General features: G+C 34.3%; 7 protein-coding genes across 8 annotated transcripts; 4 read left to right on the top strand and 3 right to left on the bottom strand.

The window, feature by feature from the left end:
* Window positions 1-9,337: 9,337 nt before the first annotated feature.
* On the top strand, window positions 9,338-16,054 carry LOC110686627. The gene is made up of 6 exons (XM_021863224.1): window positions 9,338-9,932; window positions 10,983-11,096; window positions 12,520-12,600; window positions 14,676-14,848; window positions 14,943-15,039; window positions 15,494-16,054. Exons 1-6 carry the CDS (start codon window positions 9,606-9,608, stop codon window positions 15,602-15,604), a joined length of 903 nt encoding a protein of 300 aa, XP_021718916.1. The 5' UTR covers window positions 9,338-9,605; the 3' UTR covers window positions 15,605-16,054.
* Window positions 16,055-16,497: 443 nt separating this feature from the next.
* Window positions 16,498-24,699, top strand: LOC110686626. 2 transcript variants are annotated; one of them, XM_021863223.1, is made up of 9 exons: window positions 16,498-16,960; window positions 22,316-22,649; window positions 22,940-22,973; window positions 23,070-23,294; window positions 23,439-23,528; window positions 23,636-23,701; window positions 23,784-23,875; window positions 23,999-24,046; window positions 24,248-24,699. In XM_021863223.1, exons 1-9 carry the CDS (start codon window positions 16,939-16,941, stop codon window positions 24,363-24,365), a joined length of 1,029 nt encoding a protein of 342 aa, XP_021718915.1. In that variant the 5' UTR covers window positions 16,498-16,938; the 3' UTR covers window positions 24,366-24,699. The 2 variants fall into 2 exon arrangements, with proteins under 2 accessions (XP_021718915.1, XP_021718913.1); XM_021863221.1 differs by lacking the exon at window positions 16,498-16,960 and having other exon boundaries at window positions 20,275-22,649.
* A 2,920-nt stretch (window positions 24,700-27,619) lies between these two features.
* Window positions 27,620-34,457, bottom strand: LOC110686625. Its single transcript, XM_021863220.1, has 5 exons — window positions 32,595-34,457; window positions 30,566-31,552; window positions 29,869-30,094; window positions 28,593-28,735; window positions 27,620-28,127 (listed from the first exon to the last, which is right to left on the bottom strand). Exons 1-5 carry the CDS (start codon window positions 34,146-34,148, stop codon window positions 27,861-27,863), a joined length of 3,177 nt encoding a protein of 1,058 aa, XP_021718912.1. The 5' UTR covers window positions 34,149-34,457; the 3' UTR covers window positions 27,620-27,860.
* Window positions 34,458-35,814: 1,357 nt separating this feature from the next.
* On the top strand, window positions 35,815-37,589 carry LOC110686610. Its single transcript, XM_021863210.1, has 3 exons — window positions 35,815-36,774; window positions 36,989-37,054; window positions 37,316-37,589. The coding sequence occupies exons 1-3, from the start codon at window positions 35,940-35,942 to the stop codon at window positions 37,351-37,353; spliced, it is 939 nt and encodes a 312-aa protein (XP_021718902.1). The 5' UTR covers window positions 35,815-35,939; the 3' UTR covers window positions 37,354-37,589.
* A 1,945-nt stretch (window positions 37,590-39,534) lies between these two features.
* On the top strand, window positions 39,535-43,095 carry LOC110686622 (anthranilate phosphoribosyltransferase, chloroplastic-like). Its single transcript, XM_021863218.1, has 10 exons — window positions 39,535-39,896; window positions 40,006-40,149; window positions 40,521-40,682; window positions 40,869-40,952; window positions 41,383-41,571; window positions 41,655-41,745; window positions 41,859-41,918; window positions 42,029-42,147; window positions 42,473-42,607; window positions 42,736-43,095. Exons 1-10 carry the CDS (start codon window positions 39,693-39,695, stop codon window positions 42,766-42,768), a joined length of 1,221 nt encoding a protein of 406 aa, XP_021718910.1. The 5' UTR covers window positions 39,535-39,692; the 3' UTR covers window positions 42,769-43,095.
* A 354-nt stretch (window positions 43,096-43,449) lies between these two features.
* Window positions 43,450-49,616, bottom strand: LOC110686624 (glutaredoxin-like). Its single transcript, XM_021863219.1, has 4 exons — window positions 49,323-49,616; window positions 44,355-44,443; window positions 43,841-43,939; window positions 43,450-43,750 (listed from the first exon to the last, which is right to left on the bottom strand). The coding sequence occupies exons 1-4, from the start codon at window positions 49,436-49,438 to the stop codon at window positions 43,668-43,670; spliced, it is 387 nt and encodes a 128-aa protein (XP_021718911.1). The 5' UTR covers window positions 49,439-49,616; the 3' UTR covers window positions 43,450-43,667.
* Window positions 49,617-51,206: 1,590 nt separating this feature from the next.
* On the bottom strand, window positions 51,207-57,668 carry LOC110686621. The gene is made up of 13 exons (XM_021863217.1): window positions 57,110-57,668; window positions 56,391-56,526; window positions 55,868-56,004; window positions 55,512-55,713; window positions 55,145-55,383; window positions 54,704-54,815; window positions 54,240-54,384; window positions 54,020-54,162; window positions 53,696-53,865; window positions 53,193-53,495; window positions 53,051-53,106; window positions 52,707-52,918; window positions 51,207-52,608 (listed from the first exon to the last, which is right to left on the bottom strand). The coding sequence occupies exons 1-13, from the start codon at window positions 57,320-57,322 to the stop codon at window positions 51,419-51,421; spliced, it is 3,258 nt and encodes a 1,085-aa protein (XP_021718909.1). The 5' UTR covers window positions 57,323-57,668; the 3' UTR covers window positions 51,207-51,418.
* Window positions 57,669-69,040: the final 11,372 nt, after the last annotated feature.

Here is a 69,040-nt window from a genome sequence, read left to right as displayed (position 1 = left end):
AAGGTCTGATCTGAATTTTTATTATCTGATCTGATTTAATAATTTGACTAAATTTTGACCGCATTTTAATCAGAAAAACATTATCAAAATAGATCTTATCAGATTGATCTCACTATGAACTTTTCATATATGTAATTTTTATATATTTTTTTAATATGCAATTAATGATACTTAGCATTAAGTAAATGATACTTAAAAGTTCTGATCTGATCTGAATGTTTCTGATTTGATCTGAATTTATTAAGAAATATTTCCTCCGTTTTTTTAGTTGACACCATTTGACTTTTACACTATTCACTAACTTTACTTTGACTAGCTTTTGTGGTTTATAACTATGAGAAAACATAGTCAAATGAGATCTTGTTTGAATCGTCTCAATGTATATTTTATTAAAACCTACTTCTTATTATTTTACAATATCGTGATTTAGAGATATTAAGCGTTAAAATAATGCATTGACAAGCGTGAAAAGAGAAAAGTATCAACTAAAAAAAACGGAAGTAGTAAGTACTCCCTTCGTCCCCAAAACTTCGACCTTTTTGGGTTGATTTCGCGGGTATTAAGAAGTTAAATTGGAAGTGTAAGAGTGTATGGGGAAACTAAGAAAAGTACATTGAAAAGGGAAATTTACATTGGAATTGCAAAAAAGTAGAGAGAGAAAGTAATAAAAGTATATAGAAAAAACAAAATTTGCATGGGGAAGCTAATTTTGCACAAATATTATTGCAAATTAAAGGGTATTAAAATGCAAATGGGATGAACATTTTGGGACTAAAATTAAGCCATAAAGGTTAAGATTTCGGGGACAGAGGGAGTAATAATTATATGAAATTGAAGAGAACAAGTCTTAGGAGCCGAACAAATAATAAGGGATAGAGAAGTAGCTACCGTTTACCGATCCTAGCTGTGATAGTAGTAGGTCTATTTTTTAATGAATTTTGGGCAGTGGGTCCCAAGTGCTGGTGTGCTTTGATTCTGGCGTACGTTGTGTGAGTTATTAGCATTGATCTTTGGGAAACACCACACACCACTCTGCAAAGAAAAGACTAACATCACCTGCACTCTCCAAATATAACCATTGGCATTGGCCCCATCAAAACCAAGTTAATTTTACTCCAACGTCTCCGCGATTCTCGCACCACACCATCATGTACTTCTTACCTCTTTTTCGATTTTACAGCCTTTTCGACCAGGTTAATATACAGTATTTGGTTTTATTCAAATCGAATATACTTCATTATCTACATGGAATTAATAATGTTAACAAGACTATAATATGGAGTATATTTTCTTTTTTTTTTCCTTTTTTTTTTTCTTACATTTAAGTTTTTATTTATTTTTCTGTGTGTTTAAAGAAAGTTACAAAATATACTGATGTAAACGGATTTGATACAACATTTAATTGGCATACACTTCTATACTTTATTAGTAGTTAGTGTTTAAAAACACAAATCACAATTCTATACTAAGCCACATGGCATCATAATCATTCATATGCTACATGTCACTTCTCTTAATCTTTTCTTTATATAATTAAAAAAAAAATTAAAATAAATAAGTGTAGTAATGTTCAAGTCTTTATGCATTCCAAAATTTGCAAATTTAAGTAAAAAAATAAAGTGTTTCATTTCTAACATAATAAATTAAAGTTAAATTAATTAGTGCACATTACATAAACAATAAAATAGTCTTTTCATCTCCCGTGCAAACTTAAAATTTAAACCAATATGTCATTTTATACCCCACAATATCCATGTATATATACCTAACTAATTCCAAAACAATATCGACGCCTATAATTAACACAAATGTGCAATATATTTCAAGAAAAATAACCTAAATAACGACCCGTGCATCGAATGGGGCAAAAGAGTAGTTTATATTGAATAGTGGATTATATAGAAGTTAGTCTTTAATTAGAATTCATATTGATATTGATAACGTCTAATATGTGTTTATTTTTCCAATGGGATTGGAAAAATAGATAATCAAGAATAGTGAAGGCATGAAGGACGAATTGTCCATGGGAGATGTATTTAGAGTTATAATACTGTATTTGATTGATAAACGAGTTTATGACGTCCTAGGTTATTAGATTACAAAGACAACAGGTGTTAATTTATCCATATAAATACATTGTTAAATCTTAAAAAAAAAAAAAAAAAGAACCTACATGCAAGACAACATAGTTTAGTGAAATGAAATGAAACTCTTATATTATAATTAAGGGAAGCATCATGTAAAGATTAAAATGTAACATCCTAATAATGAAACTATTTACTAATTTAACAACAATACGAATTATATATGGTTAAGTGTTTTCAACCAGGGCCAATAGTATGGATAACATGAATTTAAACCTAATAAGTTGGACCGATAGGCTTGAAGTTTTAGATGTTGATACTTGTTTTAATTCTCAAATGCAAAATCAATCTACCACTCTCCATAGCTAATATACACGTACTTGCTCCACTTCAAAATACCAGTAGCAATTTGACTTTTATACGTATATAGCTACATTCTCTTACTAATATAAAATATGTATAAATCAAAAGTTAATGATTAATAATTTTAATATGAAATGGAGGATGTATAAAGCAATATAATAGAAATATCAAACAAGTACTACTTGGGGTTAGTTCAATTCACTTTATATCGTATTTTGTTTGAATCGAGTAAGTCGAATCCATTTCAAGTCTATTGTCAAATTATGATGAATTTATGTCAAAATAGCAAGGTTAATACAAGAATCAAGACAACTCTATCAAAGTATCAAGTCTTGAGACATGTTTGCTGGGCCTTCAATAATCAATGAATCCCTAAACCCTAAAATATGGATAGCAAAATTACTGTTCAAACGCGGGTACTGTAGCTTAGGAACAGTTACTTCCTTTCCACGAAATTACATTGCTGCCCTTAAAGTGAGTTGTAGTCTTACCCTTCGTCCCTTCCCTTTCCTTTTCCTGGTTATAGGGTTTTGACTGTTTTGATATTTGAAGGCTATTACCATTCATGGATACACTCAGTCTGGGGATCTTGCTGGGTTTCAGAGATTGCTTAAAGAAAACCCTTCTCTTCTCAATGAACGTAATCCTGTGATATGTTCTTATTCTCTTTTGTCATTTGTGAAATGGGGTACTATCTCCGTTTCAAATTATTTGCAACATTTGTCATAAATGGATACTACAGATTATTTGCAACAAATGTTTTTTTTTTTTTACTTCTCATTTCTTTCTATCTCTCTCTGGTCTTTCGTGTCTACAGTTTTCTTCACATTGTTATGTATGTAGTCTCTGTTTCCTGTTGAATCATCTCATAGTAGCTTATACCTGTTATCCCTTTGCGTCCTTGGTGTCTGCTTAAGTGTACAAACAGGCAATATCTAGCGTTTATGATCATGTGTAGTTCATGTCGCAGCATAGGATTATCTTCCTCTGCAAAAATTGTACTTTATGTGATTAGTCTGAGTTTCTTGGTAGTAATAAGAAGTATTTTAAGATGATTTATTACTCTCTGCATTAATTTTATTGGTTAGTTCCAGTGTGTGTACATGTGGGCTTCAAACAATATCCGAGGATTATGAGCTTTCTGCTTTTTGTAGGATTTTTGCTACTTTGTATTTTGATTGAGCACAATCAATGCTCACGGGGCATTAAAATAAACATTTTGTTCTGAATGTGTTTTTTTCTTCCTAAAATTAGGTGGGGAATTGGAAGGATGAGTTTGGCTTCATGTTAGCTGACATTTTGAAGCAAAATAAAGTAAATAATTCAGACATGAGATTTGATCCCGGGGAAAGGACAGCTAATTCTGATAGGTTTGTAGCTGATTATGAGAATGATTATATTTCCTATTGTTGGTTTGCTTTGTTAAAGTTCAGAGCAAAAGAGGAGGAGATCGAGGAGGGGCTCTTTAGCGAGTTCTAGCTCAAAGAATGCTAAAAACTCAAAGAGTTTAGGCTCTTTACTCTCTTATGGAGTGTGCTGCAGAACATCAACCTCAGAATGTGCAGCCTCACCGTTCAAAATGGGTTAAGTTCTATCTTTAAGAGTTCATTTTATGAAGAAAATCCTAAAGGTTTCATCTGCTCTGCTCAAGGAGCCCTTTGAAAACGCCAAGAGTTATGTCCTAGCAAATTGTTTGATAATAGCTCATTTTTATGGAGGGTGCCCCCATTACTCACTTTGAGAAACGTTTTTGTTTCTCACAGTGGCAGTTTCGTAAATAAAATGTACCACCGTGACTAAAGTGGTGAATAACAGAGATTTACTACTCCCTCCGTCCCATAATTACAGGCAAATAACTCTAAAAATTACAGTTTTTAAGGAGGATGGAAAAAGTAGAGGAATATTGTATGAAAAAGATAAAAAGTGAAGAATGTTGTATGGGAATAATAAAAAGTAGAGAATATTGTATGGAAAAGTTAAAAAGTAAGTAATGATTTTTTGGATAGGTGTGTATTTTGTATGAAAAAAAGAAAAAGTAAGTAATGATTTTCTAGGTATGTGTGTAATTTGTATGAAAAAACTAAAAGGTAAGTAATGATTAGGTGTTATTTTTGGTAATAGGAGGAACATTTTGGGACACCCAAAATAGTATATTTGCCTGTAATTATGGGACGGAGGGAGTAATTTTTATGTATTCTGCAATATATTGAAGCACACCTCATGTCATAGCTCTCTAAATCTCGTTACATTCTTGTAGGCTCCTGCTTTGTTCACACATGTGATCATGGGATCGCCATCAACTTGGCATTTGGAATCCTTACTCATGTTGGTTAGTATAGTAGCAAGTAGCATCTTCTAAGACCTTAGTTTATATACTCCTATGAAGAATTAAGGGTGTATCTCTTTGTTCGAAGGATATGCAATAACTATCGATTGTCTTCGGTGATTTGGTTGAACTATATATCATTGAGTTCAATCCTCGCAAAAAATAGGTAATAACTTAATGCTCCCTAATGAAATGGAAGAAAGTTAATAGAAGTATATGTTAATAAAACAGAAAGAGTTGAGTAAAAGATCAACCTGAGCCCTAATGATGGCACTTTTCTTCTCTTGTTCAGCTTTCTCTACAACAAACTTACTCCTCTCGGCCTCTTGATGAGCAATCTGCTTAGCTTCAATTGATTCCATGAACTCTTTTCCGAAATTCAGGCTCGTAGTCGACACATCGTCAACCTCTATGCCCTCTCCATCAATAATTTCCATATCTCTCTACTAACATTTTGCACCAAAACAATTTTCATCACGATTACGATCATATATCCATTTTAACTATCCTAGGGACTAATAGATTTCTTCATTCGTGTAAAATTATCAGTTGTTAGGTTATTTAATTAACAACTAGATATCTAACTTGTTGACAAAATTGTAATTTTACTTTACTATAGGACCTACGTGTCCTATTGCCCCTTCATTTCACGGTTAGTTATCTAACGGCTAGATTGAAAACAATGTCTACATACAACTACTACAACATGTTAGAACAAGTTGCTTGGTTGGGTTTGGAAGACATTTTACCACTTCTTAAGTTGGGGATTGCCCACTTGGAACTTTACAAAAATCATTTGACATTAGATAAAAATCAAAATTTAACAATGAAAATATTGTTTAGATCATAAAATCAATTTAAAACCCACAAAATAAAAGAAAAATAAAACAAATCACAATGTTTTTTTTTGTTTAAGTTAAATCACAATAGATATGTATACTACAATGGTTCAAACTTACTTGGGTCAGCGTGAGTCTCACATAATTAGTTCCAACATGATTAGTGCTACCAACAGGATTAGAACTAGAAGAGTTAACCAAATACATAGATAAATTACACAATGTGGTTACTCCAATAACATCACAAAAGGGGTAGTTCTGAGCTTCCATCAAAATATCATTTCCCAAAGAACAAGTCCTAGCCCATCTAGCCATCTGGTCAGCTTTTGTACTATGCTCCCTTCCAATCTTAACAGCTCCAGCTCTACCTAACCGTCAGCTTCAGGATTTCCTTGTTTCAACACAGATAATTTTTTTTTTTCCTCCTTGGTTAGATGAAGGATCTTATTGGATTAAAGTCTTTTACAAGACAACCAATCTAAGTTATCGGGCTAACCAATTTGGAAGAGTGGGACTAAAGGTAAGGGAATCTTCTCTTCCAAATTGGCTTTAATGGGGTTGAACTATCTAATGTTTAGAAGATGCTCTCCTTTCTATTAGGCTAGGATGGACCTTGGTAACTCTATGATGATTATTATATGTAGGGTGTCCATTCGGGTTTCAGTTTGGATTTAGGCCAAATTTGATCCAATTCGAAATATAATTCGGTTTTCAATTTTCCAATCTGATCCGATCCAAATTTATCTCCCAATCCAATCCAAATTAAAATTCCGTTATTTGGATTCGATTCAAAAATCCAAATTAAAGTACGTTAATTTTTAACGCCTATTACGATTATAAAAATAAAGCCTTAATATTAATACAAGTCTTCAAAATCATGATTAAAATAAAACAGTTCAACATCAAGTCATTATACAAAGTCTCCCTAATTTATTTTATGTAGTAGTAAGTAATTGGGCTAAACTTTAAAAGCCCAATCATAAAATAAAGAAATCCATATTCATACAAGCTTAATTTTACAATTCGGTTATCGGTTTTATTTGGATCTAATTAGGGTCAATCCAATCCAATCCGAAAATTCGAATTTTAAAAAAATCTCAATCCTATCCGATCCAATTTAAAGTTTAGGTTCGATCCAAATCAATAATTCGGTTTGAATTGGATTGGATTTTGGTTTAATCCAAATAATGAACACCCCTAATTATATGACTTATGAGGAAAAAACAAGTTTCATCATGCTATTATTGTACTTAACAACTACTCATACAAACAACGATAAAAGGAGGTACATCAAAATTGTTAGAATTGGAATTTATTTTGAATCATTTGAGTTATATTATTATATATGATTATTATATGACTCATGAGGAAAAAACAAGTTTCATCACTATTATTGTATTTAACAACTACTCATATAAACAATGATAAAAGGAGGTCATCAAAATTGTTAGAATTGAAATTTTATTTTGAAATTATTTGAGTTGTTTAAAATTTGATTGAGTTGAAGATATGATAATAATACTGTAGTACGTAGATCTGTCACAATCATTAAATTATGAAGTTTAAAATATGCTAATAACTGAAATTATTTTAATTACTTGAATTTTGAAATTTTTTAGATTTGATGATTGGAACTTTAAAGCATATATTCATGTATATGTGAAATTAATTTTGTAAAACATAACATGTACATTCGTAAATTTGTTTAAGGAGTGTACATACATTAATCAATAAATTTTTTTTAATAACCCATCTAACTTTTATGTTTTTTCGCTGTTGTCAAAAAAATTGATCTTCTATGATAATGAAACACTGCCAATCGAGAATAAAACGTTAATTTTGCCAACACAACTAGCATCTACCACAACAATTACATATATATTCATGCAATCATCATCTACCACCACAATTAATTTTGCCAATCATATCCTTGTTCTCCATGCTTTGTCAAATTCAAATTTTTTTTTTTAAAAAATCAATCCATCAAATTCAACATCATCAACATGGCTTAAAATTGATGCAAGCTAAGATTGACAAAGATGCACCTAATAAAGCTATTAATCACAGAATTCTCTCAAGTTGTCACACCACATTATAGTATAAGATGTTGATATAACAATGAAGAATGAAGAATCACTCATTTCCAAGGCCCTTAAACGAACTACAAGGAAATAGGCCCTTTCAAGCCTTATGCCTCTAAAACAAAAGAATAATGTATATGGAAGATGAACACATGGAATCTTCTCTTCCATACCAGCCAAATATCTCACTGCAATCCACTTCTGTGGCTTTGGCTCATATCCAAAGGACCACAAAATAATATTATACCAAAAATAGTCCAAATACCTCATACAATGTCTAAAATACCCCTATATAATTAAATTGTTTGGTGGTGGAATTGAGCATTTTGTCCCACCCCAAAATTTCATAATCAGTTTGTCAATGAACACTAGTTAAAGTGTGTTGTTCGATTCACAGACAAATTCATGAAAAGTTTATTTTTCCAAAAAATGGACATATGTGTACTAATAAGTCTTGTGTAAGGTAGGTGTATATTAATTTTATTGTAAGACGGTTAGTTTGAGAGTAACTTTAACTATTTTTTTTTTGGTAACTTTAATCACTTAAAGAGTAACTTTTAATTGTCGTTGGTTTTAATTTAATTATAATGTGTAATTTCTTATAGATTCATGATTACATACTATAAAGGCTAATATGATTAATCTAATACATTATAAGTTTTTTATAAGATAAAATTTATTATTAGAAAAATAATAACTTTTGCAGTATAAAGGATAACTTTAAATACTTTTATGATAATCTTAACCCGTCTTACAATAAATTAACTTACACCAGCCTTTTTGGAGAATTTGTGTATGTGTACTTGTTTGGTTGACAATAATGTAAGAAGTGGGACATCTTAGGAAGTTCTACTTTCCACAAAATGCATGGAGGAATTATCTTACCTAATCCTAGGTATGAGAAGTTGAAATTCTTACATCTAATCAAACAATTATTGGTAATTATTCCAAGGAATTATAATTTCATGAACAGTGAGATTTCATGGATGTTTCTACTTGCTACATCCAACCAAACAGGCACTTTAACAAAAATTTTCCCTAGAGGCTAGAGCTTGCTAACAGTTTGTTATGTGGGATGTGTGAGTTGTGTTTGATTCATTATCAATGAATTAGCAGATCAATAACCCTATAGACTAACCTAACCTAACCTAACCTAAATGAAGACCATCACACATGTTTATGTATGTGAAAACAAGAAATTAGATGCATATGGTTAATGTTACAAAATTAACCTAAAAACATCAAAATTTGCTCAATATGCTGAAAAGTCACTTTTTAGCAATTTATAATTACTTACCCAAACTGCCAAACATTCCCAAATGTTTTTAAAGTTATTGTTTTTTAAGGTATAAAGAGAATTTATGTGACGTTCCGCTTATTCTAAGTACAAAATATTTGACTTGATTTCGCACAAGAATCTTATACTTTCAAATCTTTAACCATTAAACTATCAAAAGTCCAATTTTATTTATGTTTGGTCCTAAGTTTTAGATATCACCGTATATCAACCAATTAAGTAACATTCAAACAAGATTATAAGATCAAAATAATAGACTGGTAAATTAGAATTAATTGAAAATTTGTTAATCTATAAAGGCATAAAGCTTTGTTGGGTAGTTCATGCAATAATTTCTTTCTATCAGGGATAATTTAGTCAACTTCATTCTCCAAAACTGATAATCACCCTATCTTGTTATATAAACTCATTTATTCAAGCGGCAATTTCTGGCCTTTCTGTTGCAAAAAATTGCAAAATTCGCTATCTTTATTTCTTATTAATCTCTTACCTGTTTTTTGTCCTCTATTTGATCATCCAAAAAATTCTCTATCCTAAAAAAGCCTGAATAATTATAAAAATTAAGCATAATTTAATAATTTATGAGAGGTCAGCAATATTATTATAATAATAAAAATGCAATCTTTGGGTTTGAAAGTGTTCACTGATTTTGGGGTAGCAGCAAGAAAATCATGTAATTCAAAGAATACCAACTTAAATGGGTTATCGGATTATGAAATGGGTACCCGAAAAAGTTGGGGTTGTTCCACCATTGGAGGTAGAAATGGAGGATATTGTAGAATAGTGGCTTGTTCTTCTCAGACAAATGCTGGTGGAGAGAGTAGCCCGAGTTCAAGCCCGATTCCTGGCCCGGTTGAGGATCAAGGTCAGCCCGGTCTTCTTTCTCGGACTCAAACTTATGCCATGCTTAAGCAACAAATGGAGGTTGCAGCCAAGTCTGAGGTAAAACAATGGAATTATTTACTTTTTGATTGATATATTTATTGAGTTTTTTATTTTTATTTTTTTTATTTATTTATTATTTTATTGATTGATTGATTATGAGTTACTGGAGTTGGGTTTTTGTAGTTATTTGAATTTGGCTTTAATTTTGAATTTAGGGAAATATTGGCTTGTTTTTTGAGTTGTGAAATAATTAAGGTGATTGGTGGAACTTTGTTAGGTTTTATGGATGTAAATTGTGGAAACAAAAGGCAAACTTATGCTCCTTATTTTTGTTGTGTGATGCTACTTGGGTGATCAATGTTACTAACTATGTAGTGGATGGAAATGTTTAGGGAAATGTTATTATTCTGTATGGTATAATTTCGAGTTTTGATCACTTGTGTATATCGAAAAATGATTTTGTTCGGAGAGTATGGTTTTCTTGTATACTAATTATGTAGTGGATGGAAATTGTCTGGTATGTTGGTATTATAATTCAGAATGACCACCTTTGTTCCCATTCTCATTGATTGATTGTTGCTCATTGAACAACTAAAAGCTTAAGTGAAGCATGTCGAAAACAGTGTTTTTTAGATAGATACGAAGTACTTGACATGGTTGAAAATTATGACTTCCAAGTGTTTATATGTTTGGATCACTACAGGTAAAAGTATGTTATTGGTTCTAGATAACACTAATTAGCATAATGATTTGGATGTATAGTTTGTTGTGTCACTTTAATAGAAAGCCATTGCCAGACTTCATATATGCGTGCAGTTTTGAGTTTTATTTAACTTTAACATGTATGGAATTGGGTTTGAATGCTGCAACACTATTTTTGTCTAAGATTCATTTATGAATTTGAAAGTGTATTTTAGAAAATCGCTTAGGGCAGAGGGTTAGGTGAAAAAAAATAAAAAAATCATGCATTCCACTCTTTAACATTCTAACTATACAAATGAGTGGATGGCTTTCGCAGGAGTTGGCTCATTATTATTTTTACTTCATTACTAAGAGCAGTTCTCTGCTGTAGTTTTAACATTTGATTTCTGCTCGCTTTGCTTTCAGGATTATAAAGAAGCCGCGAGAATACGTGATTCATTAAGATTATTTGAAGATGAAGAGCCAGTTTTGCGGTTGAGGAGGCTTTTGAAAGATGCTATTGCGGAAGAGAGGTTCCAGGTGCTCCTCTTTTTTTTTCCTTTCCTTTCCATTCCTTCATTAAGACTTTTTTTGGCCGGGATGGGAATTTCCTGGAAAATTTTATCAGTTTACTGTGTGCATATCTAGAGTTATGAACTTGAAATGATCAATTAAATGGAACTGTTTACAAAAAATTCTGATATGATAGGGCACAAAGTACTCTCTTACGGCATTGAAACTTGATGCATGTGTGAGTTTGCCATATATTATACTCCGTAGTATCGTAGGTACATATATAGATGTGGCACATGAGTTGAACAGAAATATAGTTGATACCAATGGACAAGTATGCTTCTGTCAATGGAATTGTCATTATGATTCTCACTGCAAAACAAAATCTCAAGAAATAGGCAATTATTGGTATCTAATTTGATGAACTTAGGATTCTTGTGGTACCGAAAAGTGAAGAACCCGGGAGAACAAGGAATAGAGAGCTTCCCACCCCCACCCCTCTTCTCCGATTGACTCTTCTGAAAGAGTCTCAAAGCCAAGGGACTGAAGGGAGTAATATTTAAACAAGTAGGGTGGGTTACCTAGGTAAGAAAGACTGGGGCTGCTAGTTCTTTACTAAGAGGGAAGACGAAGGAGGATCTTAACACTTTGTTTGGATTGTAGGAAATGGAGGGAAAGGAAGGGAAGGGAAGGGAAATGGAGGGATGGATCTTTCTTTGGATAACAAATAAGGAAGGAAGGGAAATAGAGGGGAGAAATGGAGGAATTAAATTGCTAGAAATTGATCTCTCCAACAATGGGGAGATTTGGAAGGAAAACTCATCATTCTTCCCTCCCCTTCACCTCCTTCCCCTTCCCTCCCCTTCACCTCCTTCCTCTTCTTTTCCTTCCCCTTTCTTTATCCAAACACACTGTAAAAGATTGGTTCTTTGCCACACTATGAAGGGAGGATTTTACAAACTTATAAAGCCACTTTCACTCTTTATATTAGCACTTCACCAAACTTGACTTAGAATAAATTTTTAGGACCCACTGCTAAGTCCTGACGTTTGTTCTTGGTTGAGCAAGTTGATGTGCATGCCCAAACTGAGACTGCTAGATTTAAGATGCCAGAATAGAATATAGTTTATGTGATTCGGACAAGACATTGGTTTCTAAGATGCTCCTGTTGCTTTATTTCTCACTTCAGACTTTAGAACTTAAGCACTAAGCTCTTCAAGTTTACATTTTGTTCCAGATTGGAGCATGTTGCATACATGATCTGACATTCTACCTTAGTTTCAAATGTAAGGTTTTAGGAGTCTGTTGCCATTGGCATTTGCTATACTCCTGGTTACATGGACATCTCTTGAAAGAATGTAGTTTATTGTTTGGGAATTAATGATTCTGTACCCTTGTTTTGCTACTTTAAAATTGACTAGTTACATAAATAATTATTCACTGTCCACAGGATGCTTCAAGGTATAGGGATGAACTCAAGGAGCTCTCTCCACATTCTCTTTTGAAGTGTTCCAGTGATGCTACTACTTTGGTACGTATCTAGGCCTTTTATCTATGTATACTTTGTATCAATTTTGGTGTTATTCACTTGTGCGGTTGTGCTTGTGCCCCTGTTGTAACTTGAGCAAATGATAATTTAGTACTTACTTTTAATAATGCTTGCAGTTTCTGTTTTGCCGGTTTACTTTTGAATTTGGGAACTTTTAGTTTTAATTTCTGTAACATGATGTAGAACTAGAAAAGTGTGTAATCTTCTTTTACGTCCTCTAGTATGTGATCTTGGCTGGTGACTCATTCAGTTATTTCTATTTCTTTCCGGATTTGATGCCTATTCCCTGCCTTATTTCTTTGTTGGTGTGGCAGATTGTTGGGAATTTTCGTGATGCTCCCCTGAATATCAGGTGTAGGAAACTAGGAATACCAATATTTATTGTCCTACAGAAAACAGCTCACTTAAAAACTTAATATCTTCCATCTATTCCACCTCAATTAAGAGGTGGTTTATGTCCTAACTATGTCCTAACTCCTAAGTATCATTAGTTCTTTTCCTGTCATTCAACAATAATACCTTGATCCAAGTAATCCTGTCATTTTGTAAGAGGTAACTTTAAGTGTTACTGAAATCAAGATAGTAAGTTAATGTTAATTATGATTAGCATCTCTTATGGTGACTTAGATCGATGAAAATGAGCGAGGTGTGTCAGTGAAAAAATGAGCGAGGTGTGTCAGTGAAAAGACTAACAATACTTTGGGGTGTTTAAATCTTAGTTTTCTACACTTCAGAGTGTCTGTAAGAAGATAGCTCTACTTAGCATCTTCGTCCAATGTTCCTCCTTTCAATTGGAGGATAATCTGGAAAGCTAAAGTACTCAAAAGATTAAGTTCTTTGCTTGGAGGTGCATCAAGGATGCCATACCTGTGCGAATGAGGCTTGCTGCGCGAGGTATGGAGGTTGATCACATATGCCCGATGTGTGGTGAAGCGGAAGAAACCACTATGCACATGCTGCTACTTTGTCCTAAAGCAGCCTCGATTTGGAGACACTCAGTGCTTAGGCTAGACTCAATTGGTGAAGAGGATGGATGTTTTCGTAGTTGGTGTGCTAGCAAGAGTGAAAAGATTAAAGACCCCAACTGGTAGGATATTTTTTGGTGTCTTGCGTAGGGTGTGTGGCTGCAGCGAAATGCATGGGTTTTTGAGAAGAAATCGAAGCCTGAGTATGATATTATTCACAAGGCTGTGGGGCTTGTTGGCAAGTACGAAGAGGCGACGAAGGTGGCCTCCCCTGCAATGTTGAGTCAGTGCTTGGGTTCGGTGTCGAAAGCACCTCCTGCTGGGGTGTATAAGTTGAATTCTGATGCAAATTTCAGCATACAGCAGCAGCTTGGTGTAGGAGGCGTGTTAAGGGATGCTGAGGGGTCGGTTGTTGTGGCCTACTGCTCGAATTTTAAGGGTAGTTTTGAGGTGGATTTGGGTGAAGCTATTGCAATGCGGCAATGTCTTGTGATTGCTCTAGAAGCCGGCTTTAGTAGATTTGTGCTTGAAACTGATAATATCAAGCTCTTCCACCATATTCTTAGGCTGTCTAATCAATGTATTTCTTGCTCTTTCTCTTTTGTGAAACGAATGGGTAATAGTGTTGCCCATAGCTTAGCTAAGTTGAGTAGTTCTTTTAGTGAGTTTTGAGTTTGGTTAGAAGAGTATCCCCCAGAAGTTCATGGGGTGATTTGTAATGATCTTGAACTTTTGATGAGTTAATAAATGGCTAAGCTGTGTTTTGTGTCAAAAAAAAAAAGAAGATAGCTCTACTTGCGAGGTCTGCTTTCTTTTAAAAAATTTTCCTTAGGATGTGTTGGAAATTGAAGTATGAGGAAAAAGAGTTGAAATTTCTTTTTAACTGAATTGTTGATGTATGGAAAGTGGTGTATTCCGATAATCATTATTTTTGGTTATTTTTCTCGTCTGTTTGTCTGATCTTTGCTATTTTGAAAGGGGAATGCTCAGCTTCTGATATTGTTATGTGATATTTCCATGAGAAGAATCCTCATCTGTAAGTTCGGTTGCAAATGGATCACTTAGTTTAATGTCTATTTTGTTATATTACAGGGGATTCGTGTCCAAGTTAGGAGTGTCTACATCGAGGGACGTAGTCAACCTTCAAAAGGGCACTACTTTTTTGCTTATAGGATTAGAATAACTAACAATTCAGACCGTCCTGTACAATTATTGAGACGACATTGGATAATAACTGATGCCAATGAGAAAATTGAAAATGTCTGGTGAGTTGTCTCCTTTCACGTTTGAGAACTTCCCATCTATTCTGGTCTATTCTTGAACTTCTTTGTTCTTACAATGTCTTTCTTTGCCTTCCAGGGGTATAGGAGTCATTGGTGAGCAACCAGTTATACTTCCAAATACTGGCTTTGAATACTCTTCTGCATGCCCTTTAAGTACTTCTAATGGAAGAATGGTGAGATTCTGTTATTGCGATTCGACTCAAAGTCGTCAGTTATACATGTAGCATATCATTGAAATATTCTAAATTTAATTTTATTCTGCTGCATAAGGTTTGCATCTGAATTGCAATAGTATGCCTTGTATAATAAATCTGTAAAGAGTCTGGTCACCTTATTTTCTCCCCCAAACACTGGTGCTGAAATGCCCCTACACCCACCCCCCCCCCCAAAGTACTTTAAATTGCTCCCGAGGAACAGTGAAATACAGTTAAATTTTAGTGTGAGACGTATTTGAAACATCATTTCTTTTGTTAATGTCTTGCATTGAAACCAACATATGCTGGAAGGTTATTGTTAAAAGTATATTTCGTATAATTTATTAGAGGCACAAGACAATAATGCATGTTTATATTGAGAGTCATATTCCATTAGGAAATGTAATACGATTGTTATTTATTTACTTTGCAGGAGGGTGATTTTGAAATGATTCATATTGATAAAGTAGGATCAAGGACATTCAATGTAGCTATTGCTCCATTTTCGCTCTCCACACTTGGTGACGATAGTGATCCTTTCTGAACTGAGAGCTTCAAAAGTAAAGACTATCATTTATATGGATGTTACATATACTTCGTATAATTGAAGCCCTATGAAGTGATTATGTTTAGTTTGTTGCATTAGCCTTGCCATCAGAATGAGAAGCGAAGAGTATGTCCTCACAAGTGCTGAAAAGATGAAGCAGAAGATCCGACTTTTGGATGCACAATTATAGTCACAATGTCGTGTATGTGTTGAGTCGAAGGAAGTTTTACAGTTTATATTAGTAATATTGTCATCTCTTCCCTATTCTGCATACACCACTTCTCTCCAAAACTTTCCTTGTAAATTGTAATTACATAGAACTATAGAAGTGCTATTTAGATATGACTGTTTACAAATCACAAAAGTTAACCGATCATATCTCTGCCCTATCGTATGTAATATTACTATTGAATGCACTGTAATATAAATTTAAAAGGTTTGCAAAATGTAATCATTTATGAGTAATATTCGCGAAAATAATAAAAATAATAATAAGTTGATTGTGGGTGAATTTACCTTTGTCCATTCAAAATCTCAGACCGTTTGTTCAATTATTATGTAGAAAGGATTGTATTACAAATGAGGTTCAATTTTAAACATCACATTTCACTCTAAGACTAAAATCAACTAAACTAAACATCGTAAAAATCTAATTGTCATCCATCAACTCGCCAAGTGACAACTAAAGATTGTTACGAATTTAACTCTCACATAGTTTATGCCAACAATTGAGCCAAACAAATAGTATTCGACTACCCTTAATAATAATAATAATAATAATAATAATAATAAATAAGTCGTATATAAAATTCCTATACTTAAATAGTTAAATGAAAGCATATAATCGGTATATATGAAAAAAAAAAAAAAAAAAACCTACAACTCCATATACTCCGTAGTATAAGTTTTATAATCTCTCTATTGTACTTTAAAATAATTTTTGCTTGCGTCTCAAAAATAAGTTCGTGCTAAAATTTTCCTCCTTTAGCGTCTAGGAAAGTATTCCCAACACAATTTATACCTGTCTAAATCATTTAACGACATAAAATTAGTTACAAACTTGTCACTTAGCATGCATGTTCAATGTTTGGCTCTTTTTTTTTACCTTAAAAACATCCCATTTTTCTTCAATTCTAACTTCACTTCATTCCAACTCCATGTCTTTTTTACATACATAAAATCCTTTACCCTTTTTCATTTTATTTGCATGCCATTCGAAAAAAAAAAAAAAAACCTCGCGCTACTTTTATTTCTCTTGTTGACATACTTGGGATCTCCTGTGCGTGGGCTAATTAAACCAATCGTTTTGAACGTTGCTCGATTGTTATTCAATGGCTGGATATGTTTACAACGGTATAATTTTATGGTTCCTTTTTCTATCACCGTATTGCATAAATTTCTCTATCTATATATTGTTTCATTTTGTTATCATAATTTTTTTTAGTGTCTTATGTGAGCTATATGACAATGAATAGATCCTAGATTCCTAGTTAAACCAAGGTACAATTTAGTAAGTTAACTAATTCGTCAAAAAGGTTAAGTTGGGCTATCACTTTGACAGAGGCCCATCCTAGCTGTCTTGATTTGGGCCCAAAACTAATCAATTGGGCCTGAACCTGTCAAGCTAGCTTCTATTTAGCCCAACCATCTTGCATGTAACTCTATATTCTATGTTCTAGCTGTGGTCCACTGGTCCTGTGGACTGTGGACTTGTGGAGTATGATCACATAATTTCTCTCATCAGACAACTATATTTCCCCCTTGATTAAACTTTTAAATGTTCTAATATTACTTCTCTAATGATAGCTTTAACTCGAATTAGTAAAGAAAATCCATAACTCAAACTTGCTTGTACGTGAAAATAATACATCATGTAGATTAAACCTCCGTCTTTAAATAACCTCCACTAAATGAGAGTGATGCGAGTAATTTAAACAAAATGGATGATAATTCATATGAACATCATGTAAATTGCAATATGCACGATTGGTCGATTGTATTATGCTAAAACCTCCATATTTAAAAAATTCTACTCCATAATCATATAGACAATGATATATAAACAATACGAGTATATAATAAACTGTCAAGTATTAACACGTAAGTTGCAATTAATAGTTCTATTGTATTACTAAAACCTCAAACTTATAATATAATACCTCGCTCCAATCAAATGAGAATACTATTTAAATTGACTTAAACAGAGTAACGATCACTAGCTAGGGTTTAAAGTAGAAAATTAAAACGTACAAGTTTCACAAGCGTGGACATTAAAAGAGTAAAATAAGTTGATACATTTGATAATTATTTGATAATGAATCTTTCATGAGAAATAAGTTAATTTCAACCCCTTTAAATGTGTCTATAATTAAGGAACAGCAAAAAAAAAAATGTAGAGAATTATGAAGGCAAATTGAGCCTCTACTTTTTTTTTTGGCTTAAGAGAGCTTTTATGACGCGCGTTCTCTAGCTTAGCTTTATTATACGTAGTTCTTTGTATTTGTACAATGCATAAAAGTTTAATTTTGAGAAAAATCCTTTAGCTTTTTTGAAAATCTCTACGACTTGCTATATACATTTTTTAGTTGCTACTTTTATTGAGAATTTTTGCTTATCCTTTTATAATAGAGGGAGTCCCAATTGATATCAGAGATTAACATTCCAGTTTATCTCCTCTCACAATTATATGCATTGAATTCTGTGTCACTTTATTATTTTACTTTTGTCATTTAAAAAATAAAAGAGGGAGTCTCAGTTGATCTTAAATATTAACATTCCAGTTTATCTCCTCTCACAATTTTATGCATTGAAATCTGTGTTACTTTATTATTTACTTTTGTCATTTAAAAAATAAAAGAAATTGATTAAGGTGTGAGAGGAGATACATTCATAAATTTATCTCAGAGAGAAACTTGAATCTACCCCCTTACAATATTATAACCAAAAATACAATTGTTTAATGAGTCACAGACAACGTATTATTCAAAAGCACTCCATTTAAATTACCCTTTCATATGTACATAATACGGAGTACTAAGTTGTTAACTATCAAGTCCAACTCATATAACCAAGCAAAGCTTGGTGGGGATTGAACTTACCTTGTGACTTTAAGCTCACGATTGAGTTCGAGCCCCACCAATTACAATTGCTTGGGAGTAGGGGGATTCCCTTACCTCCCCCCTCTACTCTCAAATTTGACCTGCGGAGCTGAGCTAACTTAATACGTAAGAGGTGCTGTTTTAGTGAGGTCCTTCATCTTACCTTAAAAAAAAAAAAAAATCAAGTCCGACCCATATTGATTCATACAGTACAATAGTGTCTCACAAATTTACAGATGTAAAATAAAGTTCGTTTTATTCGAATCACTTCTTAAGTTCTTATTTTAACTTTGACAGTATTAGAAGTGTTTCACAATATTTAACTTTATCCAACCCAACTCATATTATTAATTATTCGATATACACGTAATAGTAACAACAAAGATACCAAAAAAAATATAGTGGACCTACCATGCAAATATGAAATCTGCAGTATTCGTTGAGATTATGGTTGTATATCTCTGTTACCACCCTAACTAATAATCTAACTAAGTAAGGCCATAAAATGGCCAATTTATATGGCTCATTTTCATTCATATTTACGTACATATATTCTATTTTTAGCAGTAGCTTGTAATATAATACGGCTAGGTTATGTTATGGGGCCTAGTTATGGCGTCTAAGAGAAGCCAACCAATAAACTTAAGCGTGTTAAGAAAGTGACAAACTCCATATAAATATAAATAATAAATGAGGTCGTCTTCAAGTCAATAATCACCGACTTTATGGTGCCACATTACGTATTTCTTGCATGGGAATTACTAACCAGCTAGTATGAACTTCTATGAGTTGCATGCATTTCTCCTCACGTTTTGTTCATCTAGCTAGCATATGAATTGAATAATGTTATGGTTAAATTTACATTATTTATGTAATCGTAAACAAAAATTGGAGATGCATGCAATCTGTCATGATAATTTTACAGAACTATTTTTTGAACTTACAAGTATTATTAGTTAAGAACTGACATGATAATTTTACATAAAAATTTCCCTCATCTCCTTAGGCACAAAGAAACAAACTTACAAAATAAAATGAAAGAGATGTTTATAATAAGATGTGTATAGGACTATAGGTTATATTCGTAGTACTTACACAAGGCAATAGTTGTATGCCTTGCGTGAAGCAGTAATTGGCAGCGATGCTTTTGACCTTTTTTGTACCATATTTCTCTTACACTGTCTCCTTACAAAACTACCCTACTTCATCACATATTCACATGTCAATATAATGCATGTAGTATGCACAAAACAAAAAATAATAAAAAAAAATAAAATTATGAAAGCTGTGACCTTTTGTAGATGACAGCCCAATCCTCACCTTTGGATCCAAAACATAGAAAGAATCTCATGCATGTATAATCCAGAATCCCAATAAAATGTCATGCATGCATGATATTTATGCTTTAAAAGTTGTACTCATTACACATTTTTCCATAATTATTTAACTACTTATATTTGATTGATCAGATACATTTAAAGCTATCTCAGCATAACATTTGACCACTACAATTTCATGATTTTTGCTCAATTTTATGAATTTTGCCTAAATTTTTTATTTTTTTGGGTGATATGAGCTTATTATTTATTTTAATTATTAGTCGTATAATTTTGATTAAAGATATACTCGGTATGTTATTCTTAGGATTGTTAATCACGAGTAATAAATAATGTTTTATATTTTTAATTTTTACTTTCTACATGCAATCTATAAATAACGTTTTATATTTTCAATTTTAACTTTTCACATGCAATCTATATATGAAGATTACCCAAAGTACTTAATATTTTATTTTTCCTACTTTGTACAAATATAATTTTAGTAGAGAGTAATTTATTTACTATTGAGGTAAAAAAGAAGCATCTTAAAAGGCTTATTAGTAGCACAAAATCCAAATTGAAAACAGAATATTTGTCCTCCCACCCAAAATTTTGCTCAGTTTTCTAAGGCTGGTCATCTTAAGAAAGGAAAAGGTGACAAGACGTTCATATGTTGAAGAGTAGTACTTTATTTAATCTGCATGGACTTATGGAGATTGCGACAAGAGACTGTTAATGTGTTTAATTTTTAATTTTTACTATTAATATTAAAAAAATTATTTTTATTGAAAAGGAAGAAGCTTGTGGTCCAAGCATATGAATTGGCACCTCCCTCCAACAATCCAACATGGCAACATCTTATGAGCTACGAGTAGAATAGTTTAGTTTTGTAAACTTTGTTTAAATTTAAACAAAATATGAAAATACTAACTAAAGATTTAAGTTTAGGATAATCACAATGTGTTACAATCTTCTTACTAAAAGGTTAAATTATAGACTAGTTTTACTAATGTTACACTAACTACGTATTAAGTATATACCATGTCTTGATATTACTTCTATAAAATAAATTTAAGTAATAATATTCGTATTCAAACTTACAATATTTTTAAAGTCAATAATAAAATGCCTATTGTCTCGTAAATTAACGGTAATATGCTTACTTCGTATTAATTTATTATCGACCTTTTTCGAGTAATATACTCGTAGCAAACAATAGAAAGGAAAAAGCTTGTTCATTAAGCATATTACTAGCGCTTAGCACATCATCTTCCTATACAATATTCCCTCCTTTATATTCCCCTTGTTAAAATCTTGTCTTCATTTTTGTATTTTAACCAAAAACAAAAGAAGAAGAAGAAGAAGCAAAGCATCTCCATTCCACACATTACACATGACCACCTTTGCCTTGCTTTCCATCCCATGCAAGTATCTAGCTTTTCCTTTGCTTACAATTTAGACCTTTTTTCTTCTCTAATTCTAATCCTTTCTTCTTCATATTACACAAAAACAATATTATTTCCAAAAAAAACACCTATTTTGTAAATCCTAAAACTTTTTGCACAAAAAAATTACAAAAAAAAAATAAAATTAAAAATAATATTTCCCTCTTAAAAGTTTGGAATCTTTGCTCAATTTTCACAATTAAACCAATGTTGGTTTTGGTTTATTAGTCATATATAACCCATAAAATTGCTTAACACCCCCAAAAAACACCAACTTTCTAGTCAAGTTTCATCATTGTTCTAGATTTCCCAATTTGAGCTTTTTCTCTAGATTTTGTGGGGTTAATTTTTTTTGTGATATTTTTTTTTTGGTTTTTCAAGAGCTTTGTTTTCTTCATTCATGGTTAAGTGTGGGAAGTGTTGAATGTTTGTCTCTAATAATATCTTCTTTCCAAATTCATGGCATTGAAAGACCCCCCATTTTCAATCCCCTGCTTTTGTAGTCTCCTCTGTTCTTGGATTTTGTTTCAATTTTTCTAACAAATTCATTTTTATCAATTTTTGTTCTGAATCTTTTCTGGGTTTTGCCAATTTCTCCACAATCAATGAAACTATAAAAATCATTTCTTTCACTTGTAAGCTATCAAAAAAACCCAAAATTTCCTTGGTTATTTCAACACCCACCAATTTTATTTCTTCAAAAAATAAAAAAATCATAAAAAGAGTACCAAAAACCCCCCTATAAAATCACAAAAAAATTTGGGTAAAATTCAAGTAGAAGACATAAAATTAGTAGTAGAAAAATGGGTTTATTGTCAGGAACACTAAGAGCAACTTGGCAACCAGTGATGACAGGTGATACATCAACTTCAAAATACTGGCTAAATTGGAGGGTTTTGCTATGTGTAATTTTGGTATTAATCTCCATGATTTTTGCCTCATTTCTAATATCAAAACATGAGGGCCCAAGAAAATCTTCTAAACCAAATTTGGATGAAGAAGAAATTTCAAAAGAAAAGCCAGGAATTTTATATGCAGATGAAGTTTGGATGCCTTGTCTTAAAGGAATGCACCCTGGTTGGCTCTTAGCTTTCAGAGTTTGTGCTTTCTTTGTGCTCTTAATTCTCCTCATTGTCAATGTCATTGTTGACGGTGGCTCCATTTTCTACTATTACACTCAGTAAGTTTACTATCTTGGGTTTTAATTCTAAGTTACCTCGCCTCGAGTAGTTCTATTATAAAACCCGAGTGTACCTAACAAATGGGGTTTTTGATTAAATTGCGATAGTAAATCATGAATGTATATTGGGGTGTATAATGGAATCCATGCAACTTTGAGCATATGATTAGTGGGTTTTTAATCAAATTACGATGTTAAATGGGTGATCTTAAGTGTGTTTAATTAATTATATGATGATGATGATGATGCTAATGGGTTCTTTTTATTATTTTTCTTTAAATGATTGATAGGTGGACTTTTACACTTGTTACCATATATTTTGCGGTAGGTTGTTATCTAAAATTACATTCTTATTTCTCATTTGATTAATTCAAATTGGATTATTTTGCTAATTAGCTTTAATTTTGTTGTTGATTGTAGTTAGGATCGGTGTTATCCATGTATGGCTGCTATGATTACCACCAAAAAATTAGTGGTGATAGAGTTCATAGTGAAGGGATTGATGCAGAAAGAGGTGTTTATTTAGTCCCTATGAATGGTGGAACTCCGAATGCAATTAAAGCCAGTTTTAGCACCCAACAAATTCTTCATCGGCCTCGCGCTACTGCCGGTTTCTGGGGCTATGTCTTTCAGGTTATATTTCAGGTAAAATGAATGATGAAAGTATAAGAACTTGGTGTATAATGTTATGTTTATTGCTCTGTTTCTGATGCAGGGCATTTTATGTTATGCTAATTTTATTTGTATGAATGAAGTAACAAATATTTATGGTATGCTTTTTTAATGCAGATGAATGCAGGAGCAGTGATACTCACAGATTGTGTATTTTGGTTCATAATTGTTCCATTCCTAGCAACCAAAAATTATGATCTCAATTTTGTAAGCTACTAATCTCTAGCTTAAAACTTTGCATAGATTAAATTCAATATTTCAATTGATATGATAAGAATGTGACATTATTTTCCTAATCTTGTTGTGATGGGCAGTTCATTATTAATATGCACACAATCAACCTTGTTTTCCTGCTTGGTGATACCGCGTTGAATTGCTTGGTAAGTTGATCATTCGAACCTCACTATCTAACGAAAATGAGCAACATATTCGATTACTTATTCGTGTTATTTTCGATCTCAGAGGTTTCCTTGGTTTCGAATTGCATATTTCATCCTTTGGACATCATTCTTTGTCATTTTCCAATGGGTCCTTCATGCTTGTATATCTATTTGGTAAGCCATACTCCTTTGTTGTATTATGCTTCTATGCTTCTTCATGAAGCAATAATTTTCGGGTTTCCTTCCTTTGTGTCTCATTCTCTAACGGGTTCGTTTTCACTCATATCATAAAAACAGGTGGCCATATCCATTTTTGGACTTGTCGTCCTCATTCGCCCCATTATGGTAAGAATTTCTTGTTCTTTTACCCCTAAATGATTTCAATAATGTTATAGTTGTTTGTCAGTTGAAATATTACACTCCCTCCATCATGCCTCATGAGAAAATTCGCGTATACTATTTTAGAATGCCCGCAAGCAAAATTAGTGAAAGCCGCAATTTGGATGGCATTATAAGAATCTAATTAGCTCAAATTGTGCAATGCAGGTATTCTTCAGTGGCAATAATGCATTTCCCATGTTATGGCATCTTCTTCTTGATAACAAAGCTCAAGCATAATCTCTTGTCAAAACATTTTCCTATGTCCTACCAATGCTCTAGGTGATAAAGACAAAGAAAGTTTGTCGGAAATTGAAGCCTAAACCAAAAAAGATTTCATGATTTTGAACAGATTTTAAAGAACAGCATTAATTTTCGTTCGTTTCGATTATTTAAGAGAGGTAGAAATTCAGAGCTAAGTATACAGATCAGGAAATATACATATACTAGATAAAATGTTGGCAAGTTTTGTTTTTAGAAATGTGGTAGTTTGTGATCAAGTAAACATTCACATATAGTGGATGGAACAATTGTAGTTACCATATTATATAGGTTTTGTATAAAAAAATTGCATATACAAAAATGATGATTTTACAAGTATATATACTCATATTCTCAAATTCGTCACATAACTTATATGTATCGTGTTATATTTTCACATTTTTACATGTTCTAATTTGTGAGACGTAAAAGTGAAAGTCTGTGTACGATGTGTTACATGTTCAAAATCATTCTTCCTCATTCCTAATTTGCAATGTATGTCACTGTTTTGGAAAAATATTACTTCATTTTTTTTATATTTAACGCGTTAAATTTTGTAACTATATTTTATAAATGGTCGAAACTTTAGGCATGGGAATATGAGATTATTGGAACTTGTAAGCCTAGATGTATTTTTAATAAAAGTGGATCAAATAAAGTGGAATCAGATTCTGTAACTGTTAAATCCTGTAAATAGAAAGGTTAAAGGGGGTAAGTAAGGTGAAGTTAGGCATTCAAATAATCATGTCTCCAACTAAAAATAACAAAATAAGATTCTCATCATTTCAAATTTTGTACAACTGAAAGCCAGGAAGATATCGTCAAAACATCAGGATGATCAGGATCAGGTGGGTGGTGGGTGAAAAGGTATATTTGGCATGCTAAAAGGAGTAAAGCCCAACCAAATTTCCTAGATAAAATTACTCCTAATATAAAATCTTGGTACATCTTTACTTTTTAAAGATAATTTTCATTTTATCGAGTGATGACTGCGTAAAATTGAAACATGAAACGTTTAGTTGAAATTTTACTAAGCAATTTTTTTATATTTCTTTTATATCTTTTGTTATAACTTTTTAACATGACTTAGCTCACTTTTTATTTTGTAAAAATAGAGTTTGTTACTCTATAAATATAAAAAAAAGTAAATAAATAAATAAATACATGTACATCATCCTTTTATAAAAAAAAATGATTATAATTAGATGCTACATTATATTTACTATGTTATTGAAAATATACTAAAATGATGGTTAAAAAAAATATACTTCGTATAAAATATTACATTATCTAATGAGCTTATATATTTAGAGCTGAAGCACAACAATATTAATGTCAAAGTCAAGTTCGGATTTTTAGTTTCACACCTACTTGATTCCAGTTTCTAACAAATATGGGAAATTATGTTTTATGGTAAATCATTTAGAATTTAAATAATAAATATGGATAGAGTAAGTTTTAGTGAGTAGTGATTGGAGAGTCAACCAAAGTGATGGTAAATGGGCCATATGATTGTCTGTAATTTCTGCTTTACATGTATTAATATAGTGGTGGAAATAAAGATAGGTCAAAGATGATTGGAGAGTTTTGAGCTTTATAAAGTTGTGTTGATGGAGGAGAAAAGAAAAAATAAAGAAGCTTAAAATATCATGTTACTATACTGTGAAATAGTTATCACCGACAGCTTTTTTTTTTTTTTTTTTTTTTTTTTTTTTTTTTTTTTTTTTTGTGCAATGCACAATGTACATGAAGGATTATGGCTATATTTGGGAAGGAATCATGACATGTTTGAAGGGTTTTAGAATGTGATACATTCATACATATCATTCATGGAATGAACGAGCGCACTAAAAACTTTCTCAATTTTAAAATAGTTGCACGACTTTGATTTTATATTTTTTTATTCATAGCTATAATCATTACTCCGTAATATATATGATAACTGACAAGTAAAGATTATTAAATAAAAAAAAAATATATTGTAAGTATACATTGTGACAAACCATAACAATTTGATATTTGAGTAATACTCTAGATTCTAGTGTAATCAAGAGTTGTAAATAGCAATGAGGTGTGAACAAAGGTTGTGAGTTCTTTACTACACATATTTTGTTATTTTACTTGATCTATTAGTAAGTACTCCTTCCACCTCAAAACATTGTACACTCTATTATGAGATATCAAATACTAAGGATCGAATAAGCTCTTAAACATAAAGAAGCAATACCCCTTTCAATAATTTCAATTTTATAAAATGTGACTCTGTAATTGGGTTTAATAATATTGTACGAGTATTAACTAAGGTTATGTTTAATCAAATCAGACAATTATATTAGAATAGACCAAATTAGAAAAATCAAATATAATCTGTCTTTCGAAAAATAATAATCGAAACACCTCATTTCAAATGAAGAGAACAACGCCTAAGTAGTAGTACTCCGTAGTATGATTATACCAAATATTTTATGGTATGTTGTGTATTCCCCTCTTATCGCATTTAAATTTGATTCTCCAAGGCATTACTCTAATGTGCTTCCCTTTCACCAGTTGAGTGGAGCATTATCATTTGATTGTGCAACACTAAGTCTATAGCTGTGCAGTGTAAAAGTTCTTGACATGATGTCAAAGGTGGCTACGCTCTTTCTTCTTCGTTTTTCATTTTTCTTTCCCAATGTTGATACAACTACGAGTACTTAAGAAGCATTCACACTATATGCAAATAGTGAAAAGTTTCTTTTGGCATCGTTTGGGTTTTCTGTTTTTTGGTTTTTTTTTTTTTTTTTTTTTTTCAAAATCATATGATATATGTCATATAATAAATTAAAAATTAGTCAAATTTATTAAAATTATGATAATTTTGAAAACTGACAACAAAAAGTGGAAATACCTTTTTCTTATTTCCTGTTTTTGATTTTTTATTTAAAAAAAAATAAAATACTGAAAACAAAAAATGATGCCAAACAAGCCCTTAGTTACTCTTCAAAGACGTTTAAGTGACGTACACCATATTCTAAATGTTACTCCCTTAAACAAGGCAGTACGAAGTATACATTATTTTTGTCCGAATAAAGTCCCAAGAACTTTCAAATTACAAATAAGTGAGACTCTTAGGCGTTTTCATGGATCAAATTGGTGAAAATATAGAATAATTACTCGTGGTTTGATTCAAGTTAAAATAGTTGAGGATCCAATCTTCAACCTTTTACTTAAGTACCAAGGTTATAGAGGATCCAACACTGACTATTCAACACAGCCAAAATAAAAAGAAGAAATTATTCATACTTTACGGTAAAAATCACACTAAGGAATGAGATTGACAATATCAGTATTAATATTACAATAATATATAGCTTCAACTTCTCTTTCCTTTACATATTTCTACTTATTAAAACCACAATTTCTATACAAAAGAATGGCCAAAATTTTATGATGTCATCTTCAGCTTTACATTACAAATTAGTGAATAACAGATACAGTTATACAAAGATGGTAATATGTTACAGTAGCAGCTTACAAGGGATCAAAGTGAGGTGTTCGGCAATGATCCCATCAAGATCACATTATCATTATCCTTAAGTCCCTTTTCTTGTCTCGAAATTGAGAACATACGTGAAAGGAGTCCGGATTTTGGATCAGATTTCTTCACCAATGATGACGAAAATCCTGAAGCACTGCCATCGTTCGCTAGCAGTTTGAGGACTGCTCCACATGGGCACTCCTGGAGTTTGTTGAGGCAATGCTTATGAAAGACTGATTTGCAAGACTCGCATCTCTGAATTTCCTCCTCCTGAAATATAATTTACAGAATGACTAGCAACAGTAAGAAATCGTGTTATCCTAAAAAGAATACGGAATACACTCAATAAGAATAATAATAGTAAATAGTAATTTCACTTTTGTGATATCAATTAGACTAGTCAAAGACACAAATCTATTGACAGCTCTCTTACATTTTTGCATTGCTAGATCTCAGCATACTTTCATTCAAATCCTAAATAACTGTTCCTAAATCCTAAGCCATTTGCTGATGTCGAAAACCAATATTCAGATTGAAGTATATACTTTTTTTTTGGTAAAAAGATTGAAGTATACTTGAAAGTTAAAAGATCAAAAGAAATATCAGCTGATAAGTTCCTCTCTTAGTTTTCCCTCAACTTTTATATCCCCTTTATTCTTGACAAGAGCGAGATTTCAGGTGTGGAGATAAGTTGTTGAGTGCTTGAGATAATAAAAGCGTGACAAACATTTATACCTGAAAAGGAAAGATAAGAGAGGATGGGTTATCACAAACTTGTCGAGCACCACAAGAAACACCAAGGTCGCAGCACTCAAGGCATAACTCTGTGATGTGCTCCTGGATTTTCTTCGACACAGCTTCTAGAATCGCCGGGAGTGCTACATAAGTGCAAAGTCAAATATCAGCTCAGCTTAGTTATGCAGGGAGGATAATAGACTTTCTATCACAAGTCACTCTCAGCAAAATTGAACTATACAAAGAGGGGGGGGGGGGGATAGAAGAAATAGAATTTTTAAAATCAGAATCATCCAGCAGGTCAACTCTTCAGACTTCAGTTATTTACTGATAAACTGCATCTAGCCGTGTAAGCAAGTGTAATATTGTATTATCAAGTTTTTTTTAACAAAAAAAGGACACCACACCACACCATGCACGTGCGTACGCGCGCGCACGCACACACACAGCTCTGGCCCATAAGTAGGAAATAACACAAGCTTAGTAGTACTAGTATTTATCTTCAGAATGTGTAGCTTAATCAGAGCCTCGCAAGTCACAATGTAAGATCAAGCCCAAAATTATACGAAGTAAAATGATGATACAAACTCAAAAGAGCATGAACCAATAAAAAAAGGCATGACTAATAACATGCACAAGACACACAGAATTTGACTCATGTGAGATGGAGAGTCTTGGGAGATTAATATATCACCAAAGAACTGAAATCAAAATTTCAAATTCTTGTTTCTTAATCAGGCAGAGGTGCGATTATACCCAAGTCGTGATTAGAGAAAACATAAATATTACAATGCTAGAAATTTCACATTTTCCCAAAACTCCCAAAAGTACATTCCAAACTTCCAAAGAGAGCAATTCATGTTTCCTAAAATCCCAAGTGAAATACACACTTAAAGATGGTTAATATGAATATGATAAAGCTTTCGACCAAACCAATCTTTATTTTCAAATTAATTTCTTTGTCAAATAATACCAATCCTCACATTTATGCCTTACATTCATCTTATCAGTCAGATGCAGAGTAATCATTCAAAAACTCCAGATAACGAGAATCCAGAAAAGGGTGAGACACTGAGACCTAAACAAAAAAATTCACATAGAAGGATGCAGAACAAGGATGTTGCTTGGAATGCCCATGGCCTCATGCAATCCACGTATTATGATAAATGCAAATAACAGTTCAAATATCACAGTATAACATTATACATTTTGCAATAGTACCCATTTCTTGGGTTTTTTATTTTTTGGGTGGGGAAGGGGGAGAAGGTGGTTATACCTGCAAATGCTCCTTTTGAGAGATCATCAAGATCCCTAAGTGCAAAAAAGTCATTACTTTCAAGAAGATATTTCCGGTATCCAAGTCTTCTATAGATAGATCTACGAAAAGTGCAATGAATGTATGGAAGCATTGCCCCAATTTTCCTCCTAATACCCACAACATGGAGCAGTGCAGGGACACGAGAAAAGAGTAAAGGGTTTGCTGCACTCACACACAGCATAGGCTGCCAAATGAAGAAAAAAAAATCATCAAGCCCAAATCCCAATATAAATATACATAAGTTGGATAACTGTCAACCACAACCTGGAAGCAGATACCCAAGCAATGGCAACAACAAATACAGACATATGTCTGAGATCTGAGAATTAATTTCAAATTCTCTATCAACAAGTAAGGAAGTTTACAATTTTATACGCAGATAAAATGAAAAATAGCAAACAGTGTGAGGAGAGAATTAATGCAGGCAATATACTGCTGTAGAATAGGCTACATAAAGCACCACCAGTAAAGAGACTATAAGCTTGATACAGCCAATAATAATAAAAAATGCTAGAGCCCATTCTTAATCCATAATTTTATAGATCAAAATTTGGACAAATAAAATTAGTTGTTAGAAACACCCATTACCCAGAGTATTTAATGAAGCTCCAGGCAAGATTGATACGGTTGAAATGTATTAAAATTCTCAACTAACCTTGTCAACAATTGAATCCAGGAATGACTTGGCCATCTGAGAAACTGGGTATGGAGTAAAATCCCAGTTATGTAAAACTCTGGCTGGCAGAACTGCAGTTTCGTTTGTATGACATGAAGAACAAAATAGCTGGCCAGTATATTCACAAAGTCGTGGTTTACCCCAACCAAAGGTCTGCACAATTCCTAGCATGCGATTCTTACCATCGCCAAAATGTGTATGGCACCCAGCACATGTATAATGCTGTGTATCCAGAAGCTCTTTTACGGACTTGTGGGATTGAATATTAACTATCAGTGATATGGTCTTCCCTAAACTAGGAACTCTTTCAGTATATGTACCCACATTAGATTGCCGCGTCACATCATTTGACCGAGAGGAATTCATAAGATCTTCTGGCGGCGAGAGAAACCAAATCAGAGCATTTGGAGGACTGGAACAATACCTGGATTGGAGAATGGAGCATAAACATTCTTGGATAAGAGTACTTCTCTCTGCAATGACATTTGGAGATGTGTTACCAAAGAATTTTCTGGATTCTTTGTTAACAGAAAACCACACAGGTGGAAGATTCCATTTTCGAGCAGCAAATAATGTTTTTAACTGAATATAAAGTGCATAAAAGTCGCGATATCGACGCTCAACCTTCCATTGATCCTTGCCACTCCAAACCTGTATTGTGTATACAGTGTATTCCTTCACCCCAACCAGTCTTTCACTAAGTGGAATATCTCCCTTTATCTGCTTGGCACCCACTACCTCAATCCCATCAATCCTAAGTGGATGACGAAAAATAGGGTTGCCATCATCAAAACCAGAAGCACGAGCAATGGATTCACCATCTCTTAAAGTTGACAAGTGCTCAGATTGGAACTCAATATTCCCCTGCTTCAACCTCCCCACAGGAGATTCACGTGTTTCTAACAAAATCTCTTCCATTTCATGTACAAAATCATCATAAAATGCATTCATCTCCAAATCCTTTCCCTACAAAACAATATCAATTAAAGTCTAAATTTCAGTAGTCCAATAGAGGCGAGGCAGAAATGCTCTTTTATGTAAGATAATATGACAAATATAAATGTTACTTAAGCTTATATCATTGGATGAAACACACCGATCATTAGATGAATGGAAACATAAGAGAGAGATTAATGAGCTAAGAATCAGATTACCTCTGAGACCAACGAATCCCCATCCCAAACAAACAAACAAAAAGAGAGAGGGAGAAAGGACTGAAAAACTAGCTATGAGCCATTCATTAACTTGAAATGTTTCTATGACTTCATAGCTTATTTACATCCATCAGAAATGTTACTATGCCAGTTCCCCAGTCATATCGTCCATTCGTCCCATACGTCATTCATTAACTTAAATAATATCAATTATTCAAATTAAGCAGAGCCAATCATAGTATACATATGAACCAGCAATTGAATTTCAAACTTTGTAACAGTAGGACTGTTCTGTTTGTTAGCAGTTTTGCAACTTGAGGTTGGCATTTGACATATGCATCAATTGGAAAAAATTGCTGACTTGTGTCAACATTCCTAGGGCAGCGATGATAACTAAAAGATGATTGGAAAACAACGATGTGTTGCAAATGTTGCGCTATGTGTTGCAAATGTTGTGCTAGCAGGAATTCCCATGCAAACCTAACATATACATTAACAAAATAGCAACACATCATGTTTTTACTACGGTAGTGTCGGAAATCTTTGAGGAAAGAAAATTCAAAGAACAGAAAGCAAACATATTGTGTATTTTCTAAGAAATAAATCGCTGAAACCTAAAAGTACAGTCAGGTTTTATACAAAAAATTCTGAAACATTCTGACTTGGTGAAGTCTATACCCTTGCTCATGAAAGTAATGCACCATAAGATATTATCAAAGAACTAATTCTATTAAACCACTGACAGCAATGCAATCAGAGTAACTGACATACTCAGCATCAACCAAATAAACAACGATGTCAAGCCAAAGCAAACTAAGCTAAAAGAAGCTGTATCTCTTCCAAAATTGACATACCTTGCTGTTTGTGGTCTGACCTCCACTTAGATTTAAGTCACCATGAGCCCTCCCCTCTTCACTCTCAAGCCACGTCAAGGCTGATTTTGACACACATCCCTCAGAAGATTCCACTTGAGCACCTTGAAGTACATCCAACCTATACTCTCCATGAACATAAGCTTCACCTGCACCATCATCAGGCAGAGGAACCAAGAATTGTTGTGGAACCGGGTGGTCATCATGGCCACTTTTTGTATCACAAGTAATATCCACGATCTTCCTTTCTTTCTCATCTCTCATGGATTCAGTATCTGCCACAGCATGCAACGGAGCACATGGCTTTTGAAATACATTGTACACAGAACAATTATCAAGATACTCATCCAGTTCATCATTACTGGTAATCTGTTTGCACCTTGAAATGTCCCCGGAGCCCTCTGTAGCCCCTGCTTCCATAATTTTTGAGGAATGAGTATTCGTGGTTGTACAACTAAGAGAACACTCTGATGATCTATCAACTTCCAGGACATCATCGCGGTCCGTAGCAACATCCCTTGCATTCCTTTCTTCGTCATGCCAATGAAAATTTTCATTAGATATTGACCTAATCAAAGTCAAATCTTCAGAAGTAGTTTCTTTTTCACTTGATTGCTGCCGCAACCAAAAACTATCAGAAAGTTGTGTTGTATTTTCCAGTCCATCTAACTCATAGTCATCCCAATCATTAGATCCAAAAGCCACAGACGAGTTCATAAGCACCGAATTCCCACATCCTGCATCAACATCACCACAATCCACTACATTTCTCACATAATATGCATTATGCTGAGATCCTTCATCCGAACCATAGTTAAACATAGAATCCTCACCCTCAGAGTGATCATACCTAGAAGACGACTCATCCTGTTCTCTGCATCTCTCATCCTCCATTTCATCTGCATGATTATCATCCAACAAGTTCTCAGCAGCACTTCTAGCAGCAACAACTCCTTGTAATAGTACATTCTCCACATTTTTCAGAAGTACAGCTAAATTTTCTTTCTTCCCAACCTCATCATCAAACACCTGAGACCCTTTCAGCTCGGCTTTACCCCCCAACACTTGCATATTTCCACAACTTGACAAAGAAGTCCCCCCTTTATCCAAAGCTTCCATCTTCCCCTTAACCCCACCCATCACAAGACTCAATCCTCCCCCCTCCCCTTTCGACTCGCAAAAATCATCACTCAAACTATCCCCTAAACCCGATTCCCTAGATAATAATGACCGCGTAATCCCCTCAAACTTTCTAGGAACCCTCTCACCACCCAAACTAAAACCCTCCAAACTCTTGAATGACAAAAAATCAGAATCCAAAGAATCATGGTAAAACCCCATTGAACTACACACACTAGGAGTCCCCATAACCGAATTCGCGCTACAATATCGATCAAACTCTGATTCTCCACACGAAGAATACTGTGAAGAAACTGGAGATAACACATCCCCAATTTCCCCACCATAAGATTTCTGAAACCCAACATCCAACTGTTCTGGAGAGGTGACTTCCTCACTAATTAGCCCCCTCTCCATTAAATCTTCAAGTGAAATTCAACAAAATTCAACACAACATGTACATAATTCAGAAATTAAAGTTATACCCTGACTTCAACTAATCTGGGAATTGGTGATTTCTTATAGTATATCTACTTGTACAGTCTAATTTATGTATAGTTAAGCAAAATAATTGAAATCAGAAAGTGGGTTTGATTGTATTACCTGAAATATTGAGACAGAAAGATAACCTGGGGATGCAAATCGATAGATTTGACATTTGAAGGAGTGAGATAATGAAGGAAAACCGGAGGATGGTGCGAATGTATTTATTTGTTTAATGATTGATTTAATCTTGCTAATTTGGTATCATAGTTTATTGGTACATAGATAAGAAGGTTTGAACACTTGACTTTTTAGAAGAAAATTTATTGTATAATCATCTAGGCTAATTGTTAATTATGCTTTAACATTGCATCAATAAATAATATTATACTACAAAGTATTGAAGACACATACTACATATAAACTATTAGATGCTCTAATAAATTAGCAGTTGCACAATTATAAAAGTAGTAACCCAGGACAACGCCCAGGCTACTCACTAATTTACTTTATTTACAAGTAGCGATGACAATTGAGCCGGTTGAGACTGGGTTAGGGGAATTTGAAAGAGGATCAGCCTAGTTACTTAATGGGTTGCGTTGGGTTGTTCACGAGTCGGACACGGCTAACCTAATTTGGATTGAATCGTTGTTGAGAGGTAATGAAATCTAATTTTCTACGTTTTTGTAGGTGGTTAAATAAATAATGAAAGGAAAATGATAAATATAGCTCTAAAGGTTGTGTATAAGAAGGTAAAAAAGAAAATATTAAGGATAAATTAGCATTAATTGCACCGATCTGTGCGTGATTTTATCATGAATTCCCAACTTAATTCCATTTTAGGAAATATATTTAATGTTTATATATAGCCCTGGACTATATATATCATTACCCATAATGAAAAAACAGGTAGTTAAATTTGAGGGTGGTAAAATACAAATTTCCCTAGTGGATCGGAGTACATTATTTTGGGTTACATATTTTCAATTACTATATAGCCTACATGGCTACATCCTACATGTATGAGCAAATGAAATATCCAAGGCAATTATTCTCATTTACCAAAATATTTACAACTTCCAAAGAAAATATCTCAAAACATTTTCTTAATAATCATGTAACAATGATAGACGTAACAATAATATGAAATAGGAGGAGGATATTTATAGATGCACTTTGACTTTGACAGAATTTATAGACTCTACTTTAACTAATTCTTGTAATTTATATATTAGGAAGAAAAAACATACGTGGAATCTTGTTAGATTTCTCTCAATGTATGTTTTCAAGTTATCAACTTTTTTTATATATAATTTTATTAGAGATATTTAAAGATAAATTAATACATTGACAAACATGATAAAGAAACATGTCAACTAATTTATTAGAACAGGAGAATATATCTAGTATATACTAACAATACAATACTTTGCTTTTGAATGAGCTTTTTTTCAAGAGATCGAGAAATCCTACTTAATTACTAATAACAAATTGTTTATATATATTTAGCCTTTATTATTCCACTCAAAAAGAAGTGATAACCGGTATTAAAGACCAAAATTCCTTGGCATACTATGACACATAGAGTAAAGTCATTTGCTTACTACTCCAAGCAAAGTATCCATAAAATTCTATAGCCTCACTCCATATCATCTTCATGTAAGTAGCTATCTCCAAAATCTAGCATTTCCCACCCAACTCTCTCATACATACTAACCAACAACAATGCATCATATATTGTCCATACTCTTTGCACTATTATTAACAATCCCTTCATTTCCTTTGTGTTCTAGTTATAACCATAGTAACACATGTAGATCCTATTGTGGTAACATATCGATCGACTATCCATTTGGGCTCAAATACGGGTGTGGTCACCCTGGCTATCGCGATCTCCTATATTGCATCAATGATGTCCTCATGTTACATGTAGCTTCAGGGTCATATCGAGTTTTAGACATTGATTACACCTTCCAAGCCCTTACGTTGCATGATCCTCACTTGTCGACATGCAACTCGATCGTGCTTGGGTCGAAAGGAAACGGGTTCGTGGTTGAGTCGTGGCGAGCCCCGTTCTTGACTCCGGCACCGGATAATGCCTTTTTGTTGATCGGTTGCTCGGCTAAATCTCCACTCTTTCAAGGACTTCCATCTAAGCACTTGGCTTGTAGAAATGTTTCGGGTTTGGGCTGTGAAGACTATTATAAGTGTCCAGCTTGGGGATCTTTCGGCCCAAATAAAGTGGGCCTAGGCCTACCAGAATGTTGTGCTGTGGCCTATGGTGAACTTGGGCCGAATCAAGGTATAAATCTTACCAAATTAGATTGCCAAGGGTATAGTAGTGCTTATAGCTTGGCACCTTTAAGAATTGATGGGCCACACGAGTGGTCTTATGGCATACGTGTGAAGTATTCGGTCCAAGGACACGACGCGTTTTGCAAAACGTGTGAAGCTACTCGTGGCACGTGTGGGTATAGTGGTGATAACGGAAATGAAATTACAGAATTGTGCTTTTGTGGTAATCAGAATTCAACATCAAGTTGTGACTCTACTACATCAGGTGAGTTAAACAAATTTAAATTTTACAAATCAAATTTCTATAAAATACATAGTTACTCTTATTAGTTAACTCTATTTTTTCAATGTAAGTTAAAACGTACACCAGGTTACATCTAATTTTACATACAATTTGAGTAATTTAAGTTTAATATATAGTTGACAATTGTAGTTCAATTTTGACAATAACCAACTTATAATACAGTATTATTTTGCAGTTGAATCAATGATATCAAAAGCCAATACTTTGAAAGCCTTGTCATGGAATGCCATAGTGATAATAGGTGAGTTTCTTGCAATATTTTCCTCCACTTATTCATTATAGAAAATGTAAAGTACTTGTCCCTTTATACTGCTACTTAATAAAGAAAGTATATATGTAGTATTTTGAATTTTCCGCACGAGCAGGGTTTTCTAATACGTAGTATTATTTTTCTAATTTAAAAAAAAAAAAAAAAAAAAAAAAAAAAAAAAAAAAAAAAAAACTGTGAAAGTAGGGAGTATACTTTAACTAATGCAGCAATAAATCTCCAAAACTTATGCAGGTATTCTAATTTCTATGGATTTATGGAATAAAGGTTAAAACAATTATTGCAAATTGAAGTTGCCAGATTCTAGCTATACACATGATTCGATGAACGTGCTCATGTGCAATGCCCATAATACGTACGAGCTATTGAGAACATTGCAAATGGTTGTCTTTTGTAGGGTTTAGTGATAGATGTAGTAGCATTTTCATGCAACTTCTACAAAGTATTTCTCTTTATCTTTGTGATAATTTGTAAAACTACTTGTGTAATTTAATAATTTGTAAAGTCATGATTAATTTCTCAAATTTTTGTAATGTTCTTCACACTTAGTAGTAGATGTAGGTCGATTTGATGAGCATCTATTAGTTAGGTAAATATGTTAAATTGTCAATTATATATCAACAATATATTACAAATTTGTAGGGAGTATAATGCTAACAACACGGACAATGCACATGCTTAATAAATAGTACAAAGTACATATAAGTTGATCAACTATGCCTAAAAAATTTAGCAATTAACTTAGGGGTTGTTTGGTTCATTAGGGAAGTGTAAATTCCCATGAAAATTCAATTTGTGGAAAATAAATTCCATCATCAAAATCATGGGAATTCAACAAATTTGTTTGGTTAAGAATGGAGGAGGTAAATTCCCATAAATTTTCATTGCCCCCATTTTTACCTTTTTGTGTCAACCACACAAAAGGTTGAAAATGAAATTTATGGAATTTTTAAATGCCCACAAAATATTTAGCCAACCAAACAATACCTTAGTCAATAACCTTATGAAGTGCCAAAAAAAAAAAAAATCATTGTAGGCAATAATGATGATTGATAATGAAGTTTAGTGGGATTTTCCATAAAACTGTGTGGAACCTCGCACGTGAATACGTGATCGTAACCTCGCATGATTTTCCAAAAAAAAACATCGTGCCAAAAAACTTTGGGCTAAAATAAAATCCAAATCTGGACCCACCTTGGTGATTGTAAAGAGGCCCACTTAGCAGAAATGAAAGGGCCTCATTGTAAGAAAATCATACATGTGCAAATTTTACCCCCTTACGTCTAATTGTAGCAAATGAACCCCAAATTATTTAATATCGTGCAATAAACATCTATAAACTAAATTCATCACAGAATGCTAATTTTGTATTCGTAACACATCAAAAAATGCTAATTTTGTATTCGTAACAAACATTCATATAGTATTATGCTGCATTATACTTCATATTTCTTACTGTTTCAATTAAATTGTTGTAATCAAGCGAGATTAGTTAAGTATGATGGTCTTAATTTTTCAATGTTGTCATATTTCCGTGTCGATAATTTTTACTATTTAATATGTATGAAAATGTAATGATAATTTCAAAGTTTTTTGGCGTATATACTCCTATATCTATGATATTTATATATTTTAATGTGATTTTACTTAAATTTGATGTATAAGTTTTGATTGCACAATTATAAAAAAAAAATTAAAAAAATAAAGTTGTGGGACTAATTTGATACAAGTACTAATCGTGGGGTTTAATTTACACATGCACTCAAAGTGTTAACCAAATAGTAGTCCTTCATTCCTTCTTTTTTCTCAAAATGGACTTGAAACCTGGTTTTTTTAAGGTTTAAGTTCACCAATTTAGACTATAATTATTGAAAGAAAATTTAGACTACAATTATATTATACTTTTTCGACTTAGCTTAACTTATGTTGATTGGTATTTCAGATAAACTTATTTGAATTTATTTTTCTAGAACTTTTGAGTACATATAGAGACTTATTCACAAAATTTATGGGAGGTGTTAGCCATTTTTTGACTTAATTAATTAGGTAAAATGAGTTAAGATGATCATCCTCTAAGTGAGTGTTTCTTTTTTTCCTACTATGTAATTTATTTATTTACTTACTTGTGAATAATTCCTACTTTGTAAATCATGGTATTATGTTTTGAAATATTTTATTTTTTCTTTTACAAAAATAACAATCATACATAGTCAAAAATTTGTATAATTTCAAATAAATTTCCAAATAATAAAGTGAAGTCAAAAAATTAATTACAAAATCATTATCAAAAATTTAGTATTTTCTTAAAACCTAATTCGTGTTTATTATCTTATAATATCTTATAAAAAGTCAACATCACGAAATTAATTATTTTATAATAGTTATTTGTGCACCACCCATAAGACAAATAGAAGTATGAACTAATGAACTATTCTTGTCCAATTCCTTTTTTTTTTTTTGTTTAAAAAAACCTTTAAAATATTACCAAAAATCTATGTTCATATTTTTGCAATCTTCCATATAAATAATTTTCATTTTCTTTCTCTTTCTCTTTCTTTATCAAAATTTCATACCAAAAATACATTTACAGAAGAAGACGAAGACATCACAAATGGCGTTATTTCTCTGTCAAACTTCTCCAATTCCAATTTCTCTCTCCTCAAATTTGTCTGCAAAATCAGCAACATTGACATCAAAACCTCGATTTCTCTGTCCTAAATACGCCGAAACGACGCCGTCTGCTTCGTTCAGTCGACCCCTTTTTGCTGTTCAATCGATCAACCAAAAATCCCAACCTTTTTCTTCCTTCAGTGAGGTTTGATCAGTTGCTCCATTTTATATTGTTCTGCATTTCGAAATTAATGATTTATTTACAAAAAAATAAAAAATAAATAATTTTGATGATGAATTAATGAATTTTGCAGGTAATTGAGGGTTTGATTAATCGGACTGATTTGACGGATTTAGAGGCTGAATCGTCGTTAAATTTCTTGCTGAATGATCCAAATGAATCTCTAATTAGCGCTTTTCTTGTATTGTTGAGAGCTAAAGGCGAAACCTTTGAAGAAGTAAGCACAACCCTTTTCATTTTATCCTTTGTAATATTAAATTTATTACAGTAATTAATTGATGGGTGTTAATTTTAAGATTAGGTTAACAATAGAGTAATAAGATTAATTACAAGCATTAGATATCTTCCCTCATTTGGCTGTGTATATTTATTTTTCCAACAATACAATACCCATTTAATTCGAAAGGATAGTAAAATGACAACTTAAAAAGTTATGGGTTTTGGGAATTTCAACAATTTGGTTGAAATTCCAGATTTTCAGTTGGACTTTTGACTTCAAAAATAAATGTTGATGTTTCTGAATTTTGGAGATTGATGAAAGTATGTATACCTGTTTTTGATCTGGGACTACTTAATGTGAAATTGCAGATAGTTGGATTGGCAAATGCAATGATGAAACACTGTAAGAGTGTGGAGGATTTGGGGGATGTGGTTGATATTGTTGGTACCGGTGGTGATGGTGCCAACACTGTGAATATCTCCACCGGTTCCTCTGTATTGGCCGCCGCTTGTGGTGCGAAAGTAGCCAAGGTTTAATCTCACTTCTTGCCTCTCAAATCAAGATTTATGTAAATTTTGATGTGTTTTGGAATGAAGAGGTTTAGCTTAAATGATAAAATATTGGTACTAATTGAGAGTGAAGTGGTAAATAGTTTATAGTTTATGGATATGCTTCTTTTGAAAATGATGGTTGTGTTTTATGGGGTTTTGTTGCAGCAAGGGAACAGATCAAGCTCTTCAGCTTGTGGGAGTGCAGATGTTTTGGAGGAATTGGGGGTTGCCATTGACTTGGAACCTGAGGTTTATTCTTGATATATATATATATACACTAAGTTGTGGGTTGAAGATTTATCTTTTTGCTATGTGTTTACTCTTTATTGGACCTTCATAAATGCCGTCATGAAATCATTTATGAGCTTTTAGGTTGGTTTTAGTTTTGGTTTGCTGGTACTTTTTAAGCATTATCATTGGACTATAAAAGCCACATGGTTGGCTGTAAATTTTTCCTACCTTGGTTTACTTCTTCTTTAATGCTGCTGGCCTGTTGGATAAGTGGATTTTAAGATGTACTGTATGGGATTAAAACTATCTGACCTGCATTTTGTTAGCTTGAATTACTGACTCAACTATATCCATCTCCGATTGTGTGGCAAAATTCTGATTTATGTTAATCCTTATGTTATTTACGGTTTAGCTAAGCTGTTGATTTTCATCTTTACTTTGTTATTAGGGAATAAGAAGATGTTTAGCTGAAGCTAGAATTGGTTTTATGATGTCGCCAACTTACCATCCTGCCATGAAGGTTGTTAGACCTATTAGGAAGAAGCTAAAAGTTAAAACAGTGTTCAACATCCTAGGTCCAATGTTAAATCCAGCCCGAGTACCTTTTGCCGTCGTTGGTGTTTATTCTGAAGATATTGTAAGTTTACTTCCTTTTTGAAAAATCAAATTTGTTTTGTTTTGTTAATAGGATTATTCATTATTGTTTCTTCTGCCTTTTAGGTAGGCAAAATGGCCCAGGCTCTTCAACGATTTGGCATGAAGAGGGCATTGGTTGTACATTCAGAAGGACTAGATGAAATGAGCCCTATGGGTAATGCTTTTGATTTCATCTTTATAGAAATCTTTGTACAAGGATTGTTATTGTTGATTTTTGTCTATGTGAACCTTGTAAATTCAACTAATTGTGATGGGCGGAAATTGCAGGCCCAGGAGTGATTCTTGATGTGACTCCCGATAAAATAGAGAAGTTCTCTTTTGATCCGTGTAAGAAATCCGCTAAAATATTTTTCTCTTTATTCTCATCTATTTTTTTATTTAAGTTGGCTTGGGATTTAAAACCACATCTCATAAATGTGCCATATGTAAAATGACAGTGGAATTTGGCATTCCTCGTTGCACTGTGAAAGATCTGCGTGGAGGAGGACCAGAGTACAATGCAGAGGTATTGAAGCGTGTTTTAGGAGGGGAGACGGGATCTATAGCAGATGCATTTGTGAGTTCCAGCCTTTTATCTCTTGTGAAATTTTTGTATGCTCTTATGTTTGGTTGGCTTTATATTAGAGGCCTTTGCTGCTTCCACGCTAAGATAGGACGGAATTTTGATGAATCCTGGACTTAATTATTGGATTCATAGTAGTTTTTTCAGGTTTTTAAAAGAAACAATTAATTTTTGAATAAGTGCTGCAAAAATACTGCCTAGCTAGGCGCATGTTGTTGTTTTGTCTCCCTGCGTCGTCTTTCTATCCCAAGTACAAGCATATTTATTCTGCTCCCTTCCTAAAATTGATGTTGAATTGTTTCTTCCGTCACAAAATCAGGTCTTAAATGCTGCTGCTGCTCTCTTGGTCTGTGGACAAGTTAGTACCCTCGGTGATGGAGTAGCCCTTGCTCGAGAAACGCAACAATCTGGGAAAGCCCTAAAGACATTGCAGTCATGGATAGATGTATCAAATGTAAGGATTTGCGGATAGTTGTTATGTAGTGATTCTGGAACCTTTTGTTTAAAGTTCATCTATTTCAATTTTTTTTTCTTTTGGCAGAATATTTCATTTTGCTAAAAAATTTGTTGTTTGTGTTGCAGAAAGTGAAAGAAGCTACTGCAATTGTGGCTTAATTCTCCACCAGGCGCCCAAATCTCCTTGATTGAGGAAGCATGTTGTAGATTATCTATATAGAGCTGTGTCGTGTCTATATTTTGCTCGAGTATGATCTGCATCTCTCTTTATACCCAAAGTTACCTGGAAAATCACTCGCCTTTTTTGTTTCCTTTTTGCTAGTCCTTTGATAAATTGCTTGTTGCTTGTTGCTTGGACTCTTCCTTTAGTTTATCAGTAGGAAACTCATACCATGATACCAATGTTGATTAAGTGTACAGTCCTGTATTTACAGAGATTCTCATTTTTGCAACAATAAGAAGTCTCGAGTGAACCATTTTGATACATTTGAAGTTATTTTATTGATGAATTTGCACGATTACAAGATCCTTAAACAAAAATATCACCTTCAGATGTGTGGACAAAAATGTAAAGTACATTGCAACATATTAATTCCTACTTATTTCTCAGGTTTAATATACTCGAGCTTGGCTAAGTTGAGGTAATTACAAATTGAGGCTGAGCGTGAAAGTCCCAAGCAAGCTCAGAGGCTTGGCTCATAATTACCCCTACTTAGTCCGAGCAGATAGAGTTGGGTAGTTATATTGATTCTAAGTTTGAACTAGCTTATTTAGACTTCAAGTAAACTCATTCACATTATTCAGCTTTAAAAGCTCAGTAAAAAAGCAAAGAACCATACATGTTACGCCAAATCAAACCATTTATTCTGAATATAGAACTCTGACGAAACTTGTTCATACTTGTACAAGTTACAAGCCCAACAACTCTGATGTCACTGGAGAACATTTTAAACAGAAATTTCAGACTGTTTTACCACACCCTTACATAGATTACAAAGCTTAAAATACAGCATATTTGTCTTCCGATTCTTCCGTGGATCTTTTACTGTACAAAATGCTTAAGCAGTTTCCTCTGCAGCAATTGCCTTAGCACTGACAAGCAAGGGCACAAGCTGACTTTTTGAGTGTTTTTCCATCACAGCTGCAATGGAAGGAATTTGTTGCAATTAAGGGACTGAAATGAGACTAGAACTGGAGCGGAAAAAATAATTGAAGAGAAATAGGTGTATACCATCACAGCCACCTATGTGCTCTCTTCCTATGAAGACATTTGGTACAGTTCTCTGTCCAGTCCACTCCTGAAGTGCTGCTTGAATAGCATTTCCATCCGCTGCAAAGCAACAACAAATCATTTCGTACATTGGATCATTACCGTTACAGAATGAATTGAACTACAAGAAGCAAGCTTGTCAACTCCTTGTGACACAGAAGGAGCTCTATCTTCAATAAGTTTTAGCATTTAATTTCATACCCATCATTTATTAAAAAGTTTTAAGACAAGGGCTTATAAATTCACCCGAGTTTAGATCAAGGTTTTCCAGTCGAAAAATTAAGTTGGGAAAAATTAAGTTTAGATTAAGCCCTGAAATAGACGTTTTTACATCCTCATAACATTCTAATGCAACTAAATCACTACTTCTCAAGATTAAAATTCTTCGTCAAGGTTCAACATCGTGATTAACAGTAGAATGAAACAGCATATGCAACCATCAAAATAATTAGTTGTGATCAGTATAAGTACTCACATTCCTGGTCCAATTCCATGACCTGGAAAGATGCACCGAGCTGTTTGAGCAGCTCCTTGACCCTATTGCAGAATCCACAGGTTGTTTTACTGCAAATCCAGAAGAGCAAATACAATTATTTGATTAACTAAGCTTCTATCATAGTATCATTACCAGTAAAGTACAATAGAATTGCACACCAAGATAATTGAAACTAAGTCATAAAATACCTCTTTTTTTCTTTACCCACTCTATTTTGAGGTTTTTTTTTTTCTACTTTCTACAGATAATTATTGTTTTTGGCAAGCCTTATTTATCATTTAACCCGTCTTACGTCACACTATAAACACTAAAACATCTACCAACTTGCCTAGACACAAGAACATAATAAGTGGGTCGGAAAAAAAACCCGAAGTGTCAAATGTGGTTTAGGCAAAGTTTTGCACAGAAGATAAGGAATGGGAAAGAAGATAGATTCCTTTTGATTGATAAAGCAAATATAAATAAAAAAAGAATCTGTAAACACAAAGTCACAACACCTTAAAATAAAGCTACCCCTTTTTGTATTAGTGTATATGTGAAGATATTTAGGAAGTCCTTATTGAAAATAAATCAAATGGTTAGTTGGTACCCACATCTTGTATCAAGGAATATGTTCTTCTATAAGATATTTTGTGATAACTTTTTGCTTCAAAGTTTGTTTGACAGGATAGATGATAAGCTCATCTTTGAAATGTACAAAAATAATCCAACAGTAAGGCTATAATGGAGTGGTGTAACTTTCTATTATCAATCCATTCAATTATGTATCGTGAGAAGCTCCAAATGACCAACTTAACAAGAAGCAAATAAACTGTATAAGGACTATGATAAAGGACTTTACTTTTAAGCAGATTGTTGCTGACAAAGCAAAATGAAACTTCCGTCTTGTATTCTCCCTAAGAACTTGCATTCAACTCCCTAATATACCCTACTTAGGCAAATTCTTGGATGCATTCTTGGATGCTACGTACCTTCATCTTCCTTCTTACTGCAATTTTCTTCTTTCCTTTTTCTTAGTTTTTTCTTTCCTTTTTTATGATTCTTTCTTCTCTTTCATTTTCTCTCTCCTCTTTCTTCTGATCTTTTTCATTTTCTCTCTCCTCTATTCGACCTTTTCTCTTTCCTTTGTTTTTTACATCATTTTGGATATGGTTATTATTCTTGAAGAGATCATTAATGCAGTTTAGTTTTTGTGTTGTTAATTATTAATTAGTTTTAATTACGTTAGATTTTAACTAAAATTATAATTGATTTTGTGATTTTTTACTTAATGAATTTCAATTGATTTTTTTGATAAATTTGATGAATTAGACTATCTCAATTGAATTTTTGAATTTGTTATAAATATTGATCTAATTGATGAGTTACTGATATTAGTGATGAATTTGATTAATTTCGATTGACTTTTTGAATTTGTGATGAATTATTGAATTGCTGCATTTGTTATGAACTTGTTTGTTATTATGATTTTTATTTTATTTTTTGAGTTGCTGTTATTTGTTTTTTGGGAAAAAAAAATGAACACGTAGTACTGTAAAATTGAACATTTATTACATAAAAAATAAACATATTTTAACAATTTATTTTATCTTTATTTTCCGTTAATAAATGTATACAATGAATTTGAACCTATATGGAATATATGAAAAACATGTTCATTTTTAATATTCTGAATGTTCTTAATGTTTTTTGACGTGTTTATTTTTTTATACTAAATATTCATTTTATTTAATGTGTTCATATATTTTAATATACTGATTGTATGATAAATGTTCATTTTTAATATACTAAATATTCATAATATATTTTGACGTGCCCATTTTTTATTACTAAATGTTTATTTTTTTGTCACGTGTTCATAATTATTTTTAGGAAATTTTGACTTTTGCTACCACAAAAAACCTTGAGTTTCATTTTTGCTACCCCTTAAATTTTTTTTTTTTTTATTTTACTACCACCTAAAAACACCTTTGTCAAAATTTGCTACCACTTAACAGAATCCGTTAAGATTCCGTTAAGTTTATTCAAGATTCCGTTAAGTTTATTCAAAAAAAAAAAAAATTAAAATGTATAAGAAAAAAAAAAAAAAACCCAACCACCCTTAATTTCCCCCCATCCCGTCAGCCACCTCCCCCCCTCCCCCCTACCGGCGGCCAAACTAAGGCCAACGCCGGCGACCCCACCCCAATCCCTTTCCCCCACCAACCCCGGCGACCCCCACCTACGCAGCCACCCCCCTCGCTTTCCCCCCTCTTGCTGCCACCGGAAACCACCCCCCTCGCCATTCGCCCCACCGGAATCGGCCCCCTCCCCATTCCCCCACCGAAATCGACCCCCCCCTTCCCTTCCCCTACCCTTTTCGGCCACCCTAACCCTAAACCTTTTCGATCTCCGGCGACCCCCTCGAAACCCCAACTACCCCACCCTCGAAACTTCCTGTGTGCGATGAAGACGACAGGGGAAGGGGAGATACAGGACAGGTGGCTAGGGGGTGGAGGGGGAGTGGCAGGGGAAGGGGATTGGTGGCTGGGGAAGGAGGAGAGAGAGGTAGGGGAAGGGGATTGGTGGCTGGGGAAGGAGGAGAGAGAGGGGCAGGGTTGAAGTGGGGCCCATAAACGGCACAACTAACAGCTTCCGTCAACTGGTAGCGAATTTTGACAAAGGTGTTTTTAGGTAGTAGTAAAAAAAAATATTTAAGGGGTAGCAAAAATGAAACTCAAGGTTTTTTGTGGTAGCAAAAGTCAAAATTTCCTTATTTTTATTAAATGTTCAATTATAAGGCCGTGGTCCAGTAATTTTATGATTATATGATAATCATGTTCATATTTAATGTACTAAATGATCATTGGTTTTAACATGTTTACTTTTTAGTACCAAATGTTCATATGTGTTCATTTTATATTACTGAATGTTCATTTTTTAATTTGCTCATTTTTTTTTTTTACATGTTCATAATCATCACAACATATGTTCATTATAAACTAGTTGAATTATAGTGTTGAATATCTGAACAATTTATATATTTATTATGAACATATATGTTTATTTAATACGAACACGTGTTGTTGATTATGAACACATATGACATATAGAGTGTAATATATGATGATCCGTTTTGTGTTTTTTTTTTTTTTTGGAGTGATATCACATAAATTTACCTTTTTTGGGGGGAGAATCCGTTTTATTTGTTCTCGAATATCCGTGGTTATTTTTTGTTCAGTTTTTTAGTGAAATAAAATCATATACAGAAGAGAGAATGAACTTTGTTTGATTGTTAGAGAGAAAAAATCAAAAAGAGGAGAAATAAATTTAAGTTTAAAGTGACATTTTTTTTTTTAATACTCATATTTTAAAAATATATGGTGGTTGAAAGTGACGGTTTTTCTATAAAATGTGTCAAGGTGGGCTTTGTTTTTGTTTGAGGCTTGTTTTAATGGAGCGCATTTACAATTGGGCTTCTTTAATGGGTTAGTGTTGTAGCTATTGTAGCTGCACAAGGGTGTAGCTTAGACCAATTACCCTACTTAATCACCAATGTGAGTTTAATTGGGGCACGACAGGGAAGTTTTTTTCATTAAAGCCTAAACGCCCTTGTTGACACCAGTCAAAACTCTTGGGAATTAATTGGTGGGAATACATGAAAATATGTCAATACTTTATTTGGATGGTAGATGGAAATTATGGATAGTGAATAAATAACAATTTTACAAAAATACCCTTACTAACATTTCTTTTTCATTCTTTTCATTAACGACAAAAATATCATTTCATACTTATTTTCATTCCCATCTATTTTAATACCTACCCTCTCTAGGTAATAAAATGGTGGGAATTCACCCCCAAATATACACATTTCTAAACCTCTTTTTAATCTCATTCCCATCAAACAAACAAGGCTTTTTTCTTCAATTGGGATTAAAACTCCCAATCCCACTCTCAATTCTCACATACCAAACACCCCCTAAACAGACTCACGAGTCAAGACTATGGTAGGTTCAAATACAACAGTGAGGCGATAATTAGGTATGTCAGTTGGGGCGGGGATGGGGATAAAAACCATACCCGCCATGGTGATGAGGCGGGGGTGGATTTTAGGTTGTACCCGCCCCACTTCGTACCCGCCCCATCCCCACCCGCCCCACTTCGTAACTGTCCCATCCTCACATCTATATATTTTTAAAAATAAAATTATATACTTTAATACTATTTTATAAAAAAAATAATGTAAAATAAAATAGTAAATATACTACTTTGTAATATACTTATATTGTAAACAAAAAAAAAAGTGTAATATTAACAATAATTTTTTTCTTTTTGCAATCTTTATTTATTATGAAGGATTGTGTATTTGGAAGGCGGAGATTAGGCGGGTCTTAGAAAGGGGTGGATATCCAAGTGAGGGGGTGGGGCGGAGACAGTTTTAGAGTTGTACCCGCCGAGACGAGGATGGAGATGAATTTTAGACCCGCCGTGGGGATGGGATGGGTATGAAAATTTTAGGCGGGGATGGGAATAGAAAGGTCAACATTCGCCCCATCCCGTCCCATTGACATCACCAGCGATAATGGAGTAGCGTCTAATAAGTTGCAAGTGCTAATAACAAAAGGGTTTTTTTATCTATTTATTTTGGTCCAGCATAACTTTTAACGTCTCACAACAAGTTTAAGTTATTACTTCCTTCGTTTCTCAATACATGTAACCAATTGACTTGATTGTATTAAGAAACGGAAGAAATAAAGTGTTCTTGGGCAAGTCTAGCGAAGAACTTGATCTTACCTAACAATTTGCCGATAAAGGGACCTTATAACAATAAGTAGAATTGCAATCAATTAAATAAAAAATGAAAGTTCTCAAAACTGAAATTTCACGAGAAGTTGACCAAAAAAATTGATCTCATAAAAATTAATCAAAAACATAACCAATTGCGAAAAATTGAGCAAAAAAAACCTGAAGATGATGACAGGGGTGGAAGCAACAAGCTGTTTGACCTTGTCCAACGCCATATCAGTGTCAGCTTTGCTGCTGCTGGTATTGTTGTTGATTAAACTGAGTATTGACCCCATTTTTATTTTTTACAAATTTATGAAAAAGAGGAGAGAGAAAGAAGTGCTAAGGTTCAACAAGTGTTGCTGATTTGCTTCTACCGGCCTAGCGCGTGTTTTCTTTAGTTAGTAAGCGGCAAAAAGGAACCTTTTTTTTGGGGAGGCGGGGGTGTTAAAAGTGATTCCTCTCATATTTCAATTTACTTGCAAATACTTCAATACGAGAAAATACACTAGATTTGAATTAAAATACGACTTCCTATTTGAATTGATCGTAACACTAGATTTGGTCTATAGTTCAAGAAAAAAACATAGGGGTGTGGAGCTTGAGGACCAAAGTCGGATTTGAAATATCTAGTACAATTGGTGAAATTGTGGGGTGTATGGTATATTCGTAATGTGTCAAAAATTGACCCGATCAACCTGATGCGATCTAACTCGAAAAAATCTAATTCAGATTTCGACTCTTATAGACACAATAATTTAACATGATTGAACTTTGAAATAGACCAGGATCCAATCTCACTAAACCTACCTCAAGTACCTGAATTGAGCACTCACCAAATAAAAAAATTTATATTACAATTTAGAAAAGGATGGAAATAAAATATGTTGTAGTTAATTTGAAATAGAGTGAAAAATTATAAATATTTAATTTAATGATAGTTTAAGATTGATCTAAAAAGTGTTCTCATTTAATTATACTTCTTTCATTTCTTTTAAGTTGCATCAAAGTTATAAATTAATTGCATCATTTTCATTTTTAGTTAATAAACTCTTTCTATCTCTCTCCTATCACATAGGTCCATTTTTTTTTTTGTTCTCTCTCATCTCTAAAAATTGCCTAGGGTTCAGTAATTTACAAAGTGATACAACTAAAAAAAATGGATCAAACATATTTAATTACAAATTAACCTAGTCAAAGGAAAGTATGTTGATGCAGCCAAAATAAGATAAATTTGGCTTAGGTAAGGAATATCAATGAAGCACAATTTCAACAAGACACATAGTGAGTCTGTGAAAGGCTCGGTCATGAACCGGACCTAACTAGACCAAAGGCTCATGGTCAACCAATACGCCAGCTTATACCTTTTTTTATCTAAAAATGTATAACTAGTAATTGGTGGGGTGCGCCAGGCCCGTGCAGTAGTGCAACGCATGGGCGACGCTTGAAGACCCCAGTAGCAAGCTACTGTGGTGGGACTTCCCTCTTAAAAAATAAATTTAATATCGTTGTGGGCCATTGGCCCACGTATCAGATATTAAACTGATAAGAACAGATACTACACTTGATCTTAGCCAAAAGGCCGAGAAAGGTATGAAGTTTCAAAATTCTTACCCTTCATTTTTATATTCTTTTTCTTCTTGTTTCTCTTCTCATTTTCCGATGTGGGATTATTACCTTTTCCACAACTCTAAACTAGAGCCAGTTAATGGTTTTATCCTGATTATTGTCACTTTAATCGCAATTCTGAAGTTTGTTTCCACTGTCATATTAACCCCCGATTTCAAGATATGAGAGTTTTCTTTATGCTGATTGGGTGCCAAGAGTTGAGGACGCATACTATATCAGACTTAGTGTAGCTCTTCGAATGGCCGAGCCAAGACCAATGAGGCATATTGAAGATGTCCAAATGTGTTTGTTCAAAGAATTAGATCAGGAGTGTTTTTGTTTTCAGAATCAAATCAAATGTGCATATACAACATATTACATATTTACAAATCAAATCAGAATAGAGCATAACTTGAAATTGCCTATAAAAATAGATGGCAGAAAAATATTCACAGCTGGAGTAAAATCTTCACCTCTCATTTCTCAAAAACATCACCATCAGTAAAGAGTGTCAAGGGGATACAATTATCAAAAAAATTCAGTTCCATGCCTCATGCTTGACAAACTTTATAAACCCTCTACATACTAACTGTGTTGCCCAACATTCATAAACATCCACTTTAGGGTAACAATGACAGTATATTGAAAAGAAAATATACATTAAATTCTTACTTAGATGCAAAAATGGCTTCCAAATCTTTGTACAAACTCTTTGGCCTAGACTTAAACTCAGCCGATGGAGTCTTTGATGATGAACTTCCGCTCTTCCCACCCCAAAACCCACTCCATTTGGAATTACTGCTTGAAGGATCATTTCCATTATTCCAACCCCCTTCTTTAAAACTGGCCTTAGCCATTTCTCTCAGCTGTTTCAACCACGGCTTATCAGTTGTGCTTGAGCTCCTACTCCTCGAGCTCCTGTTACTTCCAGCTCCTGTTGAATTCAGCCTACTGATTTCTCTGTTATCTCGCTCTACTTTATCCTCTGGAGGCCACTTGTCAATGTTATTTATCAGTTTTTCAGGAAGAAAGAGCAGAAAGAACCCAACGAAAGCAGTTCTTAAGCCCACTAGGAACGATCTCTTTGAAGTGTCAAGCTTTCGTATTTGCTTATATAAAGCATACCACTCGTTCATCATCAAAGCAAGGAAGCCGAATAAAAAGAGAGAAAGCATGAATATGCCAATTCCTCTCTCAGCTTCGGTAGAGAAATCCCGGTCCACTAGAGCCAAGCAAGCTGCAAACATGCCCACTTCACAAGCAATAGATATGATTTCAACTAGTTGCACCTTTTTCTTGATGTAAGGCTTCTTAAGAACTAGGAAGAAAAGCTGGAAAGACGTAATGCATAGCAAGATAGTAGCAGGAGCCTTAGAGGATGATTTTTCTGAATATAAACCAGCTAAAACTCCTAGCAGGAACCGCCTAATGGATTCAAGGAAGGTGTAGTAAATTCTCAGGATGCCAAACACTTTTTGAATGAAAGGTGCCTCGGCATCTTCAGTCTCGTCTTCAGAGGCAATAATTTGGTCCACAGGCATGTGACTTCCACCAGTGATCATTGAGAGCATGTACTTCGGTGGGCCTCGAAGATCTTCAAATAAAGGACCATACTTGACCAAGTATATGGAATTTTCTGGAGTTTTCCACGTCCATTGGCCCCTTTTACCTGGACCTAGAGTAACTCGGACAAGTTCTTGATACCAATGATATTTTCGGCCTACTTGATGAACTTCCTTGTACTGAAGTAACCAACCCAATGTGATCCCATATGAGAGGAAGACAAACAAGGCTAATTGGAAAGACGACGTAAGAATTAGTAGCAGAACACCAATTATGGTCCCTGAAATTGTTTTCCCTGTAATCATGAATGTAACAAGGGTTAAAAATAAAAAAAAGAGTTTAAAACCAAAATGAAAACAGAAAGTTCAAGAAAACAAACACTTAAAAAGTCACCTTTGATTAAGGCAGCTGAAGCGTAACAGATGCAAGGTACAGCTAGAATTACAAGGAATATCTCAAATCGCGGTAAAACAAGAGCACCATAAGTCTTCATTCTTGAGTAATTTCTTCGGAGTTTTATTACTAAGAGAAGGAAAAAATGGAGTAAAATCAAGCTGCCACCGATTACAGCTAACCAGAACATGGTCCTCTCAAAATCCTTCCATCTAAACCATAAACATCAAAAAAAAAAAAAAAAGGTTACAAATGTGTTTTATCTCTACAATAAGAGAAATCAAAGACAGTACAAGGCAGAAAATTTCTCTGATATCCTTTACCCTTAAAACATAAAGGGTTACCTGGATAAACTGTCAGAGCGTGTTATGTATTCTGCTTCTGGGATAATATTTTGGCTCTGGAAGCATAGAAAGGCTACATGTTCAGGAAAAAAGGAGAACGAGGAAAGAACAAGGTTAGAGGAAACAAAATACGTTTACTGACCTCAAAGAACGACCTGTACTCCATTGCAGTCAGTGGAGCACCATAAATTACTCCAGCTTTATTAAGGCTACCTTTCTCAGATTGAACTGTTTGGGCAATGCTGCTAAGTCCATTTTTAAATAAATGTGAACTTACAGAGGTGTTTGGAGTGAAAAACATGGGCTGAGAATGGTCGCTACCCCATGGAAGACAAAGGTAGGGAACACTCCACTGTATGCCTCGAGTGAATTCATAATACTCCACAGGCAGAGTGACCGCTAGCCACCTTGAAAAAGCAAATACTTGAATGTAACAAGCTATTCTCTGCATCATAGAAAGAGGTACGATTTTTAGTATTGGCAGCAGAAAAATTCTTTCATCCAGGTTTAATTTCTTTGGGATCTTAAGACTGTGGCAGCAATAAATGCCATTTTAACTACAGAGGGATATTAAATTAAGTATCAAAGTTTTAAATATGTTCTCATAGCAGCATAAAAACTTGCAAAGAGGTCAGTTTCTCATACAAAGATATTCTTAGTAGGGTCAGAAGTCAGTGAGGTTGATGATCTTGGAAATGCCTCAGCAGACTGTAGGCTTGCTGTGGATATAGTGAGTAGACCAGCCACCAAACATGTTGCCACAAACAGTGCTGTAACGATTATGCAAAAGACGGTTGATATCATAGGCAAAGAATCTGCAAAAGATATTTGACATAATCATCATAATCTTTAGAGACATTAGAATTATCATGGAAAAGAAGAATAAGAAAACCATAACCAAAAAAAAAAAAAAAAAAAAAAAGCCATTATAATACAACAATAAAAAAAAAGTTAAGTAAATATCCTTACAGTGCCTCACTTGTAAGACATTAGAAGCCAAATTTAAATTCCCTGCAACATCTGCAGTCATATTTTCAGGAATGCTGACAGACATGATGCCCTCATAGGCTTGTAAAAATGCAACGTACAAATTCCGAGTCAGCTCTTCGAAACTGTGGATTGGAAATAATTAAGATGAAGTTGCAGGAAATGAAGATACAAAGATTTCTAAGATAATTGATATACTTGCCTCTCTAGGTGACCTCCGGAAACAGAAATGTGGCTAGAATTGAAATTGAACACTGGCTTCAGGAACTTAATTGACACTGTAATACTACTATCTTTTGTTTTCATTTTAGAGGTTGTGCTCAACCTCACAGCTGGCCTCTTTGAGTCTGAAAATTGGTATACAACATTCTTTCAGGAAAAATAACAGACATGAAATGTTCTATTCTCTCCACACAAAATAACTGTCAACTTGTCTTCCCACCAAATTATCTCAAGTGTCAAAATTAATTGAATATAGTAAAATACTTCTTCTACCCCATTTTTAACTTCATGCTTTCCTTCTTGGGATGTCCCAATAGAAAGCTTTCAAAATTTTACAGTTTTCTTACTTTTCATACCTCTTAAAAGTGAGAATTTTAATATGGGATGGATGGAGTAATAAGTGGAATAGAGGATATCAATTTCATGAAAAATTATTCAGATTACCATATAGAAATGTAGCAGGAGCCACTGAAGAAACAGGAGAACCCTGTCTACTGAGGACACGACTTGAGTTAAGGCTTACTGTGATAATGGTAATGTTTGGTATATTTTCAATCTGCAAACAGAAATAACAGAAGAAAAGAGAGCCTCAGGTATTGGTATATGAGAAAAAAAAGAGAGCTTTAGATACAAATACAAGCTATGTTACTCAAACTCTTCATTTCAGCTTAAGTATCAGTGTCAGATCCTTGAGAGTCCAACACGGGTATGGGCACTTGACACCACATTTAGCACCAAATATATTCAAAAAACTATTAACACAAACGGGAGTCTGACTTTTGAACACAACAGTGTCTAACAAGAGCGAGTATCCAAGTCTGAGTAACATCAAATGCAAGAAACTATGCAGGGATATAATTTTACTGAATTCCATCTCCCACTAACCATATATCCAAATCTTCTATTGGCAAGGCTACTTCCATTTATTGGGCGAAGCATTCCCTCTGTTGTATTGATTGAACTCAAAATTTCTGTTGAGGTATTTAAGACAGGCTCTGTAAAATAAAGATAGACCTTGAGATTCTTGAAACTATTAGTTGCCTGCACAGTTCTAGTGTCGCCGCCAAGATGAATTAGCTTTTCAGGAACATGGGTTCTTAGGCTAACAGAGACCCTTCTTCTATCTGCATCAACAAGCAAACATACACATAAAACAACAGACATTTCATGAATTTCTGGAACTGAATTGGGAATATCACAAGGAAAAAAAAAAAAAAAAAAGAAAGAAGAAGCTCTTGATCCATATACTCACCAAAATGTACAATGAGACTTGAATTTATTGGTCGGATAAAACGATTTCCAGCCATGTCAGTGCAGAATCCTTTATCCATAACAAGTATTGACCTTCCATATTGAACGTTATTAGATAAACTGACAACTACTGAATATTTGAGGTTTGGCTGGATAGTTTGAAGTGTATTTGGTACAACTTGTCCTGAACCATACACAAGAAGCTGTGACAGAAGATATCATATCAGTGAAATGCTTATTTAAAACTTTTTAGGCTACTACGCATTATGATAAATATGAGGTGAGGCATAGTGAAGACTGAAGACACAAGTTTTTGATGCATTGTTACAACTATATATAAGCTGACCAACTACTCACGTCGCAGGCATTGACAGATAAGCACCTAAAGCCGCCTCCACCATTACATGGTTCACTGAAGGAAATATATGCAGTGAAATTGGGAGCGCTTGTGAAAGATGTCGAAGCTGAAATGTATGCTGTAGGGTGAATTGTGTCTACAAAAACACAAAATGAAAAAAACTAGAAAATCAGATATAGAAATTTATCTTGGGACTCAAAATTCTTTGGAATTATCATGATCCTAATTATATAAACCCCCTATTTCAATCATGCAAGCAATTTATACTTGCAATAGTATTTCTGTAAATGCAATAGTATAAAACTACGAGTATTATGGAACTAACCCTAAGTCCTAGCACATTTTATCAATTAACAAACTCCAATTTTGTTCATCAACATCATCTTTTGTTAAAATTTACCATGGATCAACAAAATAGCAAGGATAGGTAGATATTACTTTTCGTCATGGAAAAATTACATGCTAATCCATTAACTCAAGGTTCCAAGCAACAAGGGAAAAGAGAACTTTTTTATAATTTACCAATAGTCCAGTTATAACTAGCACAGCCAACTCCTTGGGATGCATTGGTGCAGACCTGCAAGCTATGATTTCCATCCTGCAAGCCCACAAAAGAAACATTCCTTCCCCCACAATCTGAGGAAATAGCATCATTTAACTGCAGAAATTTTCCAAGAATATCGATTTAATTAGCACTTTCTTCTATCTAAACCAGAAACTTTATAATTAATACACGTCAAATGGTCTAAACATAAAATAAAATTTGAATAAATCCCATGGTCTCATCTGTTTTCTTTTGATTCTCCCCCCTTTTTATTGGTGTAGATTCTCATAGGGGAAATGACATAGTTGGCGACGGGATCAAGTACCAATCCCCAACACTGTAAAAAAAATTGACATCTATTTTGGTTCTCCTATATTCATGGTAACAGAATATGCATACAACAGAAAACTTTTCTACATGAAGTTTGTAAAGTCATGTAACTTTTCTACACAATCGATTGAAAAGTTCAATATTCATAATTATAAATCAAAAAACTTATGCATGCAACAGTATAGAGAAGTCTATGAGAGATAATAATACCCAAAGCTTGATCCGTACCGACCTGTTAAACAGGTAATTCTAGTGGAGACTAAGGTCTCACAGAACTACAGTAACCTATCAAAACAGCTTATAACTCTGAAATATTACTTGAAATAATGTTTTTGACAATGTACTATAGAATTACAAATAAGCAGACCTTGCAATTGAAGCTACAGTTAGAGCAAGTTTGTGTTGTGTTTGCTAGTAAAGCTTCAAAAGAAAATGCAGCTGAGTTCAGACGAGAGAACTGAGGGGGACCCTGCAAGAACTTTACAGTATACTCTGGTACATCACACACAGCTTTAAAGCACAAAATGCTGAATACCCAACACAGTAAAAGACCTCCCCATGGAATTCTCCTCAAACCCATTTTCTAAAATCAAAAAAATATGCTTAAAAAAGGTGATTTCTTTTGTGAAATAATGACATAATTAGTGTCAAAAAGAGCTTAGAAAGTAGCAACTGTGTGAAATTTGTAGCCAGTTTATGTTAGGCTTTTGCATGGAGTTGATTAGCTGAGCATATTTTGGGTGTGATGATTGGTGAGTTAAAAGAGGGAAAATGAACATGTGGCAGATAGAGTATGATAGAGACATAAAATGACAGAGAATTGATTATTAGAAATGGAAGAAAATACAAAAAAATAAATTAAGGAAGCAAATTTTAAGAGAGTGGGTGATATATTTTTTCTGATATAATGCACATCACAGTGGTAGTTATCAAGCCCAGTGGCAGTTCTCAAGCCCAGTATATAATTTAGGGATAAGAGAAAGAGAGAAAAATAAATGAAAAAGAAATAGACAGCAAGGAAGCAATTACTGTGAGTCACAGCTCTTGAGCACTGAAAATGAAGTTTGTATGTATTTGCATATTGATTGTTTTCTCCTATAATTGAACAAAGTCACTATCTTTTTAAGGATTCTTACTACAACTCTATGTACTAATAACATTTAATACCCCCCTCCCAAGGTCACCATCTTACAGTCTTTCTAATTGTTTGATACATTATCAATGGCTTTCGTAGTTCGAGCAGGGATAGATTCATACCCGGTTGTCCAATATCAAGAGTTCAAGACACATGAACAATAAAACCGCTTGTTAACGACTTTACTGTCCGTAAATATAAATCTGTGAGCATTGTGGTTATACTTTTCATGTGTATGGGTCAATACTTCCCTTTAACAGTTCAAACTAAGAATGGGTATACTTGATGGAATTTTCTTGTTTTTCCCCCATTATTCATCTATTATTATTATAATGTCATCTGCTTTGCTCACAAGAGTCACAGGCTCTCAGCAAGTTCTACTGCATCCAATACAAATAGTTATGTTACTGTGTTAGTAACCTTTATGTTTAAATGAAAAGGAGGGAATATAAAAAAAGTGATGTTGACTCATGAATTTTCCAAAAAAATATACAGTTCCCTCTTTGTTGGGTAGTTTAATTGAAATACAAAGGACATTAAAATTGGCAGAAATTACATATAGTTCATTTTTATACGTTATTTGATAAAAATAAATGAAAAATTAATATCTAACTTATCCTAGCACAAAATGTCACTCAATAACATGTGTTTCAAGATCGAACTGCAGCGTCCATTAGAGATATTTATGTTACCTTGTGTGGCCTTGTAATCCATTATTAAAAAATGTACACTTGCTGATACTACTGAAACCAAACAGAACTCAAAAACACTTGAATTACAACGATAAAGAGGAATTCTCACTCTCATTTTATTTGCAACAATCACAACACGTGATACAACACCTGTGAAATTGTGACTGCGGAAAAAATGTTTTCACCGTGCCCTTGGCCCTTAGAGACCTTCCCAAGTAAGTTAGGTAACATACACTAGAAAGGTATGGTGACGGGCATGATATTGATAACTTCGATGCCAACTCCAATCGTAATTGCAAAATGCCGTTGCTTAAAGGCCACACTCATTCACTCAGGAAGACAATGTACAGGGGGAATTAATTCCAAAGAGCTTACGCAGTTAGAACTAAATGGTAAGTCACAGTACAGTGAAACTTTTGAGGACCACAATTTCATGATTCATCACTCTCCATTCTTCAACGTCAACGTCCTTGGTCCCCTTCACTTATACTTCGTATTTTTCATCTATTTTGCTGAATATTAAGTTATAGAATTTTTACCAGAACTAACAGAAAACAAACAACACGCCCTGTTTGTGAAACAGAGCAGTCAGATTTTAACTGTAACTAATACTAATAAGTAGATTATTCCATTATTTCGTTTCTCTGTCTGTCCTAGCATGATAAAGTTTTAGGCTTCGTTAATTTCTACTGAATTTTTCTTGTGAAATGAACATAGTGGCCCTTATCTAATCTTTCCTAAACTTATTGACACTTATCTGAAGTTTTTATTTTTAGGCGAAAAGAACAAAGCCTTAGAGACCAACAGTCATACTGCAAGCATGCAAAAGAACAGGTGCACTAAATTTGTTAACAGCCTAGACAAACAGTCAAGCAAAATAGACAGAGATGATTAAATGCAAGTGCAATTTTGGCTGGAGCAGGAAGTGGGTATCAACTATGATTGTTGATTTTAGGGGCTCGAATGCTTGATACGAGAAGTTTCGTCTGAATTCTTTTTGTTTCGGATCTAATTTGTAAGTTTGCAAGTGTTACATCTAGGAGGAATGGCATGGAGTAACAAGGGTTTGAATGAAGAATCCAAAATGCACAGTCTAACATCAGAAAATACAAGTAAGAGCAAAGACAAACTTAGAGCTATCACCCACCCAAAATTGTCTTGAGTACATAAAAAGTAGTGACTGTTGAAATATGAACTAACCTTTAGTTCTAGCCTCAAAAACATTATCTTTCCCCTTCAAAGGGTCCCTGTTGCTCAAATTGTCTGCTTCTGAAGTTTGGGTACAATTTTCAACCTCTCCTACATCAAACTTCGAGCATTTCAATCTGCATATCAATTTGAGCAACTTCACATTGCAATCAAATCAGATACAATTTTCTTTGATTGTCTTGGCAATATGCAATAAAAATAAAAATTAAAAAAAAATTAAAAAAGAAAATTAAAAAGAAAGAAAGGCTTTGGTCTAAATTTTGGAATATTAAACCCTAATTAACACTAACTACCAATAATATGTCCCCACCCTTAAGTATTCTCAAGGGTGAATGATAGATAAAACGGAAGGCTTTCCAAGACCACGAGAAAGTATCATGGCACAAAGCATTGATGTAAAATAAAGAAAATCATTCTAAGAATAATTAGTTCCAACAACCATACCTAGTCTAAGATGGACTTGAAAACTTAAATTTTTCAATTTTTGATACAATCAGAAGTTTCAGAACCACAGCCTTAGACAAGAATGTCTGTCGTCTCAGGGATCCAAACCCGAAGCAGCCGATCATAGAATGAGCAAGTAGCCACCACATTATCCTCTCTCTGCCCTTCCTGGTCTAATTTGCGTCTCTGCCAATCTGCTCCATAAGCAAGCGAACCATGCTTGTTATACGTCTCAATCACCTCAGGACTCTCATTGGTTGTTTTGACAATGGCAAATCCATTATGCATACATGCTGCTAAAACAAGGTCCCTGACAAAAGGATGATATTTAATCCTCCAAACTCCACCCCCTAGACAAATGGATGTTTCGTTAACAGGCTTTGAGGTTGACCTGACATCCCATATCCTCAAGTGTTCATCGTAACAACCAGTAAGCAAAGAATATGGATCATTAGGGTTCTTAACGATACAACAAATGCCCATTTTGTGAACCTTTGAGTTCTGAAATGCTGGTATTGAAAGATCACCTCTTAAATCCCATCCAAGGAATTTGCAGTCATCTGAACCAGTATATACGATATCTGGGTGGTGGGTGTCGAAGGTAGCTGCCCAAACCTCAAAGTCATGCGATTTCCGTTGTTGATCTTCTGTGAGTTGTGATCCTGCAAGAGATGAAACAGAGATAGAACCATCGGAAAGCCCAACTACTAGTGATGTGGCTGAGGAATTCCAATCCAAGCAAAGGCACATCGAGGAGCTGATCTGAATGCCACAGCTCTCTTTTAGTAAGGCCCCTGCATTAGCAAAATTTGATCTTTAGAACCTTCAGCGTTATAAAATAACTCTACCTGAACAATTGGCAAAGAATAATGTGGAAAAAAGCAACCATCCAGGCAAATGACAAAAGCAATCTTCTGAAACACTTTGCACAAGATCATGGAACGTTTTGCATAATTTCTGTCAATCTGTCAACTCAACATGATAAGAAAAAAGATATTTCAGGTCTGTTAATGCAATGTTCAAAATTAATTTTCTCAGAAGCTCGAGCACAGTAACAAGCACATAGCCAACAGCCCAACACTACACAACAAACACGGCGTGTAGCAGATATCAGAAGTTCAACGCACATCAAGAATTAAAATTATTACTGTTTGAGCTAACAATTTAATTCAATGGGTCAATCTGAATACTACCTAAAGATCATAAGTTCCTAGATATGTAAGGTACATTAGACTTCAATCATTCAAAGACCAGCATTTAACTTTAACAAAAAAAGTAAGGAGAAAGAAATGATCAAACCTTTAAAACTTGGTCCGTCTGAAGAGCACTCAAGGTTATGAACCCTCAAGCACCTAAACCTGGGCACCGTGCCGGGCCGTGCCGCGCGGGCCACGGGCTGGTTCGTGCCGTGCCGGCGGGCCCAGGATTTCGTGTCGTGCCGTGCCGGCCATTTTCACAGGTCAGCCCACGGCACGGCACGGCCCTCGTGCCGTGCCGGCCACGTGCCGGCCTGCGGGCTGGCAGCGGGCTGGTGCAGTTTTCAATTTTTTTTTTTTTTTTTTTTTTTTTAATATGACAACATTATAAATTAATAAGTTTATAATGTATATAAGTTATAAAATTATAATTATAAGTTTTATAAGGTTATAACTTATAAGTTATAAGTTATTAAGTTATGAATTTTATAATTATAAGTTGAATATTTATGTTTTATAATTTGTATATTCAATATTTATATTTATATATTTACTTTATACTATTACTTTAAAATTTAATGTTTATGATTTATTAGTAATTGGTATAATTTTATTTTATTTTTTAATATGAATTTACAAATTGTAACAAAACGGAGAAAAAAGGCAAATTGGACTTTGGATGTGAATAATGCGTACTTTATATTATTATTACTTGAGTTGAGAAAATTGTACAATGATAAAAATCATACAATGATGGTATTAAACAAAAATTGGAAAATGATAAAATTGATATTTTTAAAATCGTACAATATACAATAATTGTCTATTCTTCTTCTCCTTCTTCTTGCTCGTCTTCGTCTTCGTCTTCGTCTTCGCCTTCGCCTTCAAGGTCATCGGCTAGTTGCATAGATTGGGAACTAGCCGAACCCGAACCGGAAGCGGAGGTTCCTTCTTCGTTGTCGTTGTGGTCGTAAGAACGGTCTTGTGAGCGATTTTCCGCATCCAACCAATCTTTGAAACACACGCACATTTCTAGTGTTTCGGGTTTTAGACTTGTTCTTCTATCGTCTAAAACCCTTCCGAATGCGCTGAAAGCTCGTTCGGAGGCGACGGAGGAAACTTGGATAGCAAGAATGTCTCGTGCCATTGCCGCCAAAGTTGGATGCTTCGAGATTTGTTGTTTCCACCATGCAAGGAGGTCGAGGCTGTTTATCTCATCGTCGTCCATGCCTTTGGTGAAGTCGTAACTCAGGTACATCTGCAACTCCGAGACGTCGCTTTGCGTTCCCTGATTGATGAATCACCTGAAAACCTTGAAATCAAGTTAGTAGCTTGTGAAAATAAATGTTTGGCCTTCTTACTTACGTTTTTGGATGGTTGGGAAGGCCCTGAGCGAGGAACGGTGCCATATTTGGCTTCATAGACTCTATATAAAGCAAAAAACTGATCCTTCACATTAGTCTTATAGTTTTCTACATCATCGTCAAGAAACATGCATTGAAAGTAAATGTCAACTAACATAAATGTGTTTTCATACTTTTGCCTAGGATCTAATATGGAAGCAAAAATATAAATCAAAGGAATCTCACTATAATATTTACGCCACTTTTTTTCCATTGCTGGAAGATACTGATCATAATCACTTTGATGGCGATGATCAGCGAAAAGTTGGGCGAGTAAGCATGCATAAGAAAGAAAGTTTTGAGCACAAGGATTGTAAACAGTAGAAAAACAATACGTGATGTTATATAATAACTGTAAAAATTGCATATATCTTTCACAGTTATTCCAATCATCATCATACAAAGCATTTTGTGGAAATTTTTGGTTGTAAAATAATGTTAACGGGCCCTTGTACTCAATTGCCTTTGTTAACATGTCATAGGTAGAATTCCACCTAGTTGGGCAATCGGTTCTAATTTTTATTACCCTTATCTTTTGTTGTTTTAGAAAACTCTTCCATTCTTGGTATCTCATGTTAGAGCTATTAATAGACATAATAGCATCTCTGATTTTGCTGTAGTATGGGCCAATTGCCCGAACTCCATCCTGTACACATAAGTTAAGTACATGGCAAACACATCTAGTATGAAGAGCTTCACCGTCTAATAGTACATCGATTAAGTTTTGTTTGATAAGATTAGTTGTGTATGTCATAGAGGTTGCATTATCAAAAGTCATAGACATCATTTTATCACGAAGGTTGTATTCGTCTATTGCTTGCATTAAATGGTGAGCAATGTTAATGCCGGTGTGTGGGTATTCCAGCATTTTGAAATGTATTATTCTTTTTTGTAACATCCATTGATCATCTACCCAATGGCAAGTCACACATAAATAGTGATATTTATAACCACTATCCCAAGAATCGGCTGTTAAAGATACTCTACAGTTAAGGTTACTCAATTCGGCTTGTAACCGGACTTTGTACTCTAGGAAATTTTTCATTGCGGCGGAACGAACGGTTTTCCTAGAGATTCTTTTATGTTGGGGTTGTAGTGCTTTGTTAATGTAGGTGTTGAATGCTTCACTTTCCGAGAAAAGAAAAGGTTGTTCGGCGTGTACTATCATTTTTCCTAGTTCATCCCTATCCCTCTCATAGTTGTATGTAAAGCCGTATGGATGGAATTGGGAAATTTTGGGCTGGGTTGGATCACTAGCTGGTTTTGCACAAGCTTTCATGTGTCTAGATAAGTGTCCCGTCCCGTTTTTGGTAACTGCCGTGAATACACTATTACATGTTTTACATTTTGCCCATTGTTCACCATCTTTACTTAGGACAAAATAACGCCATACCTCACTCCTTCGGTTTTTCAAAAGTAGCATCTCAGTTTCGGTTAACCATTCATGATGTGTGTGATTGTTAGTAGTGGGACTAGTGGGAGTGGCAGTAGAAGGGGTAGAACCGGAGGAAATTCGGGTACTTTCTTGGCTACCTTGGCTAGAACAATAGTTTTGTTGATCACCGATATAATTAGGTGGAAATTGGTATGGTGGTAGTGGAAATTGGTTTAGTGGTGGTGCTGGAAATCCCGACGTATTATATGGCTCATAGCCCGGGGGGAAGTAAATGGGGTCATTGGTTTGACTCGTAATTTGGGGGCTCGTTGTATTTGGTGGTTCCCTAGAACTACTACTACGGATAAGTCGGCCTTTCCCCCTAGACCTAGATGATGGGTTGTTCGATGCCATAATTAACAATTAATTTTTTAATAAAAAGTGGTTAACTATAATAATAATAATTAATAACAACAATTTTAACAATAAAAATATCAATAATAATAATTAATAACAACAACTATAACAATAACAATAACAACAAAAATAAATAATAACAACAATTGTAACAATAATAATAATTAATAACAACAATTCTAACAACAATAACAATTAACAACAATAATTAAACAAGATTATTCTAATAATAACAATAAAACAATAATAAATTTAAGATTAGTTTAGATCTTACAACCGTGCTTCAACGCTCCACTAATTACGATTACGAACTTTTTAATTTTTTCCGATATTAGGAAAATAATTAGAGAATTTAAGAGAATAATTAGAGAATTTAAGAAAATAAGGATTATTAGAGATTTAGAGAATATAAGAGATAAGAAGAAGAGATTGTGATTTGGGAATGAAATGGAGGTGAGTATTTATAGAATTTTTGGGGAGCAAATTGGCAACAAACTAGCCGTTTTTTAGCCGTTTTTTTGGCTTATTAAGGAGCTAGAATAAACGGTAACATTACCGTTGGCCCGCGGGCCGTTCCGGGCCGTGCCTACGGGCCAGCACGGCGGGCCATGGCAGTGCTCGTGCCGGGCCGTGCCTGGGAATTCTCAACCCTGTCCGTGGCACGGGAGTCGAACTTCGTGCCGTACCGTGCTTGAATTCGGGCCGTGCCGGGCTGCGCCGAACGGCGGGCCGTGCCGGGCAGCACGCGGGCCAACCCTCCTATAAAGGTTCATATAATAAAAAATATGACTCCAAAAATATTCGATGGAGTAGGACAGAGGCAATAAAATACAATAACCTGAAATTCGACATTCCTAATTTCACATTACAGTTATAAAATTGGGTTACAAATTCAATTATATGTTAATTATAATCAAAAAATTTAAACTAGGATTTGTAGGGCTTTACCCTCAGAGAGGGAGCCCTTCCAGAAATTCTCGACGGCCAAGGTCAAGCCCAGGCCGAAGAGGGGGTTTGGAAATAGTTTTCAACCAGCAATTGACGCGCCTCGGTTATTACCTCACTAGCTGCGTCATTGCCCCAAGCGCAAAGATAATTTTTGAGTAATGATCCGCTTCAATCTTATACTACTTGTTCTTTGGGAGTCCTTGTTATCTGGTTGATGTGGGAGAAATTCTATGTGCTTTCTACAAGTACTTAACAGTTTTTCACTTTTGCTGCTGATTTACAAAGTAAACTTCAAGAAAAGCGCATCCAGGTATGAGTTTACTCATCAATAATCAAGGCACTCTAGCATTTCCAGATTTAAATCATATTGTTGTATCTACCTACCTACCTAATTAGTGCCACTTATCGTTTATATAACCTTATATGTTTAAAAAAAATTATGCAACCACCTAATTACCTATCTAATTAGCCTCACATGTCATCTTTAGAATCAAAATTTATAATTTTTTTTTTGTAACTATCAACCTAATTAGCCTCACCTGTTATCTTTATAATCCACATTAAAAAGTCTTGCTATGACTACCAACCTAATAATCAACACCACTTGTTATCAAAATCTTAGTTGAAAAACCTTGTTATAACTACCTATCTACATAACTAGTCTTGCCTTTCATTTTTATAATCCTAGTTTACAAACCTTGATGTGACTACCTACGTAATCACCCCCATCTATCATCGTTATAATCTACATTCAAAAACCCTATGGAGTGGCGAATACCATCCTAATAAGCACCATCAAACCCTCCCCATTAAAAACATACGGAGTAATAGGTAGACTTATTTTTAATTTCTCAACAAAAATTTTAAATTTGTACGAAGCCCATAATATGGTATAGTCGTCTGGTATACAAAGGCTCAACCAACACAGATAATGTAAAGTATTGAACTTAGAATTGATGGGGCTCTCAATCAAGAGAACTCCGTCCAAAAATAAACGTATGCCACTCAATGCAGCGAACACACGGTATTCTTTAGTAAAAGGCGAAAGAATAGTTCGCTCTGTGCTCACTGCGTGGCTGCGTAAGTACATCCAAGTGATTCGGTAACAATTTATACTAAACTGGACTAGCCTTTTCTTTTCCTGTTCGATGTGGGATAGGCTTGTAGTATTGCCAGCCTTTGTCATATGATTCCAACTACTTCCAAGTTGAAACCTACTCTTGAAGTGACAAATGCTTTTTGAATCCAAACCCCTAGTTAACGAAATGTGTACTGACATTCAACAAATTGTTCTTGTGTTTCAAAGCCTTCAATGGTTTTATGCTGATCAAATTCTGCAATTAAATCATAAAATTACATTATATGTTTTTTTATCTATTTTTAACTAAATATGTCTATCATGTGTTAATATAGTTTGCTTAAACTCAATTATATCTCTACAATCTTACTTTAAAATAGCCATAAGATTTTACTATGTGACATGTCAACCATATATGGTGGTTTGGATGATTCCCAAAGAGTCATTTAAATACTACCTTTGTTTTCATTGCTTTACTCATTAATGTATAATTGTAGATATGTAGTACACACAAATGATATGTAAGTGGAATAAAAAGGACTTTTTACCAAATTGAGATAAATTGGCAAAGTATTTACCAAATTGGTCTCGTGGCAAAAGTATTTCCCAAACTAAGCTTCTGGGGTAAAACGATGTCTCGGACAGCGTTTTATACCCAGTTTTTTAAAAAAAATCAAGACATAAAACGCTGTCTGAGACAGCGTTTTATGGTAGTTGACTTTTTTGTATGTATTTTGGTAAAATATATTAGAATACACGTAATTTGTGTATGTGGGCTTTAAAACGCTGCCTGAGGCAGCGTTTTTTTGCTGGACTGCATCACCAGCAGCCAGCTGTTGTTCCTGTCCATCTGCTGCTGCCCCTACACATAAGCCTCACCCAGCAGCCTCAGCCTCAGCCAGCACCATCAACCACCACCCCCAGCACCATCAACCACCTCCCCCACCACCACCGACCGCCACTCTCGACCACCCCTATGCAATGCAAAACACCCTGAACAATGCAAGAGCATTCCCACCATCAGCCCCAACCTTTCCACCACCACCGACGGTGGATTCAGCTGGCTAGACGATGAGTCATCCTGGGTATGGCCGGGAGCGGTATTATGGATGAAGTAATCCTCTGCCTATGTAGAGCCCATATTATCACCTCCACCACTGCTTTGTCCGAAATCGAACTGTGAATGGTAATCACCTGCGCCACTGCTCTGTCCGAAGTCAAACTGTGAATGGAAGGAGTTCCGTCCATGATCGTCCCTGGGGTGGACGAGATGGCCATGGCCAAATCTTTGCAAGCTATGTATGCCCATATCTCGCACGCGCTCTACCTGGGCTCTGGTGGGTACGGCTGCTAAGGCATCTGAAAATGCATCAACCATCGCACCCATATCCCCCGCTTGCAGTAATCATCCATGACTTAGTAATATGATATAGAATTTCAAATAATTTTGGAAAACAAGAAAGTTAAATAAACTCACAAGTCCGCTGATAACATCATAAGATGGATGGTAGTGTGTGGACGGTGGCGTGTAGGTAGGGTTGATGAAAAGGCGTGTAATTTGCTTGTACCATACCATGTAAGGATCATGCGGATCCATAACACCCTGAAACAGATGACCGACAACGACGGATTGCAACCGCTGGTCCCAAAGCTCAATGAAATGATGATGCTCATGTGCTCAGTTTGTCTCCACCTTTCCCCGACGGTCAATGCCGTGGAGGCGGATACTAGTGTCACAGCCAGGGGGATAGGCTGGTGAAGTCCAAACTGTCGCATCACTCGGTCCGGTAGGTGGCTCTCCACGACCTCGAAACAGATCATGGGGATCCTGACAAGCCACTCCAGACGATGCTCGAGCAAGTGTGCCGGCATGGCCTCTACCAACACAACAAAATACAAATCCCATGTCATCTGCAATAAGGCAATATCATAAATAGGTTAGGGCAATGCTAATAAATAGTATAAAGAGTAAACAAAAGATTACAAATTTATTGCAAGATTCCACCTGTTCCTCCGTGAGTCGGTCGAGGGCATCACGGTAGTACAGAAGACCTCTCGCTGTATGCGCATGTGTCAGTCTGGGAACCACCCACCTATGGCAACAAATTATTTAAGTTGTTGTACTAGCGAATTATAACAAAATGCGGCAACACAAGTGTAATGTTACGAACCTACAACCGTATGCCTGATCGGGTTCAGGGAGCGGGGAAGCATCATACGCTGCGTACTGATCGTCCTGGTCTAGCTACCCCGGACGGTGTACAACAGGCCTACCTGGTCTCCCTACATGGATGTGCTCCCAAGCCCATAGCGTCGAGAAACAAAGACCACATATGAAACGACACTTGGGCAATATACTGTAACGATTTGGTACATGTCTGACCAATCAAAAACAAATCAG

The sequence above is a fragment of the Chenopodium quinoa genome, unplaced genomic scaffold (assembly GCF_001683475.1).
Source record: "Chenopodium quinoa cultivar QQ74 unplaced genomic scaffold, ASM168347v1, whole genome shotgun sequence".
Lineage (NCBI taxonomy): Eukaryota > Viridiplantae > Streptophyta > Magnoliopsida > Caryophyllales > Amaranthaceae > Chenopodium > Chenopodium quinoa.
This window is presented reverse-complemented; position numbering and strand designations above follow the sequence as displayed.

Excerpts from the sequence above, each read along its gene's own strand:
- LOC110686627 (XM_021863224.1), top strand. The coding sequence starts at position 9,606 with ATGCAATCTTTGGGTTTGAAAGTGTTCACTGATTTTGGGGTAGCAGCA. Across the intron at positions 12,601-14,675 it reads CCAGTGATGCTACTACTTTG|GGGATTCGTGTCCAAGTTAG; the intron begins GTACGTATCTAG and ends GTTATATTACAG. Across the intron at positions 15,040-15,493 it reads GTACTTCTAATGGAAGAATG|GAGGGTGATTTTGAAATGAT; the intron begins GTGAGATTCTGT and ends TTTACTTTGCAG.
- LOC110686626 (XM_021863221.1), top strand. The coding sequence starts at position 22,273 with ATGGGTTTATTGTCAGGAACACTAAGAGCAACTTGGCAACCAGTGATG. Across the intron at positions 23,295-23,438 it reads TCTTTCAGGTTATATTTCAG|ATGAATGCAGGAGCAGTGAT; the intron begins GTAAAATGAATG and ends TTTTTAATGCAG. Across the intron at positions 23,529-23,635 it reads AAAATTATGATCTCAATTTT|TTCATTATTAATATGCACAC; the intron begins GTAAGCTACTAA and ends TGTGATGGGCAG.
- LOC110686625 (XM_021863220.1), bottom strand. The coding sequence starts at position 34,148 with ATGGAGAGGGGGCTAATTAGTGAGGAAGTCACCTCTCCAGAACAGTTG. Across the intron at positions 31,553-32,594 it reads GTCAGACCACAAACAGCAAG|GGAAAGGATTTGGAGATGAA; the intron begins GTATGTCAATTT and ends ATTGTTTTGTAG. Across the intron at positions 28,128-28,592 it reads CTCTTATCTTTCCTTTTCAG|GAGGAGGAAATTCAGAGATG; the intron begins GTATAAATGTTT and ends ATTATATTTCAG.
- LOC110686610 (XM_021863210.1), top strand. The coding sequence starts at position 35,940 with ATGCATCATATATTGTCCATACTCTTTGCACTATTATTAACAATCCCT. Across the intron at positions 36,775-36,988 it reads TTGTGACTCTACTACATCAG|TTGAATCAATGATATCAAAA; the intron begins GTGAGTTAAACA and ends ATTATTTTGCAG. Across the intron at positions 37,055-37,315 it reads GAATGCCATAGTGATAATAG|GTATTCTAATTTCTATGGAT; the intron begins GTGAGTTTCTTG and ends AAACTTATGCAG.
- LOC110686622 (XM_021863218.1), top strand. The coding sequence starts at position 39,693 with ATGGCGTTATTTCTCTGTCAAACTTCTCCAATTCCAATTTCTCTCTCC. Across the intron at positions 39,897-40,005 it reads CTTTTTCTTCCTTCAGTGAG|GTAATTGAGGGTTTGATTAA; the intron begins GTTTGATCAGTT and ends TGAATTTTGCAG. Across the intron at positions 40,683-40,868 it reads GTGGTGCGAAAGTAGCCAAG|CAAGGGAACAGATCAAGCTC; the intron begins GTTTAATCTCAC and ends GTTTTGTTGCAG.
- LOC110686624 (XM_021863219.1), bottom strand. The coding sequence starts at position 49,438 with ATGGGGTCAATACTCAGTTTAATCAACAACAATACCAGCAGCAGCAAA. Across the intron at positions 44,444-49,322 it reads ACCCCTGTCATCATCTTCAG|TAAAACAACCTGTGGATTCT; the intron begins GTTTTTTTTGCT and ends CTGGATTTGCAG. Across the intron at positions 43,751-43,840 it reads GCACATAGGTGGCTGTGATG|CTGTGATGGAAAAACACTCA; the intron begins GTATACACCTAT and ends CTTCCATTGCAG.
- LOC110686621 (XM_021863217.1), bottom strand. The coding sequence starts at position 57,322 with ATGGGTTTGAGGAGAATTCCATGGGGAGGTCTTTTACTGTGTTGGGTA. Across the intron at positions 54,163-54,239 it reads TCCGGAGGTCACCTAGAGAG|TTTCGAAGAGCTGACTCGGA; the intron begins GCAAGTATATCA and ends TCCAATCCACAG. Across the intron at positions 52,919-53,050 it reads CGCTCTGACAGTTTATCCAG|ATGGAAGGATTTTGAGAGGA; the intron begins GTAACCCTTTAT and ends TTTATGGTTTAG.